At 38.6% G+C, this 72,089-nt stretch overlaps 2 protein-coding genes across 3 annotated transcripts; one reads left to right on the top strand and one right to left on the bottom strand.

Moving 5' to 3' along the window:
• The first annotated feature begins 13,431 nt into the window (after positions 1-13,431).
• Positions 13,432-19,280, top strand: kop (askopos). Its single transcript, XM_084742956.1, has 7 exons — positions 13,432-13,471; positions 14,280-14,343; positions 14,731-15,938; positions 16,050-16,156; positions 17,596-17,696; positions 18,491-18,590; positions 18,712-19,280. The coding sequence occupies exons 2-7, from the start codon at positions 14,289-14,291 to the stop codon at positions 18,839-18,841; spliced, it is 1,701 nt and encodes a 566-aa protein (XP_084599082.1). The 5' UTR covers positions 13,432-13,471; positions 14,280-14,288; the 3' UTR covers positions 18,842-19,280.
• A 4,962-nt stretch (positions 19,281-24,242) lies between these two features.
• Positions 24,243-66,795, bottom strand: fndc5a (fibronectin type III domain containing 5a). Of its 2 annotated transcripts, none has more exons than XR_014772281.1 (6): positions 66,334-66,795; positions 41,048-41,163; positions 38,186-38,384; positions 27,876-27,965; positions 27,505-27,695; positions 24,243-26,256 (listed from the first exon to the last, which is right to left on the bottom strand). XR_014772281.1 is itself a non-coding variant. In XM_084742359.1 (6 exons), exons 1-6 carry the CDS (start codon positions 66,482-66,484, stop codon positions 26,197-26,199), a joined length of 750 nt encoding a protein of 249 aa, XP_084598485.1. In that variant the 5' UTR covers positions 66,485-66,792; the 3' UTR covers positions 24,243-26,196. The 2 variants fall into 2 exon arrangements, 1 of the variants encoding a protein (XP_084598485.1); XM_084742359.1 differs by having other exon boundaries at positions 27,562-27,695; positions 66,334-66,792.
• Between the last annotated feature and the right edge of the window lie 5,294 nt (positions 66,796-72,089).

Raw genomic sequence — 72,089 nt, 5'->3', positions numbered from 1 at the left:
TATGTATGTATGTATGTATGTATGTATGTATGTATGTATGTATGGTCATATGTATGTATGTATATATGATCATATGTATGTATGCTCATATGTATGTATGTATGTATGTATGGTCACATGTATGAATATATGCATGGTCATATGTATGTATGTATGCATGTATGCTCATATGTATGTATGTATGTATGTATGTATGTATGTATGTATGTATGCATGGTCATATGTATGACCATATGTATGTATGTATGTGTGTATGTACGTATGGTCATATGAATGTATGCATGGTCATATGTATGTATGTATGTATGGTCATATGTATGCATGTATGGTCATAAGTATGTATGTATGTATGTATGTATGTATGTATGTATGGCAATATGTATGTATGTATGCATGGTCATATATATGTATGGTCATATGTATGTATGTATGTATGTATGTATGTATGCTCATATGTATGTATGTATGTATGCATGTATGTATGTGTATATGTATGTATATATGTATGTATGTATGTATGTATGTATGTATGTATGTATGTATGCTCATATGTATGTATGTATGTATGTATGTATGTATATATGTATGTATGTATGCTCATATGTATGTATATATGCATGGTCACATGTATGTATGTATGTATGTATGTATGCATGTATGGTCATATGTATGTATGTATGTATGTATGTATGTGTGTATGGTCATATCCCTCTATGGTACACATTATGATGCCAGTGAGGGAAATGTGTTTTTATGTCTCAAAATAGACTAAATAAACATAATCTGAAGAAATTTTATCTTTATTTTTATTTTTGGAAGTTTTGGGGGTTTGTTGCCTGTAGGCAACATTGTACCATAATGGTGCATAAGTGAAAAAGAACGTTCCTTTTCCAATTTGAACATTGTTTATTTCATAAACATATGCAAAAATATTCAATAACATCAAGAATTAACAATTCATTTAAATTTTTAAATTAAAAAGAGTTATGAAAAGAATTAATATATATATATATGTATGTATGTATGTATGTATGTATGGTCATATATATGTATGTATGTATGGTCATATGTATGTATGTATGTATGTATGCTCATATGTATGTATGCATGGTCATATGTATGTATGTATGGTCATATGTATGTATGCATGGTCATATGTATGTATGCATGGTCATATGTATGTATATATGTATATATGTATATGTGTATGTATGTATGTATGTATGTATGGTCATATGTATGTATGTATATATGCTCATATGTATGTATGCTCATATGTATGTATATATGTATGTATGTATGGTCACATGTATGTATGTATGCATGGTCATATGTATGACCATATGTATGTATGTATTTCAATCAGGAGAGACTAAGAGTTAAAGGGAAATGGTTTAATGGCACATGCATGATATATGAAACATGAACAGTCTTTGGCGGTTAGACCCCATTGAGGTGAAACAATATGTATATACTATATATATATACATATATATATATATATATATATATATATATATATATATATATATATATATATATATATATATACATACATATATATATATATATAAAAATGGGGGTGATGAAGCTGTAGAGAAGAGAACCCCCGGGGTCTTGACACTGGTGGTGGTGGTGAAGAGGTGCGAAGCAGAGACTGGTGAGGTGAAGTGGCTCTGGACTCCTGCTGCCTGGACCTGAAGATTGGAGGAGAGGGCGTCGGGGAGGATTGAGGTGAACACCGTGTGGCTCTAGACTCCTGCTGCCTGGACCTGAAGACTGGACGAGAGGGCTTCAGGGAGGATCGAGGTGAACATCTTCTGCTACCTGGGTCCAGTGACTGGAGGAGAGAGGGGTGGAGGAGGGTCGCGCGATTGACTGAATGACAACTGATGGAGCAAAGACAGAGGCGATTTAAAGTTTGGCAGCAGCAAATTGACTGGCTATCGCGACCGTGACAAAATCTGATTGGATAGTAAAGACGAAGGTGAACGCCCACAAACAGCTGATTAGAGGGAATAGGAGGAGAGAGGCGGAGTAAAGGAAAGTTATGAATGAAGTCAGTGTAATAGAAGGTCTTCCTGATTGAACTTACGCTGAGCTTCATGTGTGTATGTACATATGGTCATATGAATGTATGCATGGTCATATGTATGTATGTATGTATGGATGTATGTATGTATGGTCATATGTATGCATGTATGGTCATAAGTATGTATGTATGTATGTATGCTCATATGTATGTATGTATGTATATATGTATGTATGTATGTATGCTCATATGTATGTATGTATGTATGTATGTATGTATGTATGCTCATATGTATGTATGTATGCATGGTAACATGTATGTATGTATGTATGTATGTATTTATGTATGGTCATATCCCTCTATGGTACACATTATGATGCCAGTGAGGGAAATGTGTTTTTATGTCTCAAAATAGACTAAATAAACATAATCTGAAGCAATTTTGTTTTTATTTTTATTTTTGCATGTATGGTCATAAGTATGTATGTATATATGTATGTATATATGGTCATATCTATGTATGTATGGTCATATGTATGTATGTATGTATGTATGGTCATATGTATGTATGTTTGTATGCATGGTCATATGTTTGGCCATATGTATGAATGTATGTTCATATGTATGTATGCTCATATGTATGTACGTATGTATGTATGTATGCTCATATGTATGTATGTATTTATGCTCATATGTATGTATGTATGTATGTATGCTCATATGTATGTATGTATGTATGTATGTATGTATGCATTTATGGTCATATGTATGTATGTATGTACGGTCATAATTATGTATGTGTATGTATGTATGTACGGTCATAATTATGTATGTATGTATGTATGTATGTATGTATGTATGGTCATATCCCTCTATGGTACACATTATGATGCCAGTGGGGGAAATGTGTTTTTATGTCTCAAAATAGACTAAATAAACATAATCTGAAGAAATTTTGTATGTATGCATGGTCATATGTATGTATGTATGTATGCATGTATGCTCATATGTATGTATGTATGTATGTATGTATGTATGTATGTATGTATGTATGTATGCATGGTCATATGTATGCATGTATGGTCATAAGTATGTATGTATGTATGTATGGTCATATGTATGTATGTATGTATGCATGGTCATATGTATGTATGTATGTATGTATGGTCATATGTATGTATGTATGTAAGTATGCATGGTCATATGTATGTATGTATGGTCATATGTATGTATGTATGTATGTATGTTTGCATGGTCATATGTATGCATGTATGGTCATAAGTATGTATGTATGTATGTATGTATGTATGTATGGTCATATGTATGTATGTATGTATGCATGGTCATATGTATGTATGTATGTGTGTATGTATGTATGGTCATATGAATGTATGCATGGTCATATGTATGTATGTATGTATGTATGTATGTATGTATGTATGTATGTATGTATGGTCATCCCTCTATGGTACACATTATGATGCCAGTGGGGGAAATGTGTTTTTATGTCTCAAAATAGACTAAATAAACATAATCTGAAGAAATTTTTTTTTTAAAAATTAAAAGAATTTTTTTTAATGTTTTTATGTATGTATGTATGGCCACATGTATGTATGTATGCATGGTCATATGTATGTATGTATGTATGCATGTATGCTCATATGTATGTATGTATGTATGTATGTATGTATGTATGTATGCATGGTCATATGTATGCATGTATGGTCATAAGTATGTATGTATGTATGTATGGTCATATGTATGTATGTATGTATGCATGGTCATATATATGTATGTATGTATGTATGTATGGTCATATGTATGTATGTATGTATGTATGCATGGTCATATGTATGTATGCATGGTCATATGTATGTATGTATGTATGCATGTATGCTCATATGTATGTATGTATGTATGTATGTATGTATGTATGCATGGTCATATGTATGCATGTATGGTCATAAGTATGTATGTATATATGTATGTATGTATGTATGTATGTATGGTCATATGTATGTATGTATGTATGCATGGTCATATGTATGTATGTATGTATGTATGGTCATATGTATGTATGTATGTATGTATGCATGGTCATATGTATGTATGTATGTATGTATGGTCATATGTATGTATGTATGTATGTATGTTTGCATGGTCATATGTATGCATGTATGGTCATAAGTATGTATGTATGTATGTATTTATGTATGTATGGTCATATGTATGTATGTATGTATGCATGGTCATATGTATGTATGTATGTGTGTATGTATGTATGGTCATATGAATGTATGCATGGTCATATGTATGTATGTTTGTATGTATGTATGTATGGTCACATGTATGTATGTAAGATGGTCATATGTATGTATGTATGTATGCATGTATGCTCATATGTATGTATGTATGTATGTATGTATGCATGGTCATATGTATGCATGTATGGTCATAAGTATGTATGTATGTATGTATGTATGTATGGTCATATGTATGTATGTATGCATGGTCATATGTATGTATGTATGTATGTATGGTCATATGTATGTATGTATGTATGTATGTTTGCATGGTCATATGTATGCATGTATGGTCATAAGTATGTATGTATGTATGTATGTATGTATGTATGTATGGTCATATGTATGTATGTATGTATGCATGGTCATATGTATGTATGTATGTGTGTATGTATGAATGGTCATATGAATGTATGCATGGTCATATGTATGTATGTATGTATGTATGTATGTATGTATGTTCATATGTATGCATGTATGGTCATAAGTATGTATGTGTGTATGTATGTATGTATGTATGTATGTATGTATGTATGTATGTATGTATGGTCATATGTATGTATGTATGTATGCATGGTCATATGTATGTATGTATGTATGTATGGTCATATGTATGTATGTTTTTATGCATGGTCATATGTTTGGCCATATGTATGTATGCTCATATGTATGTTTGCTCATATGTATGTATGTATTTATGCTAATATGTATGTATGTATGTATGTATGTATGTATGGTCATAAGTATGTATGTATGTATGTACTTATGTATGTATGTATGTATGCATGTATGGTCATATGTATGCATGTATGGTCATAAGTATGTATGTATGTATGTATGTACGTATGTATGTATGTATGTATGTATGTATGCATGTATGGCCATATGTATGTATGTATGTATGTATGCTCATATGTATGTATGTGCATGTATGTATGTACGGTCATATGTATGTATGTATGTATGTATGTATGTATGTATGGTCATATCCCTCTATGGTACACATTATGATGCCAGTGGGGGAAATGTGTTTTTATGTCTCAAAATAGACTAAATAAACATAATCTGAAGAAATTTTTTTTTTAAAAATTAAAAGATTTTTTTTTTTATGTTTTTATGTATGTATGTATGTATGGTCACATGTATGTATGTATGCATGGTCATATGTATGTATGTATGTATGCATGTATGCTCATATGTATGTATGTATGTATGTATGTATGTATGTATGCATGGTCATATGTATGCATGTATGTTCATAAGTATGTATGTATGTATGTATGGTCATATGTATGTATGTATGTATGCATGGTCATATGTATGTATGTATGTATGTATGGTCATATGTATGTATGTATGTATGTATGCATGGTCATATGTATGTATGTTTGGTCATATGTATGTATGTATGTATGTATGTTTGCATGGTCATATGTATGCATGTATGGTCATAAGTATGTATGTATGTATGTATGTATGTATGTATGTATGTATGTATGTATGCATGGTCATATGTATGTATGTATGTGTGTATGTATGTATGGTCATATGAATGTATGCATGGTCATATGTATGTATGTATGTATGTATGTATGTATGTATGTATGTATGTATGTATGTATGGTCATCCCTCTATGGTACACATTATGATGCCAGTGGGGGAAATGTGTTTTTATGTCTCAAAATAGACTAAATAAACATAATCTGAAGAAATTTTTTTTTTATGTTTGTATGTATGTATGTATGGTCACATGTATGTATGTATGCATGGTCATATGTATGTATGTATGTATGCATGTATGCTCATATGTATGTATGTATGTATGTATGTATGCATGGTCATATGTATGCATGTATGGTCATAAGTATGTATGTATGTATGTATGTATGGTCATATGTATGTATGCATGGTCATATGTATGTATGTATGTATGTATGGTCATATGTATGTATGTATGTATGTATGTATGTATGGTCATATGTATGTATGTATGTATGCATGGTCATATGTTTGTATGTATGTGTGTATGTATGAATGGTCATATGAATGTATGCATGGTCATATGTATGTATGTATGTATGTATGTATGTTCATATGTATGCATGTATGGTCATAAGTATGTATGTATGTATGTATGTATGTATGGTCATATGTATTTATGTATGTATGCATGGTCATATGTATGTATGTATGTATGTATGGTCATATGTATGTATGTTTGTATGCATGGTCATATGTTTGGCCATATGTATGTATGCTCATATGTATGTATGCTCATATGTATGTATGTATTTATGCTAATATGTATGTATGTATGTACGTATGTATGTATGTATGTATGCTCATATGTAAGTATGTATGTATGCTCATATGTATGTATGTATGTATGTATGTATGGTCATAAGTATGTATGTATGTATGTACTTATGTATGTATGTATGTATGCATGTATGGTCATATGTATGTATGCTCATATGTATGTATGTATTTATGCTAATATGTATGTATGTATGTATGTATGTATGTATGTATGCTCATATGTAAATATGTATGTATGTATGGTCATAAGTATGTATGTATGTATGTACTTATGTATGTATGTATGTATGCATGTATGGTCATATGTATGCATGTATGGTCATAAGTATGTATGTATGTATGTATGTATGTATGCATGTATGGTCATATGTATGTATGTATGTATGTATGCTCATATGTATGTATGTGCATGTATGTATGTACGGTCATATGTATGTATGTATGTATGTATGGTCATATCCCTCTATGGTACACATTATGATGCCAGTGGGGGAAATGTGTTTTTATGTCTCAAAATAGACTAAATAAACATAATCTGAAGAATTTTTTTTTTAAAAATTAAAAGAAATTTTTTTTATGTTTGTATGTATGTATGTATGGTCACATGTATGTATGTATGCATGGTCATATGTATGTATGTATGTATGCATGTATGCTCATATGTATGTATGTATGTATGTATGTATGTATGTATGTATGTATGTATGTATGCATGGTCATATGTATGCATGTATGGTCATAAGTATGTATGTATGTATGTATGTATGTATGTATGTATGTATGGTCATATGTATGTATGTATGTATGCATGGTCATATGTATGTATGTATGTATGTATGTATGGTCATATGTATGTATGTATGTATGTATGCATGGTCATATGTATGTATGTATGTATGTATGGTCATATGTATGTATGTATGTATGTATGTTTGCATGGTCATATGTATGCATGTATGGTCATAAGTATGTATGTATGTATGTATGTATGTATGTATGTATGTATGTATGTATGGTCATATGTATGTATGTATGTATGCATGGTCATATGTATGTATGTATGTGTGTATGTATGTATGGTCATATGAATGTATGCATGGTCATATGTATGTATGTATGTATGTATGAATGTATGGTCATCCCTCTATGGTACACATTATGATGCTAGTGGGGCAAATGTGTTTTTATGTCTCAAAATAGACTAAATAAACATAATCTGAAGAAATTTTTTTTTTTTATGTTTGTATGTATGTATGTATGGTCACATGTATGTATGTATGCATGGTCATATGTATGTATGTATGTATGCATGTATGCTCATATGTATGTATGTATGTATGTATGTATGTATGCATGGTCATATGTATGCATGTATGGTCATAAGTATGTATGTATGTATGTATGTATGGTCATATGTATGTATGTATGCATGGTCATATGTATGTATGTATGGTCATATGTATGTATGTATGTATGTATGTTTGCATGGTCATATGTATGCATGTATGGTCATAAGTTTGTATGTATGTATGTATGTATGTATGTATGTATGTATGGTCATATGTATGTATGTATGTATGCATGGTCATATGTATGTATGTATGTGTGTATGTATGAATGGTCATATGAATGTATGCATGGTCATATGTATGTATGTATGTATGTATGTATGTTCATATGTATGCATGTATGGTCATAAGTATGTATGTATGTATGTATGTATGTATGTATGTATGTATGTATGGTCATATGTATGTATGTATGTATGCATGGTCATATGTATGTATTTATGTATGTATGGTCATATGTATGTATGTTTGTATGCATGGTCATATGTTTGGCCATATGTATGTATGCTCATATGTATGTATGCTCATATGTATGTATGTATTTATGCTAATATGTATGTATGTATGTATGTATGTATGTATGTATGTATGTATGCTCATATGTAAGTATGTATGTATGCTCATATGTATGTATGTATGCATGTATGGTCATATGTATGTATGCATGGTCAGATGTATGTATGTATGTATGTATTTATGTATGGTCATATGTATGCATGTATCGTCATAAGTATGTATGTATGTATGTATGTACGTATGTATGTATGTATGTATGTATGCATGTATGGTCATATGTATGTATGTATGTATGTATGTTCATATGTATGTATGTGCATGTATGTATGTACGGTCATATGTATGTATGTATGTATGTATGTATGTATGTATGTATGTATGGTCATATCCCTCTATGGTACACATTATGATGCCAGTGAGGGAAATGTGTTTTTATGTCTCAAAATAGACTAAATAAACATAATCTGAAGAAATTTTATTTTTACTTTTATTTTTGGAAGTTTTTGGGGTTCGTTGCCTGTAGGCAACATTGTACCATAATGGTGCATAAGTGAAAAAGAACGTCCCTTTTCCAATTTGAACATTGTTTATTTCATAAATATATGCAAAAATATTCAATAACATCAAGAAGTCACAATTCATTTTAAATTTAAAATTAAAAAGAATTTTAAAAAGAATTTAAAAAGTTTCTTGGCTAAATGTTGCCTGTAGGCAACATTGTACCATTTAGGAACAACCCATTGAAATAAATGTGTAAAGTATAAAACTTTAAACTACTTAAATCAACAAAGATAACCATTACCATAAACATTTGAAAAACAAAAACAACAAATTCCAGTGTTTGATCATCACTGCTTCATTTCAGTGCATGTTTTGTGTCAGTCCCCTGTGTCTTTCCTGACATGTGTTGCCATCACTTGTGGTGTTGCTGCTCAGTGCTTATGGAACTCCATGAAGCAGTTTTTTTCAGGAGTGAAGCACAGGCAGGTGACACATTTTGTGCACTGTGATTTCACTATACCCTTACATCCAGGGTATCTGCATCTGCCCTTTTTCTCCACCCAAATAGGCCAGTGGTCAGTGTTGTGTTTGCTATAGTGATTCCATAATGGTTCACTGTTGCAGGCAACATTGCAACTTTCCATGATGGCACGTTGTTGCCTCAGGGCAACAGCTGCATTTTAACACGTATCCACTATCAAATTAGTAAATAAGTTGCATGAAACTATCAAAACTTAAAGTTTACTCACCTATTAGTGTGAAGACATTTTTTTCCAGGTGGAAAAGGGACAAAAAATAACTTTTTGAGAGTCTTTTTTTTGCAGCAAGATAGCAGAGCTGTCTCCTTAGAAAAAGCCCGCCAAGAAGGGTTTCAAAATCGCTTCCTGGAGGTCATGTGACAACTTAAAGCATTGTTAATGGTTCCCTATGGTTTTACCTCTTTTTTAAAGTATCGCATCATTTAAAGGGATGCATTGTGGAGATGTGACAGGGCAAAAATGGGTTTGTTGCCTGAGGGCAACATCGTACCATAGAGGGTTAAGATCCCATGTGTTGAAAATGACTGATGAAGGCTAAAGGAGCTGTCATGTGAAATAATGTTTGAAATACACATATGGACACTAAGCCTGACTGACTGTAAACATTTCAGAATTAAAATCTATTAAATGTAAATGTAAATGTTTCTAAATGTATTTCAGATTCTCTTCTGCTTTTCGAAGCAGTTTGTTGCCTTCTAACAGAGTCAAATACAGAACTTCACCGGAAATCTACTTCAACTGAAGGAGGGTTTTTGAGGTCAGACAGTGCTCAAAAGTACCAGCTGATGGAAAGTACCCATAATGTCTCTAGTAACATATGTAATCAGTACATCTCTGCTGCAGGCAGGTCAGTCTGCATCATACCTGATGTAGACCTAGAGTCAATGCATGCTGGTCTGTTTAATTGCCTAAAAACTTGAAGAGTAAATGCATGATGTTCTTTCACCTGAAAACAGGTTGACTTGTGTTTTTTCATGGTTGTCTGCACCACTTGAGCAAGATTATCCGAATTGGATTTCATGAACCTCTGTGAATTTGAGCAAAGCTGGGCCACATCAGCATTATGAGTTTATTGAAATAAATCTAGGGCTGGAAGTAACTAATTACAAATACTCAAGTTACTGTAATTAAGGAGGTTCTTTGGGTATTAAAGCATTAAAGGCCTTTTTAAGTAGCGTCTGCATATCAAAATGACCTGTCCCAGATTATCAGGCAGATTTCTTTAATTAATTTACTTCTTTCTTCATTTTCATATTGATTTTAGGTTGCCAACTTTACATCTGGTCAATAAAATTAAACCCACATCCCTGTCACCGGTCCATCCTGACAACCATTTTATTTTCTTCTTCCTCAAACCTTTGTTGTTTGATTTTCTGTTTGAGCATGGACCAAACAAACAAATACATACAAAAGGTCTGTCCAAAGACATTTATTAGTTTCTGACTCTGGGAAAAACATTAAAAGTCCACAATACTGGATCTCTTATATCCTTTTGACCAAATCACACATTGATATGCTATTCTATGTGGTCTCCCTTTGATAATCCCTGTAATATATTTTCATTTCCCTTCACAGAGCCTGACCTTCTAATGTTTGGAGCGTCCTCAGGGATGCTCGCATCCCACTTTTGAAACCCCTCTTATAAACTAACCGATTCATCAGGAAAGTTATTTTCATAATATTAATAATGAAAATCATTATTACTTGCAGATTATGGCAGACACTGTTGCCAGTGAAAAGCTCATAGTGAATTCTATAGATTCTCCTGAGTGACCAACAGATGTTTTTATAATGTTATTTATCTCCGCTTTATTTGGGTGTCAGCAGGAATCTGAACAGCAGAAACCGCAAAAGAAATAAAATCTGCAGTATCCACATAGATGGATACTGTGATTGGTAAGTGGGAATATATTAGTGTAATTTTTTATAAAGTTAAATATTAGAGAAGCAGAATATCTGCTACTATGTTGAACAGGGGACAGCTTTTTGTTTCTGTGTGAGAGGCTGCACTGCCATCTGCTGTCAGTGGATTTGTGTTGAAACTCTTAAGTAATGAAAAAGCCGACCTGGTGCTCATCTTTTCTAGCTGATTTAAATCCGTTTGATTTGTTAAATTTACTTTTAATACTATGCATTAACACACCTCATAACCTTTTATTGACTGGTCTCAACAAGGCAGAAAGTCCCTCATTGTCATTTCACAGTTGATTCCTGTGCCTCATAAGTTTCTCTGCCACAGAACCTGACGTAGTCCTCCTGTGTGTTCACATTCATTACATGTTTTGTTTTTCGTTCTCTTCCTTATCATCACTACTTGAATAAATGAGACCTGATAATTAGCTAAAATGCTGTTTTCATGTAGGTCTATATATGAGTGTTTTCATGTTTGATGAGTGAATGAGTGAACTTTTGTCACATTTGACTGTTGTTTTATTTTTGTCATGACTGAATTAAATGTGCATTTTACTTGTGTTTGTGTCTGATCTGTACGCACATGAGACAAGTTGTGATGACATAAATCCACACTACTTTGACTGAAGAGTGAGTCCCCAGACAAATGGGACCAAGAGAACACACAAATTGACTGAAATAATTTAATTTAAAAATTCCATAATACTTTACATACCCAGTTCTACCCAAAACAAAAGAAACGTACTACAAATAATGAATGATTTTTACTCTTACAATGAATTTTAAATATGAGATTTGGTTTTGAGAATATTGTGTGTTTCTTGTAATGGTGATTTTTCAACAATAGAACATATTTTTATTTCATGCAGTCATACATGGGTGCTCATAATAGTGTTTTTTTTTTTGTTTGTTTTTTTTTTGTTTTGGGGGGAGGGGGTATCATTAGCAGATAAAAAAATTGGACCTGATAGCCAGTGTTTTACTTTTTTTTTTTTTTTTTTTTAGCCATTTTTTATTCACAAGTCTATTAAAACCCCACCCATCTTCATTGGCCACTGTGTTTAAATTCAACTTTATGTCAAATAAATTTCAAATGTGGCAAAGATGTCTATAGACTATTTGGAAATGCATGAATGTTTTAAAGACAACAGCTTAATCAATCCTTATTTAACCAAAAACAACAACAACAAACATTTTACTTCCGTGTGCGTGTTCCTCTATGACGCGGGCGTGCGCGCGGCCCTGTGCACGTTCTTGTTTCATGCACCTGTGGGCGCGTGGCAGACGGGCAGAGCTCACCTTGTGGCGGCAGGTCGTTTTCTCATTGTCCGATTAATGGAAAGAGTTGAGTCTGTTTTAGCGCGGTCACGTTTCAGTTGAACATTGATATGTAATTTAGTTGGCTTGCTTCCACCTCCATAACTTACCGTTTTACCAGTTTATCTTTTGTAAATTATAAGTAATGTCAAGAAGTTAGCTGGATAACATTAGCCTCAGCGTGGAGAAAGTGTTGCTGCTAGCTGAGCTAGCGTGAATGCCCGCCAACTATCGCTGCTGTCGAGAGACATCTTTAGTTTGCTCAGCTGAATGTTTGAAACGGTTACTTCATCAAGGTAAGGGAACGATAAAGTGACTTTTGCAAATTGCCAACTTCATTAATTGCAACTAAAACGTTTCCCTATCACGAAGCTGTTTAAATGTTTAGCTACCAACTGCTAATGCTATATAAGGGGGAATAATTTAGCTAGTTAACAATGAGTTAACGCCCTAACAAGATAACATTGGGTATATATAGTTGTAGTCATTTATTTACTTATTGTACATTTTTGAGGACCCCGCCGTTTTAGGTTGATACGTAATGGTGTCCAGGAAATAGACCAATCTGCTCTCATGTTTTCATTTGTTTGATTTGCATTTTTGATTTTGAAGGTACAAGCCCGGCTAACAAAACGGCAGAACACTGCAGTTCTAACAAGTTGGAGGCTCCTCTGGTCTGTCAGGTAAATTTAGTACTGATGTCGCCAATGGAGACTGGTGGTTTGGAGAGAGCAATATGTGGCTTATATAAAGGCGTTGTTCCGTCAGAAAAGGCTGCGTAAAGGTAAGGTGAACTGGTAAAAATATTATTACTAGTATATAATATAATGTAACATAAAAATATTAAACAAAATATTATAAAGGTGAGTAAAACTACACCAGTTTTGGGTACCCTGACATTAGGGTCTATTATAGGTCATACAGTGACTATATGATAGTAATAATAATAGTTTAAATAATTTGACTTTTCTTGGCTTTCTACATCAAAACTAGAGCTGCAATGATGAATTGATTATTAAATTAATTGGCAACTATTTTGATGATAAACTTATAGGTTTTAGTCATATTTTTTTTTTAAAAACAAGTCAAAATTCTCTGATACCAGCTTCTTAAATGTGAATATTTTCTGGGTTTTAGTTGATCACTTGAAAATAAACGACTAATTAATTGTGATAAAAACTGTGAAAATATGTTAGTTGCTCCCCTAATTGAAACTGTGAAGGCCTGTCTGACAGTGTCTAATGTGGGTAATACACTGACAAAAAATCTGCAGTGTCCCTGTAAAATAGAATAATACCAAGGCTAAAGCAAGATGATGATGTTAGAATTCAAAGTAACCATGTTTACTTTTGAATAAGAAAGCTGTTTTGGAACCATACTCATGTATTTTTCCAGTTGAGCATGTGTTAGCTGAAAACCTTAAAGAGCCATTCTCTTCAGTCAGTAGCAAAGGAGATGATACCCTGAGACTGTTTGTGTTCTCTGCTTCAGACTCTGGGTATGAAGACTGACTTCACTAAGGAAGACGTGGTGGACATGGCACAAACAGTCCAAGGTGAGTAAGAGTAAAACGTTAACTGTAGAAGTTGGACTGATGGATTCAATCAAGAACTTTTGCCAGGCTGCCACTGAAAATGAGAATGTCTTCTTTATACCTTGCCTGGTTGAATAAAGCTAAAATAAAAATAGGTAAGGACAGTTACTTGGGGGAGAATGTAGGATTTAATGAATATGATATGTCTCTCCATTTTGACATAGTTGAATATGAGCAACAAATAAAGAAAAAAAAAACTGAAATGTAAAAGTTAGACAGTTTAATATTTTAAATAATTAGATTTTGCTCCAGACATTTTTTTTTTTAAATATTTATTTTTGTGCATTTTGTCAAATAAAAATCTCACTGAAGGTAGCTGATGATCTGATATGTTTTTGTTTTCAACAGACTTGGATAAAAAAGAACACACCGAGCGCACTATTTTCAGTAGGCTCGAGCCAGCTGATTGTGGACACTTAAAACCCCTTTCAGTGTATTCAAGGTTGATTACTTGTGACAAAATGGCCAGCCCGCATCAGCTTTCTAATCCATTTATTAATTTTAAAATTGAAGTAATGAACATTTGTGAGAAAAAAAGAAAATTGGATCATTCAGATCCTGATGATGGTTATGAGACTCCAAAAAAAAAAGTCTTTCATCCAAAGGATTTGTCCCCCGATCACGGGTGTTTTGTGGACTCCAACAGCCCCCCTGCAAGACAGGACTCTGTGTCCCCTTTTGCCATGTCCAAGCCTGCATTGTTAAATGAGATCAAAGATGGTAGGAGTGAATTTGTGTGTAGAACATCTGGATCAGAGCATGGAGAACGTGGGACCTCAACAGAGTTGGGGGAAAATAAGGTGACTGCACCACACAGTATAAAGCGTGAGAATGTCCTCGTAAATATTGCACCTGCCTTTGACTGTGATGTTGACAACATATTGTGTCTCAGTCCCTTCGGCACTCATAATGTTGGACAACATCCTGACAATGTCGAAAGCTGCAAACGTCCAAGTAGCTGCGCATTTCAAAAACAGCCAGTCTTAATTCCCACTGCTGCACATGGGGAAAGATTTCAAGGCAGAGATGGGCAAGTGAAGGAAGAACGAGAGGAGATGAAGAAAGAAATGTATGTGGATTTCAAAGATGTAGAGGAGGATAAGGGTTACTTCTCCATGTCCTACATAAAGGACCTTAAAACGGGAAAGGACTCCTCTCAGCTGCCTTCATCTACCTCTAGCCCCATGTTCAGGAGAGGTGATTTTGGGGCGCCAGAGTGCCATCTTAAAAATTCTTCTGAGCTGGCTTGTCATAAACAAGTTGAGCTGTCTGGACAACATGTCTCCTTCACAGGTGATGATTTCTGTCCTGTTGTAAGTGGGCCACTGTTGGAGTCCGGAAACTCTCCTGCAGAGATTTTAGAAGGTCATGTTGAAGAGGTGTGGGATATTGGTCTCCCCATATTGGAATCCTCCGTGTGTGAGCAGAGTAGACAGGTGCCAGAGGAAGTGCAGGGAGGTGTGCTGCAGTCTGTCCATGTGTGTCAGTCCAAACTGGTTGAAGAGGAGTCAACATTGGACACCAGCTATGAAACAACATTGCCTCTTCAAGTTAAGGTAAGCTGTTTCAGCTTTACACACGTAGTCATTTTTGTCTACTGAGCTCATTTTGTACACTATGCTGTGTGCATACAGTATGTTCACACTCATGATCTGTGTTTTTTCAAGGTGAAGTCGGTTGTAGTGCGTCCAGACAGTAAAACAGCAGCACCTCCTCTGCCAAATATTTCCGACCTGAAGGAGGACAGAGTCACCCAGACTGCCAGAAGTCACAGGTGCTGTAGTCAGACTTCATAGGGTGCTGGAAATCATTGAGAACACGTGAATTTTAATGTAGTGTTTTCAAAGTTGGAATAGTGCTTGGTTTTTGGATAAAGTACTGAAAAATGCTTGAAATTGCAATTGCATTACTTTGACAATAAGTCTGACTGAATAGCTCTTTGGACAAAGACAAAATGAGTTGAGAGTCTAAAATAAGTTTTGCTACAGAGGAATGCCACTGTGCCATCAACAAGCAATTCTACTCATCTGCTGTTTTTAGTGACACAAAGTGTCACTGTTTGAATGTTTGCACTTAAGACCGATAATAGCTGATCATGCTAATTATCAGTTAATTGTATATAACTGTAATTCCAGGCCTGATGCATAAAAGATCATTTATATTGTTTATTGTACATTATCAGTACATTTTTCTTTCCAGATTTGCTCACTGCTTGTAGAGAAAAATGGAACTGGTGCTGAAACTATTGCTGCATATTGCGAGCTGGTCGCAGAGCTCCTTGAATGGAAGCAGGCGACCCGGCACTTGTTGGTGATCTGCCTCCTTTGTGTCCCCAGCTGGTCTATCAGTCTTTTTTTTTCTGCCCTCTGATGGAATAGTGACTGGGAGGTTGCGGTTGCAAGGAGACATGGCACATAATTTTAGTGTATAAGTGTATAAAAGTAATTTACCACAGCTATCAGGTCAGTGCTCGAAATTAACTTTGTTCTTCAGTGTCACGCCAACGTCCCAAAATCTACTTCCAGTTGTCACAGACTTAACTATTGTCTCAAACTTGAATTCTGTTTTTTCTTTTTTCTTTTTCATTCAACATAGTAAATGTAGCATAATAACTTTGTTTCAGTAAATTGCATCACTTCATTTACTCACTCTGGTTTGCAATGGAAGTTCTGGAAGTTGTTCCCTGCACTTATATTTAAGTAAAATTTCAATTCACCCTTGGTTTTGACCACAATCAATTTTCAAAATAGTTTTAGGCATTCATATTTTTTATTTTAAACACATGACAGTGCAAGCGCACGTCACATAGCATGGAGTTCGTGCTGGTGTTACATTACCTATTCCATGATTGTGTGTAAGTGTAATAATGTGTGACAAGTTTGAGTGTTGTATAAAGTGTTGGAAAAGCTTGAAATTGTACTTTGAAAATGCTTGAAACGTTCTTGAATTCAACTTTGGAAAAGGTGCAGGATTGCTGTATAGTGGTCTTACCACTCGGGGGAGCAGTGTGACCATATAAAACACACTGTGGATGTTTTGGCCATGGCTTAGTGGTTGTAAGAGCAGCTGTGTCTATTCTTCATTATAGTTTCATATTCTGTCATCAGTGTCTGTAGGCCCATGTTTATGTATGGACTGTAATTTCTTTATACTTACAGATTGCTGTCTGAAACATTAGATGTTTGTTGACGTGTGCTTGTGTATCTTTTTCAGGCCGGTCATCTCTCACAGCGAGGTGGACTTGGAGCGGGACAAACGGATGTATCTCCATTCAGTCGCCAGACATTTGAATGAGAATCCAGGAGGAGAACGAGGTATGACCCTGAGCTCCACCAGAAACACCAGAGAACCACACTGAGACAGTCTGTAATTTTCATAGCAATGAAAGGTTTTGCATCATTAATGTGAGAATAAGACTAGATGATATCTCAAGTCAATGTCAACATATATGTATTTTAAATTGTTCCAATCTCACAACATTCTAGAAATAACCCTGGTGATTAATTTCCCTGTCAATCAATTAATTTTAGCTTAGACTAGTCAACTAGTGTAAAAGCAAGAAGAGTTGGAAAACAGGTTAAGCACATTTTATTCAGTCATCAATCAGATTAAACATTGGCTCAAAAAAGTACATAATTAAGAGCCATTTGAAGCTGTAGATACCAAAAATGTGTGGCATAGAATCTGCATGTAAACAAAATCATATCTGACACGGTTTATCATAAGCTATCGTTTCCTGCAACAAAGTGTGGCTAGTGTTAGCAGTGCTCGCACCAGCAGCCTGCCCTCCTTTAGGTTTACATGCCTGTGCTGAATGTGGTAATGCTTTGCTCTGGTTGAGGGGTTTTGTGGCGGTTTAATCTGACAACCTAGATACAACCTTTTTTTTTTTTTTTTCTACATCCAAATACAGCCAAACAGTGCCAGTGTACAATATGTCATTAAATATTAATCAATAAATATTATTAAATAGTTTAACCATTAAGCATTATGGGTGCTGACTACTGAGGGTAGTAATGTTTTAATTGTTTAGATCTCTACATCCCTAGTTAAAACATACATGTATAAAATGTTTGGTTTTAAAAAAGCACATTTGTGTGTCCTGAAGGTGTTACGATTGAGTTAACGAAGCTGATGACCCATGTGGCCGATCAGACGCCAGGCAGTAATGGGAGACGATGGCAACATCCCTCTGACTTCACACGCAAGTACATCATTCTCATTAGGTTTCTTTATATTTACGAAGAGGCGTGGATTTGAAAGTGTTCTAAGGCAGAGCTGTTTCAACCTGTGTAAAATATGTGGCTCTGGATTTGTGCTTATTTTCAGGAACTACCAAAGACGCTTTGGTGGCGTGACACCGACAATGACCCTCCAAGAATGGCAGGCCACGAACTGCCCCACACTCAAGCGCTTTGCTCACATCCCCAAAATCTTCAAAAGGAGTCCGTTTCCATAAATTAGAAGCTGTGAACAGATTGCACTTAATGTTTCTTACTTTGTAGATGTGTTGGTGTGTTTGGTTTGTCAATTTGAATGTGTTTTATATATTTCCTTCAACTGTGCATGTCCCTGTATGTGAAATTGATGCATGTTTTAAGGGGTTTTGGTGTTCAGGAAATTAGCTAAGAAACAGGCACTTTCAAGAGTTTCAAGCACCTTAAATGCTTTAACTTTTACTGTATTTGAAACTATGCATGTTTTAACGTGTATTTAAGTACTTTTTGTACTGCTACCATTTAAAATTTTGTACTTATTGTTGTTTGCAGAGGTATTCATTATTCATGTTTACTCAGTCCAGGCCTGTACTGGCAAGTTTCTTATTGTTCTTGTAGATTTATTGCTTCTTCGGTCCATTATAGCCACCCATCTGTTTCACTGGGTGACTCTTAGCATGACCGCTGCTAGCAGATAAAAAAAAAAAAAAGTAAAAATACGAACTTGAACAAGAACTCATATTGGAACCTTGCTGGTGTGTTGCTGTTATCCATCGCATAGTTGGGAGGTGTTAGTTGGAAATTATTTGTTTATTAGTTCACCCAAATATATGGGGTGAGGGTGGGGAGAAATTGGCCAGGTTACATGTTATTGGTCACATTTATTCAATCCATGTCAAGTCTGAAGACATACAAGAATATACTATTCATTTATTCCTTTGAGGTGTGTGTTGGGGCTCACAAGATTTTTTGTTGTTGGACATAATCCAAATATCAGTATATTTGAGCACGATTTTTTGTATGTATTTACAGTATAATGTTATTATGTTCAAGTTGATACATCATGAGTCTGGTAAAAGTCTTTCTGCAGGGAAGTCTAGCCCCTGCTGCCGCTGTGCCAGCGGTACAAGGAGTAATTATCTAAATGTATCTACGATACAAGAAAATAAAAACATTGTGTTTTAAGTTACCAGTATGAGGTCTTGTGTATGTTTAATCTTGGTGTAAAGGCAAAGTTGAAACAGATGATCTGATGCAAACCAATAAGAATCAGGCACAGAACACTTCAGCGTGATGCAGGATGTGAGTCACTGCTTTGGGTGAAATACCAAGTTTTTAGGGAATTACCCTCAAGAAGCAATTTTGTCAGCACTACTAACAAAGTGTCTGTGCCTCCTTTTTGTGGTGTCTGATGGATATTTCAAAACCTGCATAATAACCTTAAAACTACTACAAGGGGTTAACTGGTAGAATGTTTTCAGTGATTTTTGTGAATAGCCGCTTTAATCGTAGAGCAGCAGTGACCACAGTGTACCCTCAGCTGCTTGGAGGATTTTCTGCACTGTGGTCTCATTTAAACCCAGTAACGCTGTAAGAAAAGTGCCACAGGCGTTGATTGGAGAACTCTGTCCCTGGAGTCAGAGCAGCGCGGGGGCGAGACGGTGCTGCTGATGAACTACTCAAAATAAAACCTACAGTAGCCGGTTCGACTAGCATTACAGTTGTCATCCCTCGTTAATGTTTGGTGAATGATGCTGCATGTTTGTTAGCTTTAGTCTGAGTCTACTTCCCTGTATCTCCGAGTGCTGTGCGCAGGTACAGGCTGACAGAAGTGACCCCAGGGAGCCCAAATACATGGAACTTATCAGCACAGGTCCCATCCGTTGAATAATGCAGGCGGTTAAAGTAATCCTGTCTTTACAGATAGTGGGGCAGCCTGTCCCTGGCCAGCCATCCAGAAGGCAGAGGTGTGTGTGTGGGTGTCAGGGAAGGCCTCGTGACACATGCTGTGCAGACTGCGGGGCACGTGTGCAGCTGAGCAGCCGCAGCAGCGCCCCTCCCCTGCGCCTTCCGACAATGTTTGGCCCCTCCAGAGTCTTGAGTGGGATCTCAGCAACGAGGAAGCTGTTTGTGTTTACCTGACATGCTTCACAGTTCTTCCACGGCTAGTATTTGGTTTTGTCAAAACAGACTGCACTACCAAAAAGAAAAAAAGACTCCGCGAGATAAAAGTCACACGTCAGCCACAAAATCCCAGCCCCTCATTTCTGCTGCTCAGCCATGCAGTCAAGCCAACGATTGCTTGCTGTTGTATTGATGTATAAACAAACAAAGATAATCTAACATGGGACTTGAGTAAGATCCAAGTGATTTGTTGTGTTTTGCTATTTAAGTCTCATCGATTTCTATTTCATTACAAATTCAGGCACGTTTTCTTACTCGAGGTGCTGACTTAACAGTAAATGTAGTTGCCTGAAGCCATACTGTTGAGTGAATTTTTCAGGAGGCATCGACTCCTTTCCTCCCAGTCCCCAGTAACAGTAGCATGGCCAATTGTGTGTCTGTGTGCCTTTTTTTTGATGGAGAAACTCTGACAGTTGAAGTCTGAGATTCACATGTATTATTCACTAAAGAAGAAGAAGCCTGTCTTCCTGGATTCTGTATAACAGTCCTCTTTGAAATGGTGCTTCACCACCTTGACTTTTTTGTCCTGAAAGGTTTAAACAGTCTCATATTTTGTTTTGAACGTTACCAACTATTATCATTGTTCCCAATTAAGATCAAACACAGACTTTTGTGCAAAACATTAGATATTTTTTTATTTTATTTAAGCATACACAAGTAAGCATACACCATATCCTTCATAATTGAAGTTGTGTAACCTTGTGCATAATAGTTAAACCATGCTAGCCCTCATTAAGCAATGACTGCTGTACACCTCATACAATGAATATAAACATGATAGCACTAATAAAGCAGTTCATTTTCTTAACCATGCTTCTTTGCGGATCTCATTCCTATATTTCAAGAACCCATATTGAAATAGTCCAACTTCTGTAATATCACAGGGATGCGTTCATGTTTCCAGGCATGTTTCTAGTGTCATACAAAATACACATTATGTGAATTGTTTTGGAAAATCCAGTGTCTTTACTGCCCTGTTGTCTTGTCACAGAATAGTCCATTACTGCTACCAAGCATACAGTATTTTTCAGGCATTGTATCATACATACAGTAGCATGAGAAAACACGCTGGGCCTCTCAAACTGAAAGAAGGTCCGTAGTGTGTTAAGAGTGGTTTGCCACCACAGGGCTGAAGTGGAATGTTTCAGTTCGTACAGTCGTCACCATTAATTGAGCGTAATTATAGAAAAAGACTTTTCATCTGTGGTTTACAGCTTTTCCTGTTCGAACCAGAAACACTAATAGTGGCTGGATGTCCTTATAACTATGAACAACTTGAATCCAAATCATTATTTCTTTACTGGTAGCAACAGTTAGGTCCATGTCTGACTAACTGAGCAAACCTTACTGCACTCCACCGCCAGGTATGAAATGTGTGGACCCATGGTCAAATCTTTAATTTAAAATCAGCTATTTATCATCTCCGTGTGCAACCCTTAAAGGAGTAGTTTGACATTTTGCTTTTGTGCCATGAGCTGAAAGAGAAGATCAATATCACTCTACAGAAGTGTGGATTCCAGTCACATATTTGACGACTTTTTGCATTTGAAACTGCACAAAGAATGGTAAATCAAGGATGGTGTTAAAATGGCATTACATTTGATGAAAAGTTCAATATGACTTGTTTGGGAATCAAAACACAAGGTTTAAAACTATCTAGCTGGAGACAGTACTACCTGGTTAGCATAAGTTTACTTTGTAACTTGGCATGAAGTCTGGAAACAAGGGAACAGCTTTGTCCAAAGGTAACAAATCTAATGCTAAGCTACGCTAACCAGCTGCTGGCTGTAGCTCCATAGTTTTTGTACAGATTTTAGAGTTATTGATCTTCGTGTCTTAATGGCAAGAAAACAAATACATGCATGTGAAACTATTCCTTTAACAGCAAAGTTGGACAACATCCTGCCACAAAAGTGGATGTTCACAATAGCCCTAAATCAGTAATAAGGAAAATAGTATATACAATGGCAACATGGACTGTACCATAATTCGGAGTCTCTGATAGACTCAGTTTAGAATGGACAGCTTTAAGAGTAAACCTCTTACGTTGCTTGTTGAAGTTTTACTTATTTAAGCAAGTGAAAAGGAGGAACATAAATAAAAAAAAGTGCCTGTAGGGAATACTGTTGAGAAATATATTATTGGCAAACTTTAAGACATGGCCCTAGTTCAAAGAAATCATCCGGGGAGACAATCATCATTTCTGTTACTGTGTGGATGGATGCTTATTGATCGGAAAGCCAGCTACCGGTGCAGAGTTCCTGGGGAAAAAATGGATTCAACCTTCGGCCGCAGAAGTTTTCCGTGAAGTGCTGATCACTCTGGGTGACGCACTATTTCAACGCTTCACCAAGTTTGTCCTGGTAACCGCTTAAATGTCTGTGTTAATCAGTCAAGAGGGGCCCCTGCAACTTTTCTTTCTCCCGTTTCCCGCTCTGTGACTTCACTTTAAAGCCGCTCTCGCCTCACATGAATCAGTGCTTATTGGAGAAGCGCAAGCTTGAGCTTTTCCACTCTTATTAAGAGTGAAAGTAGAAGGAGAGGGTTAAGGGAGTGATAGAGGCCTGTCAGTGCATTAGTCATCATTCTATCTATTCTGCTCAACCATAATCTGCATTGCTCTCTTATAAAGGTAGTTATGAGGTACTTCTCCATAATCAGTGTATCAGGGCTGCAGCTAACAATGATTTTCATTGTTGATTAATGTTGATTATTTACGTGATTTATTTATGTAATTAAGTGATTACTTATTTGGTCTATAAAATGTCAGAAAATGGTGAAAAATGTCGATCAGTGTTTCCCAAAGCTCGAGATGACTTCCTCGAATGTAAAGATATCTAGTTTACTGTCATAAAGGACTGAAGAAGCCTGAAAATATTCACATTTAAGAAGCTGAAATCACAGAATTTTTACTTTTTTGTGATAAAAAAAATACTCAAACTGATTAAACCGCCGTTATATAAGCCAAGTATCGCTCCCTTCTAAGATGCCAGACTCCACTGCACTCTGAAAACAGCAATTTTACCCTGCAGAACACAGATGTTCCTAATCTGCATCTGTGAGGTAAAATGAATGAATTTGTCTATGGAGTCTGGTGGCTTTGAGGAGGCCAATACTTTTCCCAGCTGAAACAAATATCTGCTGGCAAAGTAATGCCATGAAAATAGGCTAAAATACATCCTTCTATTTTAGCTTCCTACTACAACCTGGAGGCGCGCCGACCATCTACTAATTACACCGACTATGGCCAAGTACCTCATACAACCCCATGTCAAAAGATCCAAACTGTCCCTTTAACCACCTTCACTGGCTTTCTCTTCCACCGCTCATGTATTTGTCTGAGCTGACAAAGGACTAGCCAGAGTATCGCAGACCGAGGTGGAGAGCAGCTGATGTGTTTACCTTTCTGCATGTCAGTACAGAGCTCCAGTGGCTGAATGGCCCTCGACTTTTACTGTTTAAAATATCCAGCGCTTTTCATCATTTTCCTCATTAAAAAAAAAAAAAATCTTTTCTTATTGCACATACACAGCACAATGACATAATGTAATAGAAATACATAATAGTAGAAGAGTTATGAAAAAGCCCATTAATGAAAGCAGTGTATTAACAAAAAGCATCACCTGTAGCAGTTCCCTTTTACATTAGGAGTCTATACATTTTCCACATTAGTCTTGTCACATTTCATTAAAGGCTCTCTAAACTGACACCACCAGACAAGAATGAAATATAAAATGTATTTACACGTTAAATGTCTCAGCTCAGCCTACATGTCATCAGCTTGTCATGACTCCTTTTACTTTGCACACACATTTAAATATTATGTGACAGCTAATGAATATGACACAAAAGTGAGATACAGGGCCTTCCGTCTTATTAGATAAATCATAAGATATAATTATTTTTAAGGCAGCACTACTGAGTTTGAATCAGCCCTCAAATAAACCATTTGCCTTCGTGAAATAAGTTCCTTTACAGTATACAGTGCATGTTAATCCCTTATCATTGTTTTTAGCCTCTTCAACAGGGAGTTTCAACACAAGTGTTGACTTTGATTTGTGAAAAAAAAGAAGTCTGGATAGAAGCCCTTCTGTTCAGGATGTCATAAGGTTGTCTCAGGGGTTGAAGGTTGGGCTTGTAAAAAGTTTTCCATGCTCTCCATCAGAAAGTTTTTACAACAGCACTGAAAGACTTCTCTTCGAAAGGTTCGGGAGTGGGATGGCCTGCAAACGAGGCTCGGGATTAATCCCCTCATACTCCATGTGCAGTTTGTTCATCTGTCTGAACGTTGCATGCTGGGAGGTGGAGTTTTTTCGGACGGACGAAAAGGCTACAGAGTTTGTGTCCGTGCTTCCGTGCTTCTCTGAAGGCTGTTATTGCTGATACAAGGGATCTCTTCAGAGGCAAGTCTGCCTCTCCGTAGACATCCACCTTTAAAGTTCATTAATTAGACAGATGCTCTCCATTATGGCAGTCCTTTTTTCCTCACCAGAAGAAAGACACAAGGAAATACTAAAGGGCTCATCCTGGATGTGGAATGTAACATTTCAGATAATAAAAGCATGAAAGAAGAGGAGGAAAGCAAATGTGACCAAGATGTTTCACGGACTTTGCTGTTTATATGTGTTAGAATGAGTTTTCCAACAAATTTTGTGTGATTCAGCTCTGATGGTGAGCCGAGTGATCCCTCTAAAGCTGCTCTGGCGTCATCACAGCTCATCTAAGAAATGGCTCCTAAATTAGCCAGGTGGAGTCTGGACTCCCTGAGGGGGGATAACGAGCTCGCCAGAATGAAAACATTTTCCACAGGATGGCAGAGAGCTTCTGCCCGAGGAGGGATCGAAAAAAACAAAATGGAATACCAGAACAACAAGGCTGTTCTGGTGGCACCTTGTTAAAAGTCAAACTACAGCGATGAACTTGAATGATCTACAGCGTTTACCTTCACTTAAGAAAACACAGAAAATAAGGTGTAGGTGATGAGATTAAGTACAGGAGATGACTGTGAAATGTCCAGGTTTGTGGTCGCTGATGACGCACCGAAAGACAAGAGGGCGACAGAGAGAGAATGAAAAGTTCTCTGGCTCCGCTCATCGGCTTTGGTCCCTGGGGTTGGTTTATCTGCAGACTCTCCACCACCGGAGCCCTAATCTCTGCCGCCCCACGGTACAGTAGTTACTGAGCACGGTGCAGCCACAGTCCCTCCACCGCTGACTCCGCTCTCGGACCAGCACCGGCCAGGCCAGTTCTGCAGCTTGGCTTCAGCGCCAGGCCCCGTGCCAAAGGAGAGTAAGCGCCGCTGAGGGGCGCAGAGTCCCGGCCTCATCCTGACAAGCAGATGGGCTTAAAAAGGGGCCTGCTTGTTTGTGAGAACACAAAGTCTTTTTTGGATAAAGAGAAGACGTCCTGGCAGTCACACCTCAATGATGTTGACAGATGGCATCCTATTGTTGTTGTTGTTGTTCTTGGGGAACTGTGGGAGGGAAGAGGAAGATGACAGGTATGAGAAAGCTGGAGGACTCACAGGAATCACACTATAAAGCCTCATCAATGAGCGTGAGGATGCCTCTGTGCGCCGATGTTTTATTGATGTTCATAGCGAAAGAGTGAACGGAATAAAGATTTGTTCCGACTTTTTGTTTTCTGCACTGGTCTGAACACAGTGAATGGATATGGTATGGGGCTCTGTGCACTGATCAAAACAGAACTGATTAGAAGCCATGAATTGTGTGTTTGCTATTTGCACGTTGCAGAGTCATGCACATAATGTTGCCATGTTGAAGCGGTCAGCTCAAGCCTGATGCTGACATTCAGATGTGCTGCAGCGTAACCACGCCAGAAAAGGAAAGATGGACCAATATGTCAGGGATAATGAAAGTGAGCAGGGCATCATTCTGAAAAACCTGGGTTTATTTCACAATAATGACCTGCTCACTATCCATTATCCTGCTTATTACACTGCTGCTTACTTACTTTAAAAATCCAATAGTTTGAGACAAACTATTAATGTAAAAATTATTTTATTTCTCCTCTATAATAAGAACTGTGTCCACTGCAGCAGTCTGTTCTTCATATCAACCATCTGCTATGCAGAATAACAGACCTTAGGATGTGATACCTGACCAACTGAAATTGAAAAGTTGTGTATTAACATGATGTGAAAAGTTCTTTGTTATAGCAAGATATTTTCATGTTATTACAAAAAACTTTTCTTTTAAAAAACAATACACTATTTTTCTTGTTATAATGTGAAACAAACAGACCGTTGCTTCGGATGCAGATCTGTCATAGTTCCTATTAAGTTTTAAATGAACATTGTCAAATTATTGATTTTTTTTGGTGTCCTGCACCATCTGTTGGGGTTTGTTTTATAGTAATGACCGGGTCTTATCACTTACATAATGTTATAAAGATACATTATCATGTTATAACAATAAAGGTTATGTCATAACCCAGAACTTTTCACATCATAACAAGATAAATAGTCTACTTTTATAACAAGATAAGTTTCTTGTTATAACATTTTAAGTTTGTATATTGTAATAATGTGAAAATATCTTGTTACAACATGAACAACATCTCGTTATAACAACTTTTATAATGTGATACTGATCTTTTTCTCTTTTTCTGGCATGACAGCAATACACTTCTGTTCAGATGACACTATGATTTTGCATGAAGTGTCAGTGGAAAAAGTCTAGAAGTGGCCGGGACCATTCACCTGCCCGGCGCCGCTGAGGGGGAAGGCACCCGGGGGGAGGAGGGGGGTGGGTTATACCTTACTGCGCAACAGCCCCCCCGTCGGATGTTCAGGAGTGCTGCACTCGGAGGAGTTTTTGGCTTTGTCCTTGTTGTTGTTGGGCTCGTTGTCTTTGATTATGTCGTACTGGCGACAGAAGAGAGCAATCACACCTGGGAGGAGAAGCACAACGTATTCATCATGAGCCAGCTCTGCTTATCCTTATAAACACAAATGAATGCACCTGCTTTTGTGAGCAGCAGCAGCAGCAGGGGTTTCTGTTGTTTTTCAGTCAGATAACGACAGCGTGTGAAGCCTTCTGATCCTGGTTGAATAAACAGTTTTGTCCTCACCTGCCCACATGATAAGTACCACCACGATGATGATGAGCTCCCCCGCCCTCAGCTGGGTGGTCTGGCCCACTTCCTCCATCGTCACTTCGTCTAAAGGAGTCAAAGGGCAACATGTTCATCTGACTGTTAGTAGAAGTCGATAAGGACTGAATAAAAATGTCAAATTCTGCATTATAACTGAAAAAAGGGCCATACAAGCCATAATTCACACACACATACATATATACCTCTTAATGCTGTGAAAGCATTTTAGACATTTTAGGTAAAGCCTTGACACTGTCTGAAACTTTTTTCAGCACTTTCAAATGTGTGAAACATTTATTCTATTTGTGAAAATGCCAACTATATTTATACTTGTCAAATCTGGACCGGATTATCCCAGAGAAACCAGAGACTCTTTATGACAGCGTTTCAGATTTGAAACCTTTAAATTCTGTCTGTGAAAAATGCAATGCACTTCATTTTTTCACATCTAGACCACACTGGACAAGGTCCAGATCAAATCTCACAAATTTTAAACAGGTTTCGGACAGCGTTGAGGCTTTACCTAAAATGTCTAACACCCTTTTAACAGTTAGAAGTGCAAAAAACAGGGGATTGGTCACTCTAAGTTAAGTTTCCTTTAACTTTCCCCTTAACTGCCAGGTCACAAACTAACAGCACCATTCGAGTCTTCTACATGTATTTCCTGGTTTGAGAGTAGTTTCCTGTTTAATGAGGAACATCCTGAGTCAGGTATGTACTTGTATATATATTGTCACTTTTCCATATGTACATGTGAGAATGAAAACATATATCTGTATGAGTTGGAATGTATGTATATGAGAATAAAGAATACATATACGTGTGTGGAAGTGTAAGGATGTATGTACTGTTCGCAGGAGTGAAAATGCATGTATGTGAAAGAAGACTGTGTGTGTGTGTGTGTGTGTGTGTGTGTGTGTGTGTGTGTGTGTGTGTGTGTGTGTGTGTGTGTGTGTGTGTGTGAGGGTCAGAATGAATTACGGCTTGTTGGACCCCTCATCTCTGAAGAAAAGAGAAAATGTCCTAATACATTGCCTAAATGTAAATAAGTCAAGGTCAGTGTACTGCTGATCTTCATCAGAACTCATAATTACCAATAACTTTTTCAGTTAAATCTCCTTCGTGTTGCTGACATGACACTGCCGTCCACTGTCTCACTGTCTCACTGTCTCACATGGCCTCTCCTGACCTGACCTGATCATTTCTCTTTTACACTCAGGGCCTGTCGTGAACTCTGCACCGCTGCAGTTTGTTTTATGCTTCTATCCGGGTGGCTGAGTTCCCGAGTCTTGAGGCGAGTCGTCGTTTGGGAGACGAGGAGCTGCTAATTGGCAGCCTAACAGCAAAATTATACAACATATCAGCAAAATGTTTTGCTCTAAAATCAGCGTTTTCACCGAGTCTAATGACTGACACTTCAAGCGTGCTGAGCTCGGAGGCAAATAAGTCAGCATCAGTGTGTTTATGCGGCAGAGGTCTCTTGTAATAAGAATTGCTGGATTGCTCTATCACAGAATGAGCACAGATCTTGAACACGAACAACTTTGCATCAACCATCATCACCTCAGAGGTAAAACGGTTGACAGATCAGGCTGTTGTGATCAGAGAAGAGGTTTGTATTTTAAATAACTCTAAAATTTGTGACACGGCTGATGTAACATTCAGATATCAGATGGTAAACAACTTCTGATATCTATTTCTTCCTCTTATGATTATTGAGGGACTGTGTGTTATCATCTTATAGGAAAGGAGGGATCAGAAAAGGTGGAAGGTTATGTTGTTTATCTTTTAGCTGCCGCAGTAGTCTGACTTTTGAGAGAGCATGGGAGTCTGATTTAACTTTTTATCATCAGAAGTTTAGATTTTATTTCATCTTTACCTTTTGAGATTAATTGAACAGCAAAAAAAGGAAAAGACTGGAAGAAGTAGAAGTACTGATCCACACTGAAAATACCCCGCTACAAGTAAAGTTTCTACATTCAAAACAAACAAAAAAATTACAGAATGTACTTTGTACTAATTTGAACTATTGTATATACCATTGGGTATTTTAATCTATAGCAATGTGTCATATTCTATAAGATCATCATAGGTTTGTAGTGTGGCTGTACTGTCAGAACCACATAGCTCTAAAAAGTCAGTTTTTCATGAGCTAAGAAAAACATCTCCGCTTTACGCTCTGTGACAGCTCATTTTGCAGCTCATCCAAGAGGGTTTTTACATCGTTTATTTAGCTTAAGAAGTAGGAGAATTTCCTCAACCCATGAAGGCACACTTAATCCTTTAAATTATAATTCAAAATCACAAAATTTGGAGATTTGTGGTTTTGACTGAATAGGACGGGTATGAAAAAGTGTGATCTGAAAATGACTAAAGCTGACAGACAAATGGAAATAACCAAGCAACATACAGTACAAGTACCTTGAATATGTACTTAAGAACAATACTTGGGGTTATGAAGATGCAGTTTAACACATGTACATGTGTAATTTTGGTTCTCTTATTATTACTAATAGGTAACTGGTCCTACTCATGGATCTATCTCTGTCTTCAGTCAGTGGCAAAACCTACTGCATCTGTTTCTGAGCCTATGCACGTGTCATCCTCTTTGTTCTTTATGTGTCTAACTTTATTGCAATTTAATTCAAACTGTTGCAATATCTTTAACAGCATTTGAATGCGACACATCGCCATGGCCACAGTGTGAATGTGTGGGAGAATGGTGGTGCGTCAGGTTTTGAGAAACAGAATATTTATGAACATTAAATGTTATCTTGAACAATAGTTGTTTCCACCTTAACTTACTTTTGCATCAGAAAGTAAAAAGTTAAATATGTCAGAAATATTTCTTGCCAGCATTTTATTCATCTCAAAATAGAAAGTGTTGGAATATTCAGCACTTTGTCGTGTGTTTTCCATACATTTCAGAACTGATAGTTACACGATTAATGCTTGTATTGGAGGCCGTTGTGGAAAAAAAAGAACTGATAGTTGATTTTAAAACTGTCTAATAACTCTTATCAGTCTCTGCACTCAGGAAGCTTAATTCATTTAAATGATGTCAAAGGCTGTGACATCATGTCATAAACAATTTCAGCTTCTGAAAGTAACAGAGCAGCTGTAGCAGTCAGCAGATGTTTACCATAGCTCTTGGTTTATGTTTGTTTCATCCTTTCTGTAACTTCACACAGAATAAATTCTGCTCAAGAATTAGTAAATACTAGCCAAAGTGACGATGGTGGAGAGTTGACTTTGGTTTCTGTCCCCATAGATACGGCTTCAAGTCGTCTTTTCACCATCACCATGTTTTCTGCAGTTTCCTGAGAAGGTGAGATTCTCCTCTGTCTCTGTCTTTGCTTTCCAGCTCCTCGGTGCATGTTGTTGTTGAGCACCTGCAGACTTGATTGAACTATACTGCTCTGTCATTTTATCCATTTGGGGTTTCACTGATGTACTCTTTTATTTCAGACAGATGGAGTTCAAGGTCTATATTCTTACTCCTGAGATCTTGAAGCTCTTCACGCAGTTTTTTAGGGGTGGTGTTCTGTGAATTGACTGCTTTTACTCGTCCAGATCTCAGTCTATACTTTGTATATCTATAAGGAATGCTGCCACTTGTCAGCCGGTCTTCTTCTGTCGCCTTTATGTCTTAAATTACAGGTGCAGCAGAGCAATGGCGGGGAGCTGCAGCACAGGTGCCGATAGAAACCTTGGTTGCAGCAGGAAGAGGAGTGATGATTTTCAAAAGATCAGCTTCACATAGGCAGGCGTTTTAAACTGTATAATCGAGGCAGACACACACATACATGAGCAGATAGAGACGTGCTTTGCGTGATCACTAATTGGCCTGATTCTGCAAGCGGCTGCTGGAGTCAAAAGATCATAGAGAGGCAGAACATGAAGAGAATAGTTAAGGCTTCAGCTAGGCCACTGGGGATCCTGCATAACAGAGCCGGATAGAGAGATAAAGATAATCACAGCAGTCAGGATCAACTCACACCAGCCGCTGTATCATCATTTTTGAAGTCGTGTGACCATCAGGAGAAATATCAAAGAGAGAAGTGAGCGTTTCGTCTGCCTGCAGGTTTCTATCGAACAAAGCAACAACATGTAGTCACTTTTTCTTGCACTGCTGAGTGTTGTGGAAGTCAGAGGCTTGATCTAAAGTTCACCGCAGCATAGAGAGCACTTCTGTCCTTTTATTAGATGCAGTGGGTGACATTTGGAGGGGCCCACTGTGGCAGGAACCCCACGCTCCAATGGCTTTTAGCAACAAGCAATCCTGCTGATCGATTGGCCTCTGTTGCCCAGTATTAACTAATCAAAGCACAACAGCCCAAGGTGCCTGACACTGTTGCCAGCCAGCCTCACTGGGGCTAACTGGTCAGCTGTAGCACGTCTGATGCACGCTCACCATTCTCCAGACGAGGCCAGGCTCTGGGTTCTATGAATTGACAGTGGAGTGCCACTTTAATCCACACAGAAACATAAATCTAAACACAACAACTTGGTGTTTTTTGAGGGAGTTATGTGATGGCTGCACGACAGTATACAGAAACCAAGACCTCTGCTCAGTAATCTAGCAACCCATGCCACAGCCGGAGTTAAACACTGAAGAAATGGGCGGCAGGGCAGCAAGCAACATTTCAGAAATGCTGAGGTCATGAGTTCAATAGGTCCCTCCACCTCCAGATTATTTTAATTTGACCTGGAAATTCTGTCATCATTTACAAATACAGCATATTTTGTTAGAATTTTTATAATCCTGAGCCTTTCTGGTACGGATACTTTAAACACTGAGAACAGAGAACACTTTCATTGTCTCTGAAAAAAGTTATTATACAAAAATTTTTACGTTTAAATTTTCACTTCCTCCTGCAATTTAATTGCAAAAAAACAGCAACATGCAACACAGTTTTTTAGAAAAGTTTTTGGCCACAGCAGTTCCCCAAAAATCCAGCAAAATCCTGGAGAGACTCTGTGTGTCTGTGTTTAACAACAGACAACCAACGAACGAACATATTAGCTCACTAATATGATGATGATACCCATAAACTTAGAACATCAGCAGGTCATATAAATAGTACCATAATTATATACTTTCATCATATTTATAAATGATAAAGGGTGTGATTGAGTTTGTTAAAGGCTCTTCAACAGGCCTAGTATACATATACTGTAGATCTGTGTGGAAACACACCTAGTTTTTGTTTTTTCTGGGTGAACAGTAGAATTTAATTGTCTGTTGCTCACAGACTAGATTTCTTATTTTCCTGTACGGCTGCATCCTCTGTGACTCTCTGGTCCTCCCTCCTCTCTGTCTCTGATTCATTGTCTCCCTCCTGTTTTGTGCACAGGTTGTGCTTTTTTTCTTCATCTCTCTCGTCTCCTTTGATCTCCTGAAGCTTAAACCCATTGTGAAAGAAGAAATTAGAAGGAACATGGAATAATCCTGCATTTCGGGCTCATCCTATCCACTGAGATCAGCATGATACGGCAGAACAGAAGGGCTGAGCGGCTGAGCGAGGATGGTGAAAACCTCCCTTTTCTTCTCGGGACGTTCGCCTGTCATATCGAGACAATGGACTAACAGCTGTACTCAGAGACTCTCTCCCACACTCTCCACCCTGTGCAATTATCTGCAGTGAAAGACAAACTCGATTTCTGTCTTTTTCTCTGTCAGTCCTTCACAGTAACGTCACAGCCCGTTTAGATTTGTTGTCCTTTTAATGAAACATAAGCTTAGAAAGATTTATCAGTTAAACACAAATAGATTATCACCTCCATTAACACTGATGTGTTACTATTTGTGTTGATTCTGCTGATGGCACTTTGCAGAACGATGAGCAGGTAATGTCACACTGAATCATCATTAATCTCTACAGAAGGTCTGAAATATGGACGGTTTCACTGTTCGCCACGTGGGACATGAAAAAAGTCAAACAGGTCAGTTATTTTTTATATATATGAATACACAGTTTTGGAACAAACACTATTTTCTTTATTTTGAACATAATTCTAATCGCTCTGTTGTCTTTTTTCTTCTTATTTTTTATTCTCTTCTCTCTGAGCCAGAGCAGTGTATGACGTTTGGGGGACGTGTGTGTATGAGAGTGGGACGGTACAAAAGTCATTCTTCCAGGATTGGGAGGGGATAGGATTTTTTTTTTTTTTTTTTTTTTAACTCTGTCATGGAATTAGGGCAGGACAGTAGTGAAAATCCACTCCTGTGTCACCCTCTAATGTGGAGGACTAAAACCGCCAAAATTAAAAATAAATAAATGACTATAAATAAATTTTGTCTTACCTTTGTATTAGGTCCCATATTTATTTACTTTCCCACTTAATTTTCTAATTTATTTATACTAATATTTAATTTTCCCCCACACTTTTTTCTGTATTTTCATTTGTTCTTTACATTTTTCTCAACATTTCTGCTTCATAATACAAGTGAGGGGGCTGGCATTAAAAGTGTTTTCACCTATTGATTGACATAAGAGTGCAAACAGACATCAACTGCATACAAGTGCAGAGGAGGAATATAAATAAAAAGGGAATGAATACAAAGGTAAATTAATACATAAGCAAATTAAAGCAGAAATATCAATTTATGTTACCTTTATTTTTAATATCATCTTTAAGGCATTTAATGGCATATTTGTATATTTAGTTACTATTAGTTACTTACTATTTAGTTACTTTTGATCGTAGCAGTTTTGATCTTCCATATGATCAGTAATCATCTGTTAGTTGTCTACCTAAAAAATACAAGGATACAAGGCAATTTATTTATTTAAAATTTACAAAAAGTTTGTATGTAAGAGGATTTCAGTGTAGTTCCCTCTTAATTGTTTGGCTGGAACTGACAGAAGAGATAAATACAAATATAGAACAAACTAATTTATATGGAGGAGTGCTGAGGATGAATTAAATAGTCCCACAGCCTGAAGGAAGAGGCTGCTATTCAGTCTGGTGGTACGGCAGCAGATACTTCTGTACCTCCAGCCTGATGGCAGAAAAAAATGATGCAAATCATGCACAACGCAGCCCTTCAATATAAAAGCCCAACATGTCCTGATGGATTCAAATAAACAACTGTCTCACGCTTATAGAAAATGAACTAACATTCATTTTGACGCTGAGGTGGATCCTGAATCCTAAGTGTGCTGATTTTCCACTGCATTACAAAATACTGACTTGAAGAACATCTGCTCATCTGTCATCGGCAGGTTTCATTGTTTCAACGTAGCTAAGCTAATTAAACAGACATCCTTGACTGAGTGGTGCAAATGAGACTGAGAAAGAGTGCGGTGTTGTGCTAAACTGTGAAGTTGTTGTTGAGTGCAAACGAAGGCTGATGAATCACAGAGCTGCTCTCTATGGAGATTTGCTTTGTGAAATGTGTGCATGGAGGGAAATAATGTGTGGAGGAGCGGGGAAATCTTTTTTCCTTTTCAGAGAATAGGGACTTTCGCTGTGTGTGTGTGTGTGTGTGTGTGTGTGTGTGTGTGTGTGTGTGTGTGTGTGTGTGTGTGCAGAGTCTGCCAATATGTGAGAAACTTACATTTTTTGGAAATGGATGAGTGAACTGAGGCAGTGCGCTGCTTCATCTAACAGCTTCCAAATAAAACAAGCAAACAAACACTCACAGAGGCGTCTACTGCGTCTGACTCAACAACCTGATTTAAGAAGCTGTGAGGTTGCTCTCTAGGATGCAGCGATAACCTGCTCATTTTTAAAGGAAAAATTCAACATTTGGGGAAATGTGCTTATTTGCGGTCTTGCTGTGAGTTAGATGAGAAGATCGATGCCACTCTCACGTTTGTACGCTAAATCTGAAGCTACAGCCATCTGGGGTGAGGAACAGTCATTGACCACTGAGCCCTCTGCCTTAACAACATTGTGATTTAAGGTATTTGAGGCAGTGTATCCCGTCAGGCTCTATTATAGTCCCCACAGGACGTGTACGCAGCACGGATGCCTGTAAGTTCTGTTAATTCTACTTTCTGGAGTCCACATGTGCACTAGATTTGTGTCTCTGCAGTCACAACAAATTGAGGGTATGTGGGTGTCTACACAGAGTCTACACAAGCACCCTCTGATGACAGAAATGTGGACGTGGAAAATATAATACTGTCTTGCTAATGTAAAGCAGCAGATGTTGGTGAAGTTCTGCTGTTGACACGAGAGAGAGAAATTAAAAAGAAGCTGTTGCTGTTGAGAACTGTACTAATGTTACATCTACATGTCCCATTTATTGTTTTCTTATTAAACCTCCAATCCCAAGTTGCTTGTCACATTGTTGTGTTTTTTTCTGAAGGCCGTTGTTGGCGTTGTTATTTGATGTATGGTTTTCTTAGCTTAGCTTCCTCTTGTGAAGCTGAACACAACTAAGTTACAGGTGTGTGGCACAGAAACAAAGACGAAGGATGTCAGAATCTCACCTGGCAGAGTCGTGAGAATTAATCTGCCTGTTCTCCACAACAACGCCACAGTCAGTCAGCCATGTTTCACTGTAGACATATGTCTCATACCCATTTGATGGACGTCACCCAACCCTCTGCTACCAAATTAACATAAAGACTGGAAGCAGAGTCTGCCTATAAGTGACAAAATCTTCCTTCCAGCACCTCTAACGCTTAATAATTACACATTACTTATATCACATTTGTTTATCCAGACAAAAACCAAGGTCTAAAAATATTTTAGACAGTGGACTATTTCTTGGATATGACTTTTTCTTATCCTGGACAGGTGGATTTTGTTACCTATGCACAGAGTCAGACTAGCTGTTTCCATATGTTTCCTGTTTTTAAGCTAAGCTGCACGTGTAGGCGGCTGCTGGCGGTAGTTTCATCTTTAGCGCACATAAATGAGACTTTCAATATTCTCATCCAACTCTTGGCAGGAACGCAGATGTCAAACTTTTGCTGGAAGGAGTGTCTGATTTTTACAGAACAGCATTAGGTCTTAATTTACATTTCATAAAATAAAATCTAAATGTTGAGAATAAAGTGAAACTGTCAGTATTAGTTTTTTATTTTCACTCTGTTCTCGACATTTCAAATTTATTTTTTTTCATTTTGCGTTTTGATAATAATCTTGCTCTTTTATTTTCTAGTACTCTGATTTAGTATAAGTGTCACATTAAGGGATTTTTTTTTTTCATTTTTGCATTCTAAGAATCAACTTTAAATGTCAAGAATAAAGTTGAGATGGTATTTCAACTTTATTCTCAAAATGCAAAATCTAAAAAGTCTTCCTGCATCCTCTTTTATACGTGGCTGTAATAGTCTTCCATATAATACTCTGTCGTAGATTTTTTTCTGTTGTCGCTATCCCTCATAAAAAATGTAATTACTACTCTCAATAAAACTTTGTCTGCCTCTCTTTGTTTTCCTGAGTGTGTGTTTGTGGTTATGAAGCACTTCTGTTTATTTCTGTGCATTGTTCATGAGTTAGATCCACTGTTCTGTCTTCACAGCTTTTGAAAACAGCAGGAGAGAAAATCATATCACGGAAACGAACTCGTGGATCTGCACAACAGGATGAAGGCTGAAAAAAAAATCACTTGTTTATCTGGATCCTGTGCAGTTATTGATTTCTGTAAGTTCTTCTCCTCGCAGAAACAGCACACAGACAACACTTCCTGTGCTAATTAGGCCTCAGTGGTGAGAGGAGCATGTCTTCAGTGCTCTACAATGATTGTATTTATACTCTACATGTCTCTGCCAGCCCACTCGCCACCATAACAGAAGTCCAGACTTCTTCTGGCTCCACAGGATGAGAAGTATCGAAGTATAACGGCAGCTCACATGAGAGATGAGTGGAAATGAGAGGAGGAATAGATGGAGAAGGGCTTCAGCCAAAAGCACATTGATTGGCCACCCCTCACAGCTCCGACTGCCTCCTCTCTGTCTGATAAATGCCTTTCCTCATTTTGGTTTACCGTGCAGTTGAGCTGGGTGCATGCAGAGTGAGGCCCAGCACGGCACGTCGATACATAGTGAAGTATGCACCCCCCTCAGACGCTTTATTCCCAAGTTGTGGTCAGCGAGGGCAAGCTTCAGAAGCACTCTGTTGTGAAATTTCATTTCACGCTTTGTGTGTCTATTGATTTTTATTGGTCTTTAGACAAAATCAGTCAAGATATTGTCAAAAGGCCAAGTCCCCTCTGCACTGAGTGTCTCGAAAAGGACAGAAACAGAGCGAGAAAATGTTCTGGTTGTACGTGTGGACATGTTGGGTGACTGAGCGAGTGTTTGTATTTGTGTGTGCGTTTTTACCTTTACTCTTAGAGGCCTGAGTCTCGGCCTCCTTCGGCGTTCGGAAGCGCAGGGGTTCGCTCAGCGGGCTCGTCCCAGACATGCTGATGGACTGGACATGCACAATGTAGTCTGTCTCCTCCTCTAAGTCCCATAATGCACAGGAGCGAGTGGTGGTGTTGACTTCCTGGATGAATCGCAGCATGCGCACGTCTTTCTTCTGTTGGAGTGTGACACAGGAGAGGATAATGGACATCACTTACAGCAGGACAGATGTTTTATGTTCTGTCATCATGCTCTATAACAGTGGTGTCTACACTTGGGGCACTGGTTGAAAAGTTGCACTTAAAGGATCAGTGTGTAGGATTTAGTTGTGAGCTCGGAGATTGTAAACACCTCCCCTCATCTTCCCCTTCCAAGTGTGTAGGAGAACCTATGGTAGCTGTGAAACTCATGCAAAATACAAAGGACCTTATGTAGAGCCAAGTGTGAACCTATCATGACGTCAGCCACTGGTTTTTGGATTGTTGTTTTGAAGCCTTGAGTTTGGCAGTATGGTGGTGGCCATCTCAGGGTTTTGCAATCAGAGCAGCGCATTTACTGACAAGAGTGTGGAGGTGGTGGGTAACTTACTACAAACTGGACAGTTTTGTTTTTTTCAGCAGGAAAAAAACAGCAGCCCACTCGTGTGTGATCTTTCTCATATTACAGCCAAAGAGTACACTAAAATATGTTTTTGGAAACATTTTACATGAGAAATATGCAATGCAGAAACAGAACCTTCATTAATAATTGATCAGCCCTGTTTAGTTTGATCTGAATTTTGTGAGTCCTGTGAGTTGCACTGGGGACTCACTCACTTATTGAAGAAATGACTTCGAATCAGATGATAGCCCCACCCTGAATCATACCCTACTTTGTTTATTTCACTATCGATTGAGTCGCCCCCTGTGAGCCGCTAGAAAGAATGCAGGTTGAAGGCATTTCTGCACTGGCTTCATTTTTTAGACCCGAAAGCCTTGTCCACTTATTCTGCTGTTCATGCTGCACATTTTGACGCTAAGAGCAATAATGCTATGGTGTGTAAACACTTCACTTTTCAAACAGTATTTAAACACTTTAGGAATACGCACATTTGTTTTGGGTTTGTCTTGGGTCATGTCTCTACAGTGAATATGAAGGTGGAATCAGGTCTAAGCTTAGCTTAGCATTAAGCCTGTGAGCAGGGAGGAAACAGCCAGGCTCTGAATCATACATTTTTTGAAGGGTGAAACAAACAAGATATAACATGTTAAACAGTGAGATCTAGGGTGCCAGCTGGCGTCTTCCCTAATGTGATTTTATGTAGTCATGTTTTATCTGCTTATGTGTTGATGTCTATTTAAAACAGTTTTGTATTAACTGTCTGCTTGTTACGTGCTCTTTGCATGATGCTGACTTATGCTGTTATGCTTTTTATCCTGTTTAGCTGTTTCATAAACTGCTCTTTCTCCAGCTCTAACCTTACACATTGTGTGTTTTATCTGTTGTTTTAATGGCCAATTTACATCAGACTGAGGTTGATCAATGCACATTGTTCCTGAGACTAAATAAATGAAATGGTAAAGTGAGTACGTGTATTTACCAAAGTATCAAAGTAGTCCTTTAAAAATGTCAACTACTTCTGTGAAAATACTAACAAAGAGCAGAAGTATAACAGCCGATAAAAGAAGTGGGTGGTCTCACTGAAATGCATAACTAGAAACAGGCGGACCCATTGGTACAGCGTGGCTGGTGTGCACTCCTCTGTTGCGCAAAGTGCATTGATGAGTGGTATCACTCGTCAATGTCACACCTGGCCCAGGCCACCAACTGTATCAATCAATGAGGGGAAACAAGGCGGGTAAATTGCAGTTTACACCCCTGCTATGGAGTGTGTGAGAGAGATTAGCCCCCTCCACAGGAGCACCAGCTGTTTTGCCAAGCCTTTTTGAAGTGGCCACGCCTGTAGCTGTGTGTCTCTTAAAATAATGATGTCTGTTATTTGCACCTTCAGTATATAAAAAAACAATGCATACCAACAGTATCAGTGAGGTACTGATCACTTGAAGTACACTCGAGAATAGGAAAGAAGTGTCGCACGCTCTGGCTCCATATGTATTTCTCTTTTATTCATGATGTTTTCACCCTCAGGCCTCCTTCAAGATCAACAACCATGATTCATCATTCATGACTGTTGATTGTAGATTCATGATTGTTGATCTTGACGGCAGCCCGAGGGCTCATCTGAATAAAAGAAAAACACATACGCAGCCAGAGTGTGCACATTTTGTTCCTGCCCTCATTTGTAGATTCAGAAAGTTCTACAGCATGTCTACGTCCTCTGCGCACACACACACCTCGGTACTGCTGAGACAAACTGACCCACACTGACCCTGCAGCTGTCCTCCTCACTCATGTCACTCCCCTCTCCTGTGAAAGAGTGTGCATGCGTGTGTTTGTGTCCGTAAAGTCACGAGATGGCAGCTTGTAAAGCGATGCGATTAACGTCCGCGAGTGAGTTTATATGTTTATGAGAGCACGACGGCAGCAGGTAATATCACTTCTCTCCATTTCACAGAGCTGTCAGAGTGTGCTGTTGCCACATAGGAGACAGGCGGTCCAACAGCATCCAGCATCCTGTGATAATTCCCATAATGCACACTCACTCTGAGCGAGAGAACAACAACGTAAAGAGAAATGGACATGGCAGCAGATAACCAGGGATTAACCACAAATGAATTCAATTATCTTATGTGTTTGCATGCATTTGTATGCGCATAAGTGCATTCACCTCGTTTGTGCATTGACATATATACATGTATCCAGTGGGAGTTGGGTGTGTGCTGTGTGTGTGTTGCTCACCTGCTGTGTGATGGCAAAGCCAATGACGGGGTCTCCCTCGGGGATGTCCCATGTCACCACAGCAGAGTTTGCTTTCACCGCTTTGATGGTCACATTGACGGGAGGCGACAAGCTATCTGCAAACAGAGAGACACACAGAAACAAAAGGTTGTTTTATCTCCTGCTGTATGAAGCTGAAGCAAATGAGAAGTTCAGCTCCTTTATGTTCCTGCCGGGTGCAGAGACGGCCACCGGTGTGGCAGGAAGCCAAACTCAGTGGTGTGAATAAAAGGCTCAGCTGAATCCATTATGTAAGGTGGAAGCGATGTAGACTATAGAAATACAAGACAATTCCTCCGAGGGTTACAGCGTAGTACTCAAGGCTCCTCAGACAATACAGTATGTGTGATGTGAAAGGAGCAGTGTAGTCTGTGAGGTAACGTCTCTTGTTTCATGAAATTAGATTTGAAAGTGTTCGAAAGTTAAAAATAGTATTTGAAAGTATAAAATTAGGATTTAAATGTTTTAGCCACGCGAGCGGTACAGTTCTTTATATTGCTTAAGACTGAAATATCTGAAATTTAATGCAGACATTTATGGTCCCAAGAACAATATTACACCTTGTTCAAGCCAAATCTGTTTTGTGGTACATGTAGACTGTGTCCAGATTGATTTTAAAGAGTCTGGACAGCAAAAAAAGAACACATGAAATTGGATCCAAGCCACATCTGGAGGTGGTTTGAAATGCGATTCCAGTTGGATTTCTACTGATATATCTGAGCCCGGATGCTCTGGACACCCAAGTCGGTCTTTTGCCTCACTCACAACGTGACAAACAACCGTGACGTCAAATCCAGAGTGACTGAAGAGCGCTAGCAGAGCACTAGTTCACTAGCAGCGTGACATGGAGGACAACACAGAGAACGACAGTCCACGGTCAGACGCTGGTACTTTGAATTAATCCCGACCACAATTAGATGGACTGCTGTGAAATTTTGTACATCACTTGAGCGATCCTCTGACCTCTTTTCCAGTAGCGCCATCATCAGGACAAGAGTTGTCCAATACTTTGTTTTATGGCTTAATACCTGCAAAACTTCCCATCAGCCTAAGATGTGGTAGTTATAGTGTGTTAAATGACAATTAACAAAGTTAGTTATAAGATGCAGAGTTTATATGTGGGTCATTAAAAACATTATACCTGCTGATTAAACATGCTGTTGTTAGCATTTAGCTCAAAGCAGAGCTGTGTTTAAGTACAGCCTCATGGAGCTGCTAACATAACTGCAGACTCATAGTCTTTTATGTTTCTGTTTCATACTCGTAGTGCCATGAAATATTTGCAACTTGAAATGAAGAGTTTCTGAACTTGACTTTTTCTTGTGAATTTCCCATCATGGATCGATAAGTCCTATTTTATCTGATCTTTTTCACAGTCAACACACAACTCTCAGACATTCAAAACTTCTTTTTAGTATTGCATGTGTGGATTTATAATAAAAAGTCAGGAGAAGTCAACCTTGCACCAGTTAAGAGCAATTAAACCTTTCCATATTGCACTATGGACTTATTTTCTTTTTATCATTCAGTCTTTTTGTCCTTCTGTATGAGATAACTTAATGGACACAGGAATTTCAAACTATCTGATCACCGAAGAACTTTAAGGAAAAGTTCCCAACTGCACTTTATTTGAAACCAACATAACATTGATGCGGTATTTTAAAGGTAGATGGAGCTTTTAAATGACACATAAAAATACAACATAATATCTTTCTCTTATTAAAGCAGTGTGAGAAGTCCTAGTGAATAAAACTCTAACATAACTCAGCCTTTCAAGTCTTAGTTTTACTTTCATGGTTGTGAGACCTCCTGCTGGTGTCCGAAGCTAAGACAGTAATATGGCTTCATCAGTCGATCTCTGTCTCACTTTAATGGAAACTGGTGAAGCTGCTTCATAATGAAAGTCTTAACACCGTCGACAGAAACCCTCATTAAATTCTACTGCCAACTCTTTCCTGGACGTGCTCGCTCACTGACCTGCTCCAATATTCTGAGCGATTTTGGGAAGTTCTGAATGAGAATAAAATACAAGATTTGGGAATAATGATTTGGTTTTTATAACATAATAAATGTGAGATTGTGTGTACTTTGGCGACCACACACTGAATAAGACTCTGTAATTACTGTATGTGTTTCTCTTGTCTGTACAACACAGTGGCTACAGTTTCATATGAGTGTGTTTGCTTTGCCCAGTTCACACCATGTCATCATCTGTATGTTTTAATTTCTCCTGGAAATCATTTGAAATGCAAACAGGGTGTCTACATGTTATCAAAACCACAGTTAATTTAAATTTAAGGCCAATTAGGCAGTAAAACCAAGGATCAAATGTGAAAATATACCCATAGTCCCGAGTATATACATGTTGTCCAAACACAATCATTAGAAAAAACCCAAAAGACTGTAACAGTTGCACTTCAAGTGAGTTTAGACCACTACAGATATTGATAAAAAAGACAGTTAAATACTTTTTAAGGCCTTTAATTACTTAATGTGAATTTAAGACATTTTAAGGACCTGTAGCCAACCAGTGGTGACTGGTGCATTTTTGTCAGTTAGTGGGTATACCAACAATCAAGCGAATGTACTAATGTGTTACACCAGTGTGCTTAAATAAATGAAAACATTTGTTATAATGCCACACTGCCTTTATAAATGTTCTCAAAGGACAGTGACACACAGTAGCTAAAATAATCCCACAACCCAAAGATATTCAGTTATCTGTCATAAAGGAGTGAAGAAGCTGAAAATAGAGACTCAAGACAAACACTGACTCAAAGCGATTAACTGATTATCAAAATAGTTGGCGACTACTTTAATAATCGATTAACCGATTAATTGTTGCAGCTTTAAAATAAACCTTAAACATCTACAGCAGTGAAATCCATTATACACATTAGTGCAGCAGTAATATTGACCCATAAAAATCAAATATAACAGGAAGACACTGGCAGGAACAATTTCACTGCACAATGACTAGTTTTCATGCTTTAAGTAAACTTAATTCATAGTAATACTGACATACCTTTATTTGAGTAAGGTTTTGAATGCAGGTCTTTAACTCATGGAGTATTTTCTTTTTTTTTCTTGTTTGTAATGGCAAAAGAACTCATGCTGTTACACAGACTTTAAACTGGTTATGAAACTGTCTCATTTTAATACTGATTTATGACCTACATAAGTTAATGAGAACATCAGATGAAACGAGTCTGTTTACATTTTCCCAGCCAAAGCTACAGTGTGCAGTCTTATCCAACTAAAAAGGAAAAAGGAGAAGATTTTTATTTAGATCATTTTATTTTTGACTTATATTTTGTGGTTATGGGGATAGAAACACTACAGATTTTGTCCACAGAGCCTCTAAATTCAACAAAATATGAAAGTTTCTTTTTCCATCCAGGTAGTCTTAATGCTCAATTAAGTAAAATTCAATAAAATAATTTTACTGAAAGTCCACAATATGGTATCAGTCACACAAGGGATGGACAGAAGGCCGGGTAAATGAATACATTTGACCAGACAGGAGAGTCCAATTCAGGAGGCAACACTGACAACTTGTTCAAATATGAAATGGAAGGTTGCTTTTTTTTTCTTTGTGAAATAATCATTGAATCTTTAAACTTTTTTTTTTCAAGGCTCAAGAAAAACATCTCTTAGCCAGGCAGACTGAGATTGTGAAGACTTTCAGGCGAGGAGTATTCTCCTGCATGCCAGTGGAGTAGTAACTGCACCAAAATATGTTAACTAAGTCTGCTAGTGGAAAACCATTACGGCTGCATCTTGAGTGAATGTGCATTTCACTTCAGATTGTACATTTTACTCACTAATTGTATAATAATCACCTTGCACATTTAAAAGAAATATAGCCTATATTTCAAAGTGATTGTGTCTTATTCAACAAAGATGTGCCACTGGCAACCATAATGGACAAAAAGTCCTGTTGACTGCCTTGCAGTACCAGTGTAACAACATACTGTGGTTCAACGTTTTGTGACACAAAAATATGACTTTATGTGCCATGAAGCTAGAAATGGATCATAATTTCATGTAAATCTAATCACTTATGACTTCCAACATGTACTCTTTGTTTTAATTTAGATGCAATTAATGCCTGAGGGGTTAATTAAAATATATTACTCTGTAACTGTCAGAGGTCTGCACTGCTCCCTGAACATGTTCACATGCTCATTTTCTAAAAGTAAAAAAAAAAGAGGCCAGGAAATAATCAATGTATGAAATCAGCTTATCTGAAGATACTGTAGTAGGATTTCTCAGTATTATCTTAATGTCATTCATTATCTTTTTTTAAATTATTTTTGCATATTACTATGTTTATTTGACTTTTATTGACAAAATGATCTGCTTGTAAAAAAAGACAGCCACCATGCTACACCTGTCAGTGGTGATACAAAATGATGATTCAAACACTGCACTCCTGAATCTCAATTTACTCTGCCCTATAATTTATTGAAGATATAGTTAGACATCTTATGAAATATGCTACATTAGATGAGAAGATGCCACTCTCATGTCTGTACTATAAATAGCTGGGTTACCAAGTCCACAGACCTATTTTACATGTAAATTACATAAATAATATCTATAAATCCATATTCTAAAATGAATATTTTAATTGAAATAATTTATTTATACCCAAATCCTATCAAACTGACACGTCAGCATGCACGTGCTCAAACATGAGACAGGTCATACGCACAACCACACGCACACACAACACGTGTATGACGTGCTATGCTCAGGCACGGAGGAGGAGACGAAGGGAAGGGGAAAGAAAATTAAAAGCAGTGTATATGGTTTACAGGGACATATTTTGAGTTCTATTCAGTTATTCATTGAGCTTTAGAGGTGCTGGTGGGCAGATTTTGTTTCTTTTGGACAGAACCTGGCTAACGGTTTCTCCTTGTTTTCCCAGCCTTTAATATGCTAAGCTAAGCTAACTCACAGCTGGTCGCTTCACAATTAGCATACATATATGAGAGTGATATTGATTTCCTTGTCTAACTTGTGGCAAGAATAGAAATAAGCGTATTTGTGCAAATGCCGCAGGATTATGGGACTTATTTTCTTCACTTTTAAACATATATTATGTATATATATTTTAAACTTTTATTTATGTTATGTTTAGTTGTGTTTGCTGACTTCCTTCTTCACTCTCTGATGTATCTGTCCCGTGTTTTCCTGAGAGTTATAGCAACTAGCAAGCAGTTAGCAATGGCTAGCAGGAAACACACCATTAACTTGAATCGATTATAGATTTCTCTGTGTTGCAACATAGTTGGAAACATTTGGGATAAGTTCACAATGTAACACAATATACAGTGTGTCTAGCACTTTTAAACAATGCTGAAATATTGCATGAAGTAATATAGCTAAGTGTTTGAATAAAAGAGGACGAGTTTTTGTTCTAACCACTGTCACAGTTTGCTTTGATTCAAATTAGGTTCAAATATTGTAACTGTATTGAACCATGAAGCCTGTGTTGTGAATCACACCGAAGCATGAGAAGACTGTATCATTACACGTTTACGCTGCAGCAGACAGCAATTCCTACGAATCACAGTGGCCTTCTGGGATTGATTGATATCTGTAATGTGAAGCGGAGCAGAGAGAGATGAATAGAGACGAGGAGAAGTGGTCACTGTCAGCGACGCGACTCTTCTGTCTTTAATGGGATATAAATCTAATTCAGCCCAGCAAATGCAGTCAATGAGTTATTGAATAGGTTAACGCTCACTTGCCCTTCGACGGGTACAAATCACACAGCTGGTAATTACAGGATGATGGGCTGCTGTAGCACTTGTATACACACTGACAGACTGTACTTTCAGAAACAGCACACCACGATCCACGCAGGCCTCCGCTTTTACGTCTCCACCCGCCTGCCGCTGACGTTTTGATGAATGGCCCGACTAACAGTAGATGACAGGATGTAGACCTGCTGCATCTCTTCATCAGCGGGGACTCGGATGTTTGAAGTGGCTTTGCTTTTGTTTACTGTCTGCCGTTTGTTTGCTGTTTCCCGAGAAGCCTGAGGGACGGGAATCTTTGGCGAAGGGGGCTGATGGGACCGAAGGAGTCACAAATCAAACTCATTATCTCTCGGTTAGTTCTCTCTTACTGTCATTGTCTCTCTGAAGCGTTAACGCTGCTCTCAAAACACACACTGACAGTAAACATTTAGATCCTAATGCTCCTCAGGGAATACACTCAACTCTGTGACTCTGACACAGATCATTACTTTGTTTGCATGTGCCAGAATGTTCTCCAAAACTGCAAATATTTATATTGTTTTTCTCCTTTTTCCATTCTAACAAGAAGAGCACCTATAAAGAGATATGAGAAGGACCAGTGTGTAGGATTTAGTGGCATCTTGCAAATAGCCTCCTCTTCCAAGGTATGAGACCCAATGGTGAACTCGCCGCCTTCCTGGGAAAATTATGATTACTGTAGTGTAAGTCTATGCACTTTAATGAATTTGAAGAGTAACAAATAATTGTGTCAGTGCCAACACATAGATGAAAATTGTGCTGCACTGCTCAATTTGTAATTGTTTTTTTCTTTTTTTTTTGTTTTCCTCTGGGGTAACCAGACACACAGCAAAAATTGCTGTTCAATACAAAGAAAGAAAATTTTTGACTTGGAAAATTACATTTTGATTCAAAGTTATTTATTTGACCAAAAACAAAAACAAAAAAAAAAACTAACACATTCCACAGATTCAATTAGGTTGCATAATATAATAATAAAATAAAATAAAATAAAATAGTTGGAAACATACATATATTGGCCCGATATATATCAAACAATACATACTACACCCTTTAAAATAAGAAATGAAATACTGTCGATATATTTCTTATTTGCAATAAAATAAAATTAAGGGGCATTTCTCATTATTGATCTATGAATTATAGTGATTAATGAGGTATTACTGGAACATTTTTAATAATAATCACTGGACGTACAAGTATCTATCTGTGCCTCATTCTCTGCCTGCAAAGATTCTGATACATGAAGGTGCAGCATCAGATTCAGCCAGAAAGAACCCTCGGTCTCTAGTATGGGCTGAACTCAAATTACACTGTGATCCCACTCTTCCCATAATTCAACTTGACAGCGTCTGTTTGTTAGACCACCCTTGTCTTGTACTGTAAAAACAGCTGTCTTTAAAGAATCCCTCCATTAAAAAAGACTTAACATTAGTCAGCCACTGTAAGTTTCAAGCTACCAAGCGGACAAACAAACTGAAGAAATAAAAGATGCTAAATACACGTCCCATCCTGATATGTCTGCTTGTTGTTGATTTGTTTCCTCTAACAGTAATGCTGACCATCTTGATGCACACTGCGCTTTCACGATGGATGTATAGGTCAACTATACACCAACTAACACCAGCGCCGGAGGAGATTTTAAGAGGACTCCTCAGCTGTAGTTTTTTCCCCCAGTGTCTGAGCTTTATGCATCTATAAAAATGGCAAAAACCACAAGATTTTTGCCAGAAATATGTGTGATTAGCTCTTAGCTGGTGTTTCAGAACCATGGACAGCAGCAAACTATGAACAGGTGTTCTACACGCCTCCTCCTGCTGATTTTGACAGAATCGTTTGTAAATTAAAAAATATTTAACTCTGTAACTCTGCTTTGCTAGCGTCACCTTCTTATGTCATTGTTATTTAGTCTCTCTGAGGTTATTGCATGGTTGAATAAATGAATTTTATTTTATGAAAAAACTTTCCCCCTTGCCATTTCTAACAGACCTGAGGTCAACCTAGTGCAAGCAGTGGTGGCTGGTGCAGAATTTTTCAATGAAGGAGAAAGAGTAGATGTGCTTCCAGTCCCTTCTCAGAGCTTTTTTTTTTTTTAACTCTTTATGTGGGGAAACCATATTATACAAAATATAATCATAGCAAAGGATTTACATACTTTAAAACGTGTTTGAGGGGAAATTTCTGACTTTACGTCCCCAGTTTGTAACACAGGCTCTATGCTATAACTTTGCAGTCTCCACTGCGCTCCAAGCAGCATCACATCAGCACACCGTCATCAAAGACAAGAATAACAAAATATTACAGAACTAATTCCAGAACCTGAAGCTAGCGCTCCTCGTGACTACTTAACCAATTTGATTTGTAAAATTGGTGGACGGCCTCTTTACACGCATGAATAATCTGCGAAAGAAGAAAAGAAAAAATAAGTAAAGACTGAAAAAAACGAAAGAAGGAGTTGATTGTGATTTTTAACATGACTTCTGTTGACTGCATGAATAGATGCGTGATAATAGAATCAGTCTCTTCTTTCTTCTCACTAATCATTTGACCACAGTCTGATCTACAAGGCTGTACTTGTTAAGCTCTGTACTTCACACTTCATGTATTTTAAATCCTATATCCTATTATAATCCCATAATTTTGCACCGAGCTGGTTTGCTTTTAATAAAGCTTCTAAACTTCTGATCTCGCTGAGAGTACTTTCTCTTTGCTCCTTAAAATGGAGCAGCTTGCTGCAAAGAAAGCCCTTTGAAATTAGATTTTTTTTTTTTTCCACCGGATGATCTTAAAATAATGATATCTCACTGTACTGAATGGTGTAGTAGAGTAAAGCATTTCTTCTGTTTTGTGCTTCCTTTATTGTATACATCACCGACTGTCTGTTTGAACCTGTTCAATGTCTCCTGAAAAACAGACTTTGACCTCTGTGAAACAAGATTAAATAAGAGACAGATGATAAAAAGGATTATTGCATATAGATTGCAGGAGATTGCAACAAGGTAGAAAGTGGATTTAAAATAAAAACGACGTGCCCTTGTTATTTTTGCTTAGCTTTCTGCAAAATAAAGTTGAATCATCCCTTTGAGTGTCCTCACGTCCCCGCTTCCAGTCACTTTTTGTCTGTCTTTGTCAGTCGCCTCTCCCCCATATGACTGCGCTATACGCTGAGGGACAATGTCAGCGGACATCGGCAGTAACTGCGGGCCTTAAATATCCACATGACATGAGAGTCAGCTCTAATGAAACACCAGACAGATGTCTTCATAAACCCTCTCCCATCGCCGGGGCACGCAGTCTGCCTCACCCAGAGAGATGGGGGTGACTTTGAGCCATGGCGGATGTCCCCGGTGTATATGTGTGTGTGTGTGTGTGTGTCTTTGTTAGCCCAGTGATGATCAGACTGACAGCTAGTTGTCTATCCCATGCTGAGGACTGTGACGGGTGACAGCTCCTTAATATCCACGTTCATTAGAGAACTCACTGTGGGCGAGTGTGTGTGTGTGTGTGTGTGTGAAATACGGTCAAGGAGAGGAAGCTGAGCTGTCGCTTCACAACACACACATGTTGTGAACACACACACACACACACACAGAGCGAACAGTCGTGGTCCATAAAGCCTATCATTATTTAATGAACGTCCTCCTCATCTCTCTGTCGAGCTCAGAGAGACAGGATCACTCGTCCTCCCACACCTCCTCCAGGCCGGCTGCCATCCCTCACTCACTCCTGACTCCCTCTTCAGTTTGTTCTGAGTCCACGCGCTTCCCAAAGCTGCATGGGTAAAGTGCAGTTCACTGCTTTTAAGGCGGTGAATGTCTGAGTGGATTTATAGATGGAGGAATATTGCAGGTAACAGAGATGATGCACTGTGGAGATCACAGTGTGATATAAAAAATGTTTTTTGTGTGTTTTTCCTTTTACCAGGTGTGTCTTCTTCTTTTGGGGTTAGTTTGTGGGTCAGTGACTTTGTCTATGTGTCCACAAAGCTATATTTCATTTATGATGTAGGGAAAACTGCTTTTAATGCTGTCACATATACCTGGCAACCTTGCACCTGTGAAAAGTCAAAATGTCTGCTATGAAAACGGCCTGTTTGATTGTGTTTCGGTAAAGCTGCTTGACCTAAAATTGCTTTGGTCGATTCTGCCTCCACTGAGGATATGAGATATAAATTTTTGAATGTTCAGTCTGTGAGTGTAAGCTGTTCAGCTGCACTACACTTGTGACCCCGGTCAGCTGAGACAGTCTGATACAGTAGGACACCTGAGCAGACAGCCGGGGCTTTGGAGCTGAGAGAGCATGAAGGCTTGCAGGGTGGTGTTCTAGCTTCCGTCCGCGTCCCCCGAGGGGAGATATTACTGATTTGTGGCACCTCTGCATTTCTTAGAAATGCATTTCTGAGAGTCAGACCCCTGGACTGGTTCTGCTCCCTGGGATGTTAATGAGTTAGCCTGCAGGCTTGTGAACTAGCATGAAAACTGCCTGTTAGCAACATTATATTCCACTGTCATCTGCCATTTTAGCTGCTACTAATTCATGTTTATTAACAAGTTAAATGCCTTTAGCTCATTTTATGCATAATAGTAAGTAAACACTCACTTTGTATGGAAGGTGTTATAACCAGCAGGTGGTGAGAGAGGAGATATTAAACAAAATTATATGACTCTAACTTCTGTTCCCTGGAGGAAAGGAATGAGGCACAACACATATTGGCTGGGTTGCACAAACAAGGATAAATTTATAAACCAGATTAAATCATACTTTAACCTTAAATTATGTTGCACCGAACTTTTAAACTATTTTAAAATTAAGAAAAATTCAATTTAAACTCATTATTATCATTATTATTATCATCATTATTAACTTAAAACTTACACTTGAAGACATTTCACTTTTAAAATTGAGATGGATTGAGCAAAATAATCCAGTTCCTCAAAGAAAGATAGAGACTCAATCCATCTTTATGATGCACCTCTTCTTCTTTCACTCAAATTTCTTCCAGGCAGTCTATTTTCTCCTTAATGTGCTTTATAATCCTTTGTCATTTGGCCATATTGCTACGTTAATTCAGTCAACAAGTTTTTCTAACTGTTTACCTAGCTAGCAAACAATAACATGTTTTGGTCACTTTTTAGCTTGCCAGCTAGCAAAAATGGAGTATTGTTAACTTTTTAGCTAGCTAGTGAATGATATAAAGTGCTTCCTTTTTCTTTTTTTTTTTTTTTTAAAAAGGAGCTAGCTAGCAAAAAGCTTGCCAACTAGCAAACAATGCAAGTTAAGGAATACAGAGAAGCCAAAGATTTCCACTCACTAATCAATTAATTTTAATTTCGGTAAGCAAGCATCTTCATATAGATTAAACTAAAATATAACGTAAGTTTACATCTGTGAACCTGAATTTACTAAAAAGACGTTAGTTTTTAACAGTAAAACAGTAACAGCAATCTTAAACCTGGGTTTACTAATTTTAAAGCTAGTTTTGCTAAACTTGGATTAAAACTAATCTTAGATTAAAGCAAACTTTGTTAGTGCAACCCATGGTATGTGATATCACACCTCTGTACTAAATGTGTTGTCCTAACATTTAATTATCTGGCATTTTAGATGCTGCTAATGCATATTTAGCAAGCTGAACTGCTTTAGCTCATTTTACAGCTAACAGTAAGTAAACAGTCACTTTGTATTGAAGGTGTAATAACCACAGGTGCTAGAGGGGAAGAAGTAAAACTTTGCTCTGCAGTCATAACAGCTAGAAAAAGTGTCAGGCCACGGGGAAATTAGCAGCTATAAATTAGCACATGTTGATTAACGCGGCGATGTCTCGCGCCACAGCTAACGACGGTAAGTGTCGGGGGAATTACAGTTGCTTGCTGCTTGTTTTCCTCCGCTAACATGTTATTGAGCCTCAGAGCTGTGTGAGCTGCGGTCGCTCTGTGCTCTTGGGGGTTAGCATACATACAGCCAGCAGGGATGCTAGCTCTCGCCTCATTCATAGTTAATGTGCCATGATAGAGCCATCAGGATTTTGTGCTGATCTGGAGTTCGCCCTTGCATGTGTCAGAGGAGACCTTGACACATGGTGTAGACACACACACACACACACACACACTCACATACAGATACACACACATAGAGAAGTTAGGAGGATCACAGTATGACACTCCGGAGAGGAGTCAAACATGAGCCGTTAATGTGTCTCATTTATAAACTGAAGCAGCTGGTGAATAATTTAGAAGTGCTATCTAACGCATGTGCTTGCATCGGAGTGGCGCTGTAACGCTGTGTCATGTTTTATAATCGACTGCCCATAATGCCTTTTTCATTAGAGACTGCCTACTGTTTCACAGACGTTCCACTTCTTTTCCATACTTGAAGTGTTACATAAACCACAAAAGGGAGCTCCCCTATGAATATCCTCTTTTCTTCTTCTTTGTCCCACTATTTGTTTCATACAACTGCCAGAGTTTTCGGCGCTGTATCCACCACCTCTTTGTCGGAGGAAATCCACCTTTCCTGTATTTCGTCTCCTATTCGCTTTTGCTTTCTGTCTTTGTGACTGTAATGGACACTTGGTGCTAAACCTCCCCCTCACACACCCCCGCGCGCCGTCTATCTGTTTTTGTCTCTCTTTTCTTTTCATCTCCGTCTGTCTCTCCGACACTCCGTGCTATATTTCTCTACAGCTACTATGCTGGGGCTTTTTGGCAGCTCCTCCATCGCCTGGTGTGTAAAGCTCTCTGCCTGTAACTGACACTTCAATGGGAATCATGGGTGCTGGGGGGAGATGGTGGGTGAAAAGGGGAGACAGTAGCCTAGCTGTGACTCACCCCTGTTCTATTCTGCTATTGATTAGCCTCATGCCACTCACACACTGCCTGCTGATTGCCTGCTTTATGATGTGAGCAGATGCGCAGCTTATAAATGGTCCATCTATAGATTTTAATTTTGGATTCATTCAGGATGTGTTCCTCTAACAGGCACAGAGCCCCTGTTTGTGTGTGTGTGGGAGGCTGTAGGGGTGACCGGGGATGGTTGCAACACTTTTTACATTATTCTCAATTAATCAGAGACTATGTGGAACTGATCAACCAAATCTTATTATGCAACTGGTCAACGCAGTTGGCCAATATAAACTGAATTTCTGTCAGCAGTTGAAGAAACATTAACAGAATGATTAAATCAACTTTTCTCTTTAATGAACATAATTTACGGTGTTGTTAGATTGCTGCCACAGCGCCCATCTGATACAGATGCACCCAGGGGTGTTCTGGTAAATACAGAGGTGGGTTAACTGGGTAATTTACCCACCTTGTTTCCCCTAATTGATTGATACATTTGATCTGAAAATAGGTGTGCAAACTCGCAGCCTCATTCTGAAGAAAGGGGTAGATTGAGTTTTCTGGGGTTTTGCCTCCACTGCACCCCTGGGCACGGTCTCCCTTGTGTGTGACAAAGCAGAGAGCAAACAGTTTTGTGACCTACTTGCTGAACTAGTAAACTAGGCTTCATTACTGATATGACTGAGCAAAAAGGTTGTTTTTTTATTTTGAGACTGAATTTCCCTACAATATGAAACATTTTGATTATAGCTTCTATTTTGTGGCTCACCTGTCATATAATTGCATTATTACACTCAAGGTGAGCTTTAACGTCATTACTGGCACTTCAGTGATACTTAAGAACTCAAGCGTCTCACTAATGACCGTGTCACTGTTAATGATGCTAACACACACAATCATATTCTATTGCTTCATTAAAAATTTATTTATTGTACAAAACTACAGTTATTTGAAAAACTGATTTTTGTCACAGTGAAAAAAATTCTGTTAATTATCCCTTTATGCACCCCAAAAAGACATGTTTATGTTAATAAAAAAATAATGTTGTGTGGTCTGTTTTAAAGGTCAGGACAATATGATGTCATTACTTTTGCATGTTTTGTATTAGAGAAATAATACTTGTTTCAATGGTCCCCTGTTGCAACCATTCCCTGTTTACCATTCCCTGTTTCGTGAGTAGACTGAGGAGTGTGAATGTTTTCTGCATGTGTTGCATGTCGAATAGAGCTTGTGCGTTCTCTGTGGTCCATTGTGCATCTGTGCAGTGTTGTCAAATAATCACACCTGAGGGTCTTTTTGTCCCTTTGTAGAGAAATGAGTTATTTACTCATAGGAAATGAATTTTCCAACCCTGCTGGCCACAAGAATGCTGAGGTGGGGAGACGGGGGAAGGATTGCAAAACAGAATCTTTCTACACACACAAACACACACACACACACACACACACACAAACACATGCACACACACACACACACACACACACACACACACACACTTTTCTCTAATTAAATGTCAAAAGGCAGGGTATGAAAATCAATGCAGCATTGTGAGCAGAGAGAATGCAAGCCAGCTAATTCAAAAAGGCAAGGGAGGAGCGCCGTGAGGCTGATTATTTGACAAGCCCACTGCTAATGAAATCTACGCTCACATCAGTTGCACCCCCCCCCCACACACACACACACACACACACTCACACACACACACACACACACACACACACACACACACACACTCACACACACACACACACACACACACAGAGCAGGCAGGGAAACAGCAGTAATATGGGATGAGCTGATAGCGGTAACGGAGCTCACAGCTTGATTTAAGGTTATGAATATGATATTAGAGCAGATACATAACTTTTCCTCTGTCGTCTGTCTTTCACTGAAGCTTCTCTGTGTCTGCGTCTCTCTGTGGAGCCCTGCTGAGGACTTGGGGACAGCTGGTGAAGTAACGCCTACAGTAGCAGCCTGGGAGGACTGGTGTCACAGGCAGGTGGAGAGGGAGAGCGTGAATAATACTATCTCTGTGATTCCTCCATGTTTCACTCTCTCCTTTTGCCACCAGCATTCTCTCTCTGGATTTGTCTTTCTCTCCTGTGGCTCAAACACTCACACTCTCCTTTTTGCATAAATTCATTTGCTTTCTCTCTATCCATCACTCCCTTCATCTCTGCATCTGTCTCTATTCCCCTTAGAGAAACACATGCTGTTTGACTGACTGCTGGCCCCTGACTGAGCTCTGAGGCCCCCCACCCAAACCAGACTCGCAGCTCCCGGCGCAAAGGTTGATCATGCGCAACTGACTGACACACACACTGAAAAGCACACACACATGTTTGCACCTTGACATGTGTAGGTGTTTACATTTACACAAGCATAAAAAATGCTCTCCTGGCTTATCTGTGTCAGACACAACATCTGCAACAGGAGACAAAACTTTCGTAAGAGGAGACAAATGAGAAAAAGTGTCTGTGTGTTGGTGAAGTTAGTAAAGGTAACCTCCTGAAGGGCCTACCTGTGCTGCAGACTGCTCAAATGTAAAACACGCCATCTGGACCCCCCCTGGATTTGACTGCCCAGCGCCAAATAAAAAAATGTGTTTTTAAGCTCTGCTGGGCTGCTGAGGAGGACTGAGAGAGGAATCTAAGTGCCTGCACACAGTTCTTGTGCTTAAACTACATGTACGCTCATATCTATGCATTGAAACTGATTTATCAATTTCTTCTTGTGCATAAAGGTTTAAATATTCATGACTGCGCACAACAGACACACAAGCCAGCTTGGTAACAGGTTATGTGATGGGACGTGGATAAGACCGCCACTGTCATGACTATGTCATAACAACTGTCATAAACATGAAGGAGTCTTACTAAATGTTTATGACTGTTGTCATAGTGTCATTTCAACAATTACGCTGACAATTATATTGACATTAACCAAAAATACATGACAACTTGACATTATCAGACTTAAAGAAACTCTTAAGTTTTATGTTTTAACATGACATTCAACTGTCTGCCTTTGTAAGTGTGTCATAAATAAACTGACCATGACCTAGAGTGAGGTGCTACATTTTGGATGTGCCATGAAGTTGTCATTACACTGTATTTCTTTATTTCGTAATGGTGTCATGAATAATACCCTCGACCTCAACTAAAGTGGTACTGGACTTCTCATGAAGATGTCATTAAATTTTATAAGGCCAGTCTGACGACAGGCTACAGTACCAAGGTGATTTAGCTTACAGACGTAGAGAGAGACTGGAACCGGCCGGTCAACCGGTCAGGGCCGGTCATGCTGAAAACCGGCCGATCAGCGTCACATATCTGATTCTGTGCCCGTTATTGTCACACGCACATTGTCATAATAAAAAAAACAGCACTACTGCAGAAACACAAATAAAATGCGACTTATTTTGATAAATATTTTGCTCCAGTGCATGCTGGGAAGCTTTCAAGATGCTACAGTCTCTGATATGTCCCTGATGTTTGTCATCTTTATGTTCTCTGCTGGTACTTTTGTCCACAACAAGTAACGCTACATTAACGCTGGGAATGATATTGACCCTATATGCCATTCAGGGAGTGTTTCTGTATGTAAATGAGTTGCTACACACACAAGCAGATAAATGTAGTACAGGGTGAAATTTATCATTGCTCATTCCATAAAGGTGTGAGTAGTAAAAATGCAAGTTTTTAATTGTACAGGTTTTATATACGCTTTTAATTGAAAATCCCATACTCAAACTCATGTACACAAACAGTCTGTGACCCACAAACACCTTTACACCGTGGCATTGATTACCCTCAAAACGGCAGCTCCGATCCTCCTCCACCTGCACACATGGTGACATGACAGACACGATACTGGACAGACGACAGACTGCGTCAGCGAGCAGCCGCTGCCACGTCAGTCTTTTGGCATCGCCATCTCTGTCTCCCACAGGCCCGTTGTCCAGATGATTGCACCAATCTGTCCTCTAAAGCCTGTCTCATTCCATTTTCAACAAAAAAAAGAGCCAAACTGACAAAATCCAAGCAAGGCTTCCAAGAAAAATTACATTAAAAACATTTTCTTAGGAAAAAAGATTAAATTATTATTATTATAAATTATTTTCCATGTAGCTCTTGCTGTTTTTTTTTAAATCCTGGTGTTGCCATGAGATCTGAAAGCTTTAGCACACATGAGCCCTCGCTATCAACCACAAGGCCATCACGATCATTCATATGCGTCTCGCCGAGCCATTGGCGATCTCTGAAAGAGGAGCTCGAGGAGGCTTTTTGAAATGAAGACGAGACAGACAGGTGCCAGAGAAAGAGCAGCGGCAGCAGCACTATTGTATGTTGTTGATACAAACACTCAGCGGCACTGACGCTTATATAAGAAGACAGGTGACAATTAAAACGTGACAGGGTGCGAGAAAGATAAAGGGAGATTATCTGGGCAGCTGACACAAGCAGGGAGGACAAAATTCTCAAACATGTCTTTTTCTTTTCTTGTCTTGCCGCCCCGATTCTGTGTTCCAGAAATACACCAGCTCTGTCAAGTCAAGCTTTCTTTCTATCTTGTCTTTGTATTTTAAAGCTCCTTCTGTATTTACACACAGATTTACATACACTTGCACAACAAAAACAGACCGACAACATACATATATCTATAAATCTGAAGAAAAATCTTTTGAAGAAATCTCTAAATTAAGGACATATATTCATATCAAAAGTATAGCTGCACTGATGAGAGCCGATTCTTCCTCTGGCTTGCGAGGCTGGCAGAATAACAGATATTCAGGAAGAAAACAGATTGTATGTGAGCTGTGTGATTTGGGAGAAGTGGATAGTGATTCATTTTGTTTTGAATTGTACAAACTGTGATGACTGAGTGTCCATTTCTCATGAAATGGCTCGACAAAATCCTGAAATATTCTTCAGTACGCAGTACTGGTTGGCTTGAAAAGAAGCCGAGATGGACTGTTACACAGAGCACATTCTGTCAGTGATTTGTGAATTTTGTTGTAGACAGCCTTAAATTATTCAAATGCAGATTCTTATTTCTTTTTCAGACTTTTGTAGTATTGTTTTAAATTATGAGCAGCAGTTTGAATCTGACTTATATGATTTTGGGGTGTCTTAGTGTGACACAATAATAAAAACTTACACAATTCACAATAGCCCTCTAACTATAATTTTTATTTTATTTAGGTTCCTCTGCACATATAAATAAGCATCTATAAAGTATTTTCCCTGATATTAGTTTTAAATTTGATGTGGCTGTGTTTGAACATTTATTCTGAAAGTGATTCATTGTTCTGGGAATCAATCAAACAAAACCCACATTAGATGTCAAATGGGTGCAACAAAATCTCTCTGTTCCTGCCTAATCTGATCTTAAACCAACTCAATGACGGGAGCTGAACTCAAACTTATACCGCTCCAGTTTTCTTTGGCAAAAGCAGTAATTTTACCTCGCAGAACATAATATTTGCTGCTCTACGTAAAACTGCTGTTTGTGTCAAAGAGTTTGGTGGCTTTGAATACAGCATAGATGGCGGTTTCAGTCTCCTGTCTAAACAGACTGTCTGACTTCAAAGTAAAGGTGGTGAAAATACAATTCCAAATTATAAATACAACATAGAATTAAACCATGGGTCGGGCCCCACAGGTGGAGTGTAGGGGAACTGCAGGTGTGGCGTGGATGAGCAGTAGAAAAACATGGAGGTAGCCAAGTTCGTTTATGTCGTTAAAATAATCAGAAACAAAAATGAGTTTACTGATGCTATAATGCTGATCTTTATTTCACTAAAATTCAACTTGGATCTTTTTATAAACAAATATATTGGTTGCTTCTAGTATCATTGGTAATGATTTTAAAAAACGTGGGATGTGGGGCATGAACTTTTTTCAGCTTCTTGAGTGGGGAATGCCAGAAAAAAAGTGAGAGCCACCGACTCGAACTGATACTGATTTTGATTCTGACATCCCTGCCCACAGCAGAGATGTCGGTTAAAACATGATCTGGTAAAATCAGCTGTTTTTACTTTTTTCATTTTTGTAGATGCTTTATGAGAAACTTTGTCATCCTAAAGTATAATATCCTGTACATGCATTTTTAAAATTTCAAGCTTAATTTTCCGAGGCTTTCATTCATTGCACATTTAGAAAAAAAAACTACCCTCTAATTCTGTGGTAAAAAGTAGCAACAAAGAGCTGTTATCACTTGCTTTGCTCATTAAAGGAAGGGTGAGGTGGACTGGTGGATTTATGAGGCGCAGCCTTCTTTACTGTATGTGTTCACTGAAGCTGTGAAGCTTAAATGAAGAGTAGAATTTCTCAGTTGCTGTCAAGTGTAGTGGTGGCTTGCCAGTGTGTATATATGTCTTATTGTAAATAATATGGTATAAATAGTACTGTGAGATAAACAAAGGCTGTCAGCGAACGTCATGAAACAAACTGTATTTCCACAATTGTTACACACAATTGCAGCATAATAAGGTATTTCCCCGTCGCACCCCACTAATCTGATGCAACATATTTGTAGGAAGCTGACTATCGGGTGAACTGTGACTGCTCTGTAATAAGCTCCTGAAACAAAAGTGCAGCAGTAAACTGCTTTTAAAAAACTTGCAAACAAGATTACAAACAGCTCATAATTACAAACAGCTAATTGTGTTCACACAATTGACTAGAGGGAAACTAATGAACAGATAATCACATGCACTCCTGCAATTCTGCATCCCCCCGTGACACACACCTCCCATCCTCTCCGTGCCCTGTTAAAGAGCCTAGTCGGAGGAAACAGTAATGATTCAGCCCTCCAATCAGGAGGCTGCCCCACATAACCAGCAGGTCTAAGGATGCACATTTGAATAAAACCGGGGCAGGAGCATTTAGAAGACTAAAAATACACCACAACACTCTGCTGCTGTTTCCAGTGTGTACAGTGAAACTAATGACATGACGTCACTGTGACTGTGTGAGACCATGAGCACGAGCCCTCCGCTCTGTCTGCTGATCCTCTGACACCATGACGGACTTTTCATTTGTTCAGCGACGATCACTCATCTTATTTCACGCACGTGACAAAACTGCCATCTGGAAACAATAACAGCAGACCCCCGAAGGCTGTGTTTTTTAAATGAATAATGCAGAGTGTTGTGCAACGATCCTTAAAGCATAAACAAGTATTTGAAATGTGTTTGAGAAACTGTTGTGTGTGAGATAAATGGCACAGAAAATCTTGAATCTTGAAACAACATTAAAGGGTGACTTCGGATTATTTGACGTGGGTTTGTATGAGTTATTACCTACAGCAGACGCTGGCTGACACCCCCCCAGTTTGAAGAAGTAGAAAATGGCACCAGTACAGAAGCTAAGAAATATTGTGCTATGTACAAGGTCAGAAACAAAATGTTAATTTAACCACTTAAGAAAGGTCTGCATAAAAAAATCTACATCTGTGTAAGTGTACACTGTATTTAGACTATTTTCATCACTTTACTTTGCTGTCAGGCCACCTTTTCCTGCAGGAAACCACTGTTATATTATTATAATATTATGTTATATCAGCCAAATGTTGGTCTCTTCAGAGGCAGTGGTAGATCAGCAACTGGCTCTCTCTTGGCAAAGTAAAGTGGTGAAAATATTGTAAAAATAATGAACACCTTACCTAATACTGATTTTTTTAAGGGGACACTTCCACAGCACTGCACGGCTTATCGTCCATGCTGGTGTTCCTCTCTGCGTCTCCAAACTGGGGGTGTGTTAAATGCCATCTACTGTAGCTCATATACAGACTAATGATAAGAACCTCATACGATCCCACTTCAATTAATCCAATTATCCCTTTCATTTTAATTTGGTCTCTCTGAATGATAAATTCACAGTCTAAGTCTGGTTCTTGTTTGATGATAATTTGGCGTGAGAGAGGAGAGAAGAGGGCAGCTTTTACAAACTTTGGCTGCCAGAGCTGGGGCCTCTAACTTCTCTCTATGGATGTTAGATGGCTTAACATTTGACACATAATATACTGTACTCACAGAGGATTTATCTCCTGGCAGGTGGTTGCCAAAATCTCCTGAATTTTCTTTTGGTTTACAGCATAAAAAATAACCTCCAAGCTCTTGAAAGACTTTGCTTTCTTCACTCATTATCAGAAGCGTCTTTCAAACAAACAGAACAGCCTGGAGCTTTTGCATGGCTTACATCACTGTTCAATTCGCTGATTGATTCATTGATTTTCAGTTTTTTTTACTTTCTCCAAACTCAGAACTGTTAGGGACTGGGGAAAATTGCCTGCGAGGATTTATGGCCTCATTTAGATGAATGTGTTAGAGAGTCAATTTACATTTTAAATGGAAACATTACCTTTCCTTTCCCCAGGATCAACCGACTGTTTATGAGTCACTATAAACACAGACGCAGTAAAGACGTCACCGTAGTGTAAGTTTTATGGTCCCATAGCGCACACCCACTCACTCCTGCCAGTCCACCTCTCCGCCTCGCCATCGATTTGGCCTGGTTTTCCTGGTGCAGGTGTCTGACTACGTCTTAAAATAAAGTGGGAGATGAAAACTTGAACTGAATAAATGGTGAAGCCAAAAGTGATGCAGTTAAACTTTTGTCTGCAATTTTCTGAATTGCTCACATCTTCTAAACCTTTTGAGTAAGGTGCATAATTTATTCTTGACCTTGAGTAAAGCAGCCGACAAAGGAATCTCACCTCAAGGTCCATTTATCAGCTGAGCTTTGGGTCATTTCACCAGCAAATTAAATTTATTCACTTGTCATGAACGGAAGATGGTTAAATATCCATTTTTTCTCAGCAATTTTTGGTGCATTTAATGCATTTATTAGATACAATGGAGAAATGAGAGGAAACTCCAGCGGGGGGTGTGCACATGGGAGGAGTCAACTGTCTTTGAGAAAGCTTTTCTAACACATGGTTAATGGTCTATTTTAACCCAAACCAAGATCTTTTTCCTAAACCTACCCATGTAATAATTCTACCTAAACCTAACCAAACTGCAATACAACAAACAAAAAAAAAATCCTTAAGATAATAAGTCAACAGTAAACTTTACAGGGTCTACAGGATATTAGGTGTCACATACTGTAAAGATTGTAAAGCTCCCTGAGGCAAAGTGTGATTTGTGATTTTGGGCTATATAAATAAATTTGATTAAGATCCACCACAAGCTAATCCTGGTGAGACCTTCAATGCTCTTTTGGGGCAAATTTCTTCCATGTCTGGGATCATCCCTTCCGAGCACTTTGAGGACTTCTCAACCAATGGAAGAAGGGACTGATGAACACGAACTGACAGCTGGTTTAACAGGGTTTCAAATGACGACGGGAAAGGTTGTTTTTATCCAGACGTCTCCTCTATGTTTTCTTTGAAGTTGATGCTCAAAGTAGCCGATGAAGATCATCTTCTATCAGGAAAGCTACTAAATGGACCTTGGGTAGGGACGTTTCATCAATATTTGATATCATCTGATATATCCTATATCTTTATATTCTGAGCTGACATGAGTTTTTCTTTCCACCCTTGCACATAGAGTTGTTGTCGAATGTGGCGGCTAATCATTGTTTGTTGTTTGTTTTACTATGTATGCAACTTTTGTTCTTGTATAATTGTGCAAATCAGTGGGTGCAAATGATCAGATGATACCTTAATTTTACCCCACTATTTAGCATTTATAAGCACTATATAAAGATTTAATGGTTTACAACAATTTGTAATGTTTTAAATACATGTAAAAACATGAAAACTACCTTGCATTCTATAATTTTTAATGACATTACATTCTTTTCTTTGTTTCTCCACTTCTGGAGCTCATACAATCAAGTGTCAGCTTCCATTATAAACATCCCACTGCCTGCCAGCAGACATCCTGTGTGCTTTAAGTATCTGACCATCACTTTCTAATACAGTCTTTTTACAGTATGAAAATAGCACTGTTTTCTGTTGTAGAAGAGAGCAGAGAGTGTGCAGTAATTTGTGTGTGTCAGTAAACTGTATAGGGGTATAAATGTGTGTGTGCGTGCAGCTCAGTGATCCTTCGTCAGTGGAAAGGTTGAGGAGTGGGAGGATGCTGAGTGAACCAGAGGTGCATTCTGAGTGTGTGTGTATGGTTTGGTGTGGTCAAAGTGAGTGTGTGTGTGTGTAGTATCGACTCTAAAAGCATGTTTTATAGATGCACACATACAGTATGGACATCCACACTCACACACAGGCACAGCACGCATCAGTGGCGTTTCCATGGATCCATAAGAGAGGACCACTGTCGCTCCTCAGCAGTCCAATCATGTGTTTCCAGTGGCCAGAAGCAGCTCATTACAGTCGGGTTTTCAACTCTGCAGATACAAATGTTTTGTAATCTCTAGTAATGTCTGATTTTATTATTTGAAACTGGGTTGATTTTATTTGTTTTGATCATTTGAAACTATTGTCTTTTTTTTTTTATCACGTTTCTTTTTCTTTTTCAAAGAGCTGCTGTCGCACAGTCACCATGTGAATTTACACACATTTATGAAAGAGCGTGTGTATGTATGATCTATGTTTACATGTGATGTTGGCGAGTGTGTTGTGTGATGCAGCCTTACGTTAATGATCAGTAGGAATGAGGAAAAAAATGATTCTTAGATGCATTGAGATTCTCTCTTGAAAGATTATTGATCAATGCAGAAACATCAATTGGAAATTCTCTACATCATGATTGGCATTAGCAATTTAATAAGACTGGTCAGTATGTTTCTTACAGCTGAACTAATTGGATGGTGACGTAACAGAGGTAAACACGTCTACTTCTTCAGTAGTATTGTAACCAGTGCTGTACATTTATTGCATTTATTTATTACGTTACTTGTCTGCTGCTTGCTTTCCCTCAGTTTGCATTATTCAAAATGCATCAGTAATTGTTTTATAATCGCACTGTAGCCCACTGAAGGCTCATTCATGCGAAATGTTAGACACACATATGAGCAGAGCCTTTTCATTTCATCTGCATTTCTGCACGTTTTCTGAAAGCTTACAGAAATAAACAAAACAAAGCTGTACCAGTGGTAGTCATGAGGGGCAGTGTAGCAATGTAGCCAACAGTTCAAGTGAGATATGGCCACAGGACATGACGAAGAAGTTTTAAAAATCCTCAAGTATTGGAAAATATATTCATCTTACAACTTCCAGCATCACCATCTTTGTTTTTGCCAGAAACTCTTGACTCTTCTTCATGTAAGTATGTGGGCAGCGACACTTATATCACTTGAAATGGATCTATCTGTTTTCATACGTTAAGGAGGTATAAATGAGCCTTGAATCGGAACTGAATCAAATCGTGAGGTGCTGAGAGATTTGGTCCATTCTCATTACCAACTCTTCACGAAACAACAGTTTGTCACCTGCCCTCAGGGACTCAAACTGAGTGGCAGAAAGCGATGCACCAGGCTTTTCAAGTGACTTCAATGTAAATCCATCAGTGGCTGTATAAGACATACTGAGCTGTCAATGTAAAACACAGGACTTACACCCAGGACAGGGGGGGATCATGTCCCATGTGAAAACCAAATGTTGTTGAAGGTGCATAACGTAACATGCATTATGTGACTTTCGTCTTGCGACGCCACTTGATGAACATATTGCACTGTTTGTAAACCCAATCATGGTATTCTTAACCTAACCAACCAAGTTTCACAGTGTTAACCACGTTAAAAAATGGCTTTCTGCCTATAACAGATACAGCCGTGGTAGCTTGTGCTTCAGTATCAGATGCCGAAGGGATGAGAACAGAACAGTCCACATATGGAACCAGGAAACCAGGGTTCAAGTCCTGTGAGAAACTACAAGTGAACGTGTATTTATTAAAGTTTTGAGTGACTTCAGTTTCATTATTCATCATGTAACATTTGTACATTTTTACCCCAACCACAATCTTTTTTGTGTGCCTAAACCTAAACCATGTCATGTGACTTACATAACACAGTTAAGGTCTGGTAAGCCTGTCGCTGCCGGTACTCTCTCCAGCAGTAATATATGTAGTTTTGGCAGTAATTGGCAATCGACCTGTTCTGTCATGTAGGTGTGAGGATGTGTTGGTTAATATTGGTCAACACTGAGCTTGGAAGTGTGTGTGTGTGTGTGTGCAGCAGTTTATAGTACCTGCCTGAAATGAGATTCAAAGGTCAGCTTGGCTCACATCAAACACACACACACACACACACACACACACACACACACACACACACAGGGCTTTGCAGAAAACAACATGGTTATGTTCAGCCGCACTGTGTCAACTGTCTCAGATGTGAACAGCTCACACCACCCTGTTGTAACCCTTCATATATTTGTTTAGATGACAACACAGAAATGCCTGTAGTATCCAACACACACAGCCTCTCAACAAATACAACAGACTACGCAACGTCTCCCAACAACACCGTTTTAATATCTAAAGCTTGTACACACAACACAGACAGCAGTGTTTCTCACACATGCCTCTGCAATGCCTCCACGGTTGGTTTAATCATTTGGCAATAAAGCATCACTCTCTGCGAGCTCGCTGCCGCTCCACAATCCTCGGAAAACATGCCTCTCTAATTGCACATGAACACAAACTTACCCGCTGTGACTCGAGAGACGCAGAGACAGCCGAGGACGAGCAGGAAAAATCTCTCCATCTTTCTAACGCTCGGACGACGTGCGGTGGTCCCATTTACTCTGGCCGGGGGAGCTGCTGCTGCGTTAACCGGCGGACTGGTGCTGCTCGGCATTCACGTCAGTTCATGCGTATCGTCTCGACTGCAAAAAGGGGGAACAAACGACGGCGTGTGTCGGCGGCTCCTCAGCAGCAACACCTCCGCTCATTCAACAGCCTCCACCATCGTCCCCGAGCAGCCGACCAGCCACCAGCAGCCAGCCCGGTGAGCATTATTATCATCGACTGCTTGGTTTGCGTCGTCGCTCCTCCAACTGCGCTCCAGAACCCTCCCAGATCTGCTGCTGCTGCTGCTGCCGGTGATGCTGGAGGTGGTGCTCAGCCTCAGCACCGCTCGGCTGCTGCTGCTGCTGCTGCAGAGTGAAACGTGCTGGCTTTGTATATGAGCGCCTGGACTGTCCCTGCCTGCTGCCACACTGACTCCTGAAGGCTTTACAGTGAGGCAGGAAGGCTGAAAGACAGTCAGGACAAGCTGGCTAAATTATCCCTCAAATTATGAATCATTAAATGCTGGGGGAAAAAAAAGCTGAAACTTTAAGGTTTTCTACACTTTAAGGGCTGATCCAAAAAATATGAATCATTAAGTGCTGAAAAACATGCAGTTCAAAATGAAACTTAAGGATTTTCTATACTTACAGGCTTGATCACAAAAAGATTAAATGTTAAAAAAAACCAAGCAATTCAAAATGAAACTTGGGGAATTTTCTGTACTTACAGGCCTGATCCAAAAAATATGAATCGTTAAATGTTGAAAAATATGCAATTCAAAACAAAACTTTAAGAATTTTCTATACTTGTAGGCCTGACCCCCCAAAAATATGAATCAGTAAATACTGAAAACATACGATTCAAAATGAAACTTTGAGAATTTTCTAAATTTACAGGCCTGATCTAAAAAAATATGAATTGTTAAATGTTGAAAAACATGCAATTCCAGAGGAAACTAAGGATTTTCTATGCTTTACACGATCCCACTGCTCTGCTCAATAATTACAGTCTTTATTTTAGTTTAGAAATCATTTTCCAACATTTTTTCTGTCTTTTACCCTCTCAATCCACGTTACAACAACAGGACAGGTGTAATAATTTAGAATACACACTTCTTCTCTCTTGATCAAATGCACACTTGTCACAAAAAGCCCTCTCCTTTCTTCCTCTCTCTCATCCTCCTGCTGTTGTACTTGCCCACTTGGTGAGCTGGTACTCTGAATTATTGCTGCCCACTCCTCGATTAAATATGCATACACTGGCCCACGCAAACAGTCGCTTGTGCAAAGATAAAGTCTCTGCTTTGAACTGCTTTTTCCATTTCCAAAACAAACACGTGCCTCTCGACGTTCCCACTGAGCTGAGCCCCCCCTCATCGTCACATTGTTTCAGAGAGCGGGTAGAGAAGTGGATAAAAGTCAGCGTACAGTACCTGATGGTGTCCCTGCAGCGCTCTGTGGACTTCAAGCTCCCCAGGATATATGTGTGTGAGTGTGTGTAGGAAGTCCCAGCACTGTCCCCTAGCTGTGTCCCCAAGAAGTGTTTTCTTCACCCCGCTGTGCACCCCGATTCATAGCCCGCTGCCTCTGACGTGCTTCAGAGGAACACTGTTAGTGGTTGTGGAAGGGTTATTGTGCTGTTTTTTTTCCCCATGCTTCATTCTCCTGTAGGCTACTGCTCTCCCTCCATCTGTGTGTGTGTGTGTGTGTGTGTGAGTGAGGGAGAGGGAGAGTAAGTGAGTTTGTACTAGAGCTGCACTGTACCAAACACCACAATCATTTATCCGTAAGCGGCAATGGTGGAGGAAATAATCAAACCCTTTTCTTGAGTTCAAGTAGTGATAATGTAAAAACACTCATAGATAAAACTGCTGCATGAAAGTGTCCCTGTGACTGTTACACACCACTGTTAACCAGCACATGTTGACTTATAGTGTAGACAAATTTAAGGGAAGCCATGGCATTAAGATAAGAGTCTGAGTAATTCATAATGGAGACACATTTTTTGTGATATTTAGATAATATAAAGTGGGATTATATGAGGTTCTTATCAATAGTCAGTGCATAACAGTAGATGACGGTCGGCACACCCCCGCTTTGAAGACGCAGTAGTGTTAATGTAGGGAATTAAGCAAACAAGTTCAACAGCAAAACATATTTTAGCCACATAAAAAAGGCCAAACTAAAAAAAAAATCATTATCAGTTTTCATTGTTTTACCTGCTGTCAGGAAATTTTTTATATAAGGCAAATATTACTCTCTCCAAAACCACCAGACTCCTTTGGCAAAAACAACAATTTTACCTCACAAAACTTTGGAGTTGCGCAACTACCGCTTGCTTGATCAACGAGTTTGTGATATTGTGTGACTTCAGTGTTTTCAAAGGTTGTTCAGATTCACCAAAGTCGCACAATAAGACAATCAAACTAACCAATCGAGTCAGTGGTAGATCAGTAACTCTGCTGGTTCTGTATGGTAAAATTACTATGCTGTAAAATCAGCTATTTGCCCAACTGTTCATCTCAGCACTTTTTTTTCAGTTTCATCGATGTTTTTAAACATTCACCTAAGTCAAATATTTAAGTTAAGAAAATTTAAAATGTCTCCTTCATCTATTTAGGTTTAGCATCACCTGTTGAATAAAGCCTAATAGAACTGCAACACTTTTCTTGGTTGTTAGCGTTTTCCATTTCTCCCAGGCTTCTCTTTCTTTTCCTTTTTTTATTCTTCTTTTAATCAACACCAACACAGCAAGACAGTAAAGTACACCCAACTTCACAGTTTCACGGCAGGATTTTCACTCTACTCTTGCGCTTAACTTCTGTTATACCTGCCCCTGTCAATCATGGCAGATAGCAACTAATAACAAAGGTGTAAGTAACATTTTTTACATTTGTTACTCAACTTGGCATGTTGGGACTTTAGGAGACTTGGATGACACCAGACAAGCAGTATGGTGTAATTCTATGTTCTTTTTTACATTTAAAAACTGGCCACCATTTACTTCCATTGCTTGGGAGATTCTGCAACACGGTTTTCCTGTGAAACACCAGCAGTATTTTGTAGACTAAAAAACCTGACTTCCAATAGGCATGAGGGTGACTAGATAATGACTGAATTTTCATTTTTGGGTGAACTATCCCTTTAACTCTTAGGCAAGGGGACACGAAGAAGCCACTTAAATGTTAACATGCAAATATATAAATGAAATACATAAAGTGCATTAAATGATAATGAAATAATTATTGTAGGTCCATAATAAAGATGTGGAATTATTCTTATTACAATATATACACTGTTAACACTGTACACTGCACGGCTCAACAACATCCAACTGACATAGTAACTTAAGTGGTAAAAAATAACTTAAAATGTAATGTGTACAGTTACTACAGTGCAGTATGCATGCACATGCAAACCAAAACACAAGGGCAGGTGCTGAACCGAAAGTGAACAAATAATGAAATAACAAATAAATGTCTCGCACACTGCAGGGCTCCACTGTCCTGTTACTTAATGCACCAAAGTAGTGACGTGAGCTGTTTGTTCATTTCTTTATTTACTCCAGGTGTTGGACCAGGCAGGAGGCACACTGTCTGAGGTGACATCTTCAATTCATTGATCCCTGCCGGCCTCCGAGATGGTCCCCGCTGTTGATGGGTTCAGGTGAAACCATGTTTGGGGACGCATCCTCCTGAAGGCTGAGCACTCCAACAGAGACGTCTTTGGAGGCTTTCTCATCATCAATATTCAAACAGAGACATGAAAGAAAGTTCATGTTGCCACTTAATGTTTGTGAGGAATACTCCCATTTTACAAGTGAATCATCAGCTGTTTGCATGATCTGAGTTGAACGTAAAAAATACTAATAAAGAAAATAACTCAAACTGGAACACATTTCTTCAAAAATGACACAGGCACACTGAACAATAGGGACCCAAAGCCATATCCATTTCAGACAGTCACGGTGAAGTCTATGTTAATTCTTTCTGTTCGTTTCAGAAATGTGAAAAGGTGCAGAACTGGCATCAATACAAACAGTATCAATACAACAGAGTGTTGTGTGTACATGGTAAGTAAAAGGGTTTTCAGAGTTCGACTTTGGATAAAACAAAAACTCTGACTAATACTATGACTGACAGAAAAATCGCAAATGTTTCTTATTCCCACTTGACTGACTTTTTCTTCTTAGGGCAAATGTCATGGTGTTAATTGAAGAGGATGCATTAAGTTCAGCAGATGGAGCAGAGGCCAGCCAGACTGCTATTTATTCAGGGGGCACTGTGTCAGTGCGTGTTTATAACTCTAGGGGGTTGAAGAAAATCATTTTGCACATAGTCTGAACATAAACCAAATCTCCATCCTTACATAACATGTGTTGTTTCTGTAGGCAGCGTCCTAATTAACAAGGTCATTTTGTCAGAATTTTGGCATCATCCTTATTAAACCACAGGAAGATTTCAGACAGTCAGCCCTTTAATTTATATAACGTTTGAATTCACAATTGATGTTCCTGATGTGTGTTTTCTAGCTTGGGGATGCTGAAATGACAAATACTGCTCTGTCGTGAGGCCCTCGAGTGAACCAAGAAAATGTGATCATCATTATTGATGTTTGCTTCACAAGAAGACCTGATAAAGGTGCTGCTGTGCCTGTTTCATGGTAACCACTGAAAACAGGCAATATTAAGCATAATGAGGAAAAAAGAGTTAACAAACAGTGCATGCATGCATTCCCTTCCTCACAATTATTTTTCTCCTCATTAATCTCTGCCCACAGCAGACTCAAGCTTTTAAATTTACTTCAAAAGTTCAGCATCAGAAAAAAAAACACATCCATGATCCTTGTTTCATTTCTGTGTTCAGCTAACATGATTGTTGTAGCCATTGTAGAGGTACTCAGAATCAATCAGTCCATCATCACATCAATACAATACACAAACTATATGATATTGTTGTCATTTCCCTAGTGCTTTTACTGTCAGTTGTACAAAAAAATGTAATTTAACTAAGTATCAAGTGAATCAAGTGTTGAAGGGTTTTCTTTGTGGATGCTTTGTTTAAGATTTCTTTTTCAAAATACAGTTTTCTTGGAGTCCATTAATACATTTGCATTCATGAATCTGGTCCCTGACTACTTGCAACATTAAAATACACGACCGTTTGGTGATGAGGCGTAATTCCCATGTTCTACCATTTCTGCATACAAGCATTGATAACACTTCTGCCTCTCTTATGCTGTTGAAAATCAGATGCCTGTGAGCATCAAGAAGGTGTTTACAATCTAAAAGTACACATGAAGAACACCAATATGATTTTCTGACTGATAATCACAGTCAATGTGCTGCAGAGTAGAGGAGCACACATAGCTCAGGCAAATTGACTTCATTCATTTTAAGGCCTGACAGCCCACTGACTTGTCAACAGTTTCCACACTAGGAGGGGACTCTCAGGGATCTCTCAAACTCCTGGGCCAACAGAATGATAATGGTCTTTAAATTCAGCACTCAGCAAACACATAAAGGACTCAGCCCAAGCGAGTAATTTGCTTCCAGAAATTGGCCTCACTGATACTTTACAGTCTCCTACATTAAGCGCAGATCAAGCAGAAAATCAGCAATAAATCTGATGTCTTTATGGACATTCTAGTTCATCTATGTTCCTGTGAGGAAGG

The sequence above is a fragment of the Lutjanus erythropterus genome, chromosome 18 (assembly GCF_056507025.1).
Source record: "Lutjanus erythropterus isolate fLutEry1 chromosome 18, fLutEry1.hap2, whole genome shotgun sequence".
Lineage (NCBI taxonomy): Eukaryota > Metazoa > Chordata > Actinopteri > Lutjaniformes > Lutjanidae > Lutjanus > Lutjanus erythropterus.
Note: the sequence above shows the minus strand (reverse complement) of the source record. Positions and strands in the feature narration are given on the sequence as shown.

Coding starts and splice junctions, on each gene's coding strand:
- kop (XM_084742956.1), top strand. CDS start 14,289: ATGAAGACTGACTTCACTAAGGAAGACGTGGTGGACATGGCACAAACA. Junction 14,344..14,730: donor CATGGCACAAACAGTCCAAG/GTGAGTAAGAGT, acceptor TGTTTTCAACAG/ACTTGGATAAAAAAGAACAC. Junction 16,157..17,595: donor CAGACTGCCAGAAGTCACAG/GTGCTGTAGTCA, acceptor TATCTTTTTCAG/GCCGGTCATCTCTCACAGCG.
- fndc5a (XM_084742359.1), bottom strand. CDS start 66,484: ATGCCGAGCAGCACCAGTCCGCCGGTTAACGCAGCAGCAGCTCCCCCG. Junction 41,164..66,333: donor CGTCTCTCGAGTCACAGCGG/GTAAGTTTGTGT, acceptor CTCTGTTTGCAG/ATAGCTTGTCGCCTCCCGTC. Junction 38,385..41,047: donor GCTTTGCCATCACACAGCAG/GTGAGCAACACA, acceptor ACACTCCAACAG/AAGAAAGACGTGCGCATGCT.